The sequence below is a fragment of the Tamandua tetradactyla genome, chromosome 3, assembly GCF_023851605.1.
Source record: "Tamandua tetradactyla isolate mTamTet1 chromosome 3, mTamTet1.pri, whole genome shotgun sequence".
Classification (NCBI taxonomy): domain Eukaryota; kingdom Metazoa; phylum Chordata; class Mammalia; order Pilosa; family Myrmecophagidae; genus Tamandua; species Tamandua tetradactyla.
The window spans coordinates 70,971,910-71,043,729 of record NC_135329.1 but is presented as its reverse complement, the minus strand read 5'-3'; the positions used below and the strand labels follow the sequence as shown (position 1 = coordinate 71,043,729).

Sequence of the window (71,820 nt, the reverse complement as noted above, 5' to 3'; positions counted from 1 at the left end):
GGGCCAGATGTTTTCACAGGGGCATTTTATCAAGCATTTTGAAAGGAACTAACACCCATCCTGCTTAAACTTTTCCAAAAAATTTTAGAAAAAGGAAGACTAACTCATTTTATGATGCTAGCATCATTTTAATACCAAAACTGGGTAAAGATGCTATAAGAAAGGAAAACTACATGCTAACTTCCTTAATGAACATAGATGCAAAAATTCTCAACAAAATAGTAACAAATCAAATCCAATGACACATTAAAAAAATTGAATGTGTTGACCAAGTGAGGTTTATACCAGGAATGCAAGGATGGTTCAACACAAGAAACTCAATTAATGTAATACAATACATTAACAAATCGAAACGAAAAAATCACATGATCATCTTGATTGATGCGGAAAAAGCATTCAACAAAATTCAACATCCTTTTCTGATAAAAACACTTCAAGAGGTTAGAATGAAAGGTAACTTCATCAATATGATAAAGGGCATATATGACAAACCCATAGCCAGCATCGTACTCAATGGAGAGAGACTGAAATCTTTCCTCCTAAGATCAGGAATGAGACAAGGATGCCCTCTGTCCCCACTATTATTCAACATTGTACTAGAAGTCCTAGCTAGAGCTATCAGGCAGGACAAAGAAATAAAAGGCATCCAAACTGGAAAGGAAGAAGTAAAACTTTCATTATGTGCAGATGATATGATACTATACTTGGAAAATCCCAAGAAGTTGACAACAAATTTACTTGAGCTAATAAACAAATTCAACAAAGTGGTGGGATACACAATTACTGTGCAAAAATCAGTAATGTTTCTATACACAGGCAATGACCTAACTGAGGAGTCAATAAAAGAAAAATTCCCATTCAAACAGCAACTAAAATAATCAAGTATCTAAGAATGAACTTAACTAGGGACGTAAAGGACTTGCATACAGAAAACTACATAATGTTGCCAAAAGAAATAAAAAAGGATCTAAATAGGTGGGAAGACATATCCTGCTTATGGATAGGAAAGTTAAATGTAGTTATCAGTTCTCCCCAAATTGATCTACAGATTCAATTCAATACCAATAAAATTCCAACAACTTACTTTGAAGATGTGGAAAAGCTAGTTAACAAATTCATCTGGAAGGGAAAGGGACTCTGAATAGCTAAAAGCATTCTAAAAAAAGTGGGATGATTAACACTTACTGATTTTAAAATGTATTATAAAGCCACAGTGGTCAAAACAGCATGGTACTGGTACAAAAATAAAAGGATGACCAATGGAATTGAATTGAAAGTGCAGAAATAGACCACCAAATCTATGGTCAACTGATCTTTGACAAGCCCTCAAATCCACTGAACTGGAACAAAACAGTTTTTTCAATAAATAGGCATGGGAGAACTGGGTATCAATAGCCAAAAGAATGAAAGAGGACCCTTACCTTACACCCTGTTCTAGTTTGCAAGCTACTGGGATGTAATATACCAGAAACAGATTGACTTTAGAAAGGGGAATTTATTAAGTTGCAAGTTTACAGTTCTAGGCTGTGATGATGTCCAAATTAAAGCAAGTCTATAAAAAGTCAAATTAAGGCACCAACAAGAGGTTTCTTCATTCAAGAAAGGCAGATGAAGTTCAGGATTTCTGTCTTAACTGGAAAAGCACATGGCGAACATGGCAATGTCTGCTAGCTTTTTGTCTGGGTTTCCTGTTTCATGAAGCTCCCCCAGGGGCATTTTGCTTCTTCATCTCCAAAGGTCTCTGGCTGCTCAGGCTCTTATGGCTCTCGTGGTTCTATTGCTCTAAAAGTTTTTCCAAAATGGTTCCCTCTTAAAGGGTCCAGTAGACAACCCCACCTTCAGTGGGTGGGGACACACCTCCATGGAAATCATCTAATTAAAAGTTACCACCCACATAGGACATGAGATTTTGTTGGTTTGTTCAGAGTGATGCCCCGATGAATCCCGGAGTGATTCGATCAGTGAGTGGAAAAGTGTTTGCAGAGCCCCCTTCGGGGAATGGTGAGAACGGGGAGAAATTCAACTTCCCCAAGTTGAATTCTTGATATTCTCACAAGCAGTGTGGACAACCAAAGCTATAGGCTGAGCGCCCAGTCTTGGGGTTTGTTCATATGAAACTTAACCCCACAAAGGATAGGTCAAGTCTACTTAAAATTTAGGCCTAAGAGTCACCCTGAAAAGAGGTTCTTTTGTTACTCAGATGTGGCCTCTCTCTCCAGCCAACACAACAGGCAAACTCACCACCCTCCCCCTGTCTATGTGGGACATGAATCCCAGGGCAATGTGGGACAGAAATCCTAGAATGAGCTGAGACTCAGCATCAAGGGATTGAAAAAACCTTCTCGACCAAAAGGGGGAAGAGTGAAATGAGACAAAGTGTCAATGGTTGAGCGATTCCAAACAGAGTCGAGAGGTTATCCTGGAGGTTATTCTTACACATTAAGTAGATATCACCTTGTTATTCAAGATGTAATGGAGAGGCTGGAGGGAACTGCCTGAAAATGTAGAGCTGTGTTCCAGTAGACATGTTTCTTGATGATGATTGAATAATGATATAGCTTTCACAATGTGACTGTGTAATTGTGAAAACCTGGTGTCTGATGCACCTTTTATCCACCATGTCAACAGATGAGTAGAACATATGGAATAAAAATAAATAATAGGGGGAACAAATGTTAAAATAAATTTAGTTTGAAATGGTAGTGATAAACGAAAGCGAGGGGTAAGGGATATGGTATGTATAATCTTTTTTTTCTGATATCATTTTCTTTCTTTTTCTGTTGTCTTTTTATTTCTTTTTCTGAATTGATGCAAATGTTCTAAGAAATGATGAATATGCAACTATGTGATGATATTGAGAATTACTGATTACATATGTAGAACAGAATGATATGTTAATGTTTTTGTTTGTTTGTTGTTAATTTTTTTTAATTAATTACAAAAAAAGTTACCACCCACAACTGGGCAGATTACATCTCTTTGGAGATAATCTAATCAAGCTTCCAATCTACAGTGCTGAATAGGGATTAGAAGAAACAGCTGTCTCCACAAGATGGATCAGGATTAAAACATGGCTTTTCTAGGGTCCATAATCCTTTCAAACCAGCACATACCCTAAAAAAATCAACTCAAAGTGGATCAAACTCCTAAGCATAAGAACCAGTACCTAAGCATAAAAACCAGTACCATAAAGCTTTTAGAAGAAAATGTAGGGAAACATCTTTAAGTCCCAGTAATAGGAGTTAACTTCCTAAACTTTATACCCAAAGTACAAGCAACAAAAGAAAAAACAGATAAATGGGAACTCCTCAAAATCAAGTGCTTTTGTGCCCCAAAAGAATTTGTCAAAAAGGTCAAACAATTCAGTGGGAGAAAATATTTGAAAATCACACACCCGATAATGTTTGATATTCTCTATACATAATGAAATCATAAAACTTAACACAAAGGAACAAATAACCCAATTATAAAATGGGCTAAGGATGTGAATAGGCGTTTTTCTGGAGAGCAAATACAGATGGCTCAAAAGCACATGAAGATGGCGGTGAGATGGTGGCTCAGTGGCAGAATTCTTGCTTGTCATGCTGGAGACCCGGGTTCGATTTCCGATGCCTGCTCTTGCAAAACAATAATAATAATAATAATAATAAAAGCACATGAAGAGATGCTCATTTTCATTAGCTATAAGGGAAATGCAGATCAAGACTTCTTATTACCTCACACTTATAAGAACGGCTGCTATTAAACAAACAGGAAGCTACTAGTGTTGGAAAGGATGTGGAGAAACTGGGACACATCTGCACTGCTGGTGGGAATGTACGATAGTGCAGCCACGATGGAAGACAGTCTGGTGGCTCCTCAGAAAATTAAATACGAGTTGCCTTATGACCTGGCAATACCACTACTGGGTATATACCCAGAAGAGCTGAAAGCAATGACACAGACATTTTCACACCAATGTTCATAGCAACACTATTCACAATTGCCAAAAGATGGAAACAATCCAAGTGTCCATCAATAGGCGAGTGGATTATCAATATGTGGTATATACATAACAATGGAATATTATGCAGCAGTAAGATGAAGCGACGTCTGAAGCACATGACAAGATGGATGAGCCTTGAGGACATAATGCTGAGTGAAATAAGCCAGACACAAAAAGATCGATACTGTAGGGTTCCACTTTTATGACCATGGTAAAGGTAAAATCAGAGGCTATAATACAGAATATAGGGGACCTAGAGATACACGGAAGCTACAGATGGGTGAACCATTAGCTAATGAGATTGAACTTAAATGTAAGGGAGTAGGCAGAAGTGAAGGCTGTTCTGTAGTGAGTCTATAAGTAATATTACCACATTGAAGGTGAACGTGATTGAAAGGAGTTGTAGAGATCCATGTGCCCCACTGATTAATACTATAAATATAAATGAGTTCTTGCATGAACTACTGCAAAGGTATGAATCTTGTACAGTAGAAATGCTGAATCACTATATTGATGTTTCATTTAGTCTCTGGTGTCTTGGAGCAGCTAGAGGTAAAAACCTAGAATTGTGGAATTGTAACCCATACCAAACTCTGAAATCTGTTCTGTGATTAACTTGCAACATGCTTTGAAATTTATTGCTTTTTGTATATATATATCATTTTTCACAAGAAAGATAAGAAGTCGATTGTGATGATAAATGCACAGCTATGTGATGAAAAAAATTAATGTGCTCATGTACTTCATTAAAGAACAAAAAATTTTAAATCTTAAAAAAATTCAGTTAAAAACATCAAACACTGGGCTCCATTTCAGTACCTCCTTTGCCTTGGGCTCCTGCAAACAACGTTCGATGTTCTCTTTTTGCTTAATAAGCTTTCAAAAATCTTTGGTGTGATAACCACAACAATAACCAGCACCACTCACTGGTGGGTAGACACTCCTTTATGCAATCTCACCCCAGGAGGCCAGTGCTATTGCTGTCTCCATCTCACGGGTGAGGACACTGGGCACAGAAATACCTTCTGTAAGTCACAGAGCTGGGAAGTGGAGAACCAGGTACGGAGCCCCTCACGGAGACTCCAGGGTCCATGCTCTCGGCCAGCGTGCCTCTACACCTGCCTTGGCTTTGCATGCTTGTGGTTTTAAAAAGAGGCAAGTCATAAATTCGAAAAGTCTAAGCCAGCTCTCATTTGAGCCTGAGGAGGAACCTGCTGGACATAATTACATGCTAGCTTCAGTTTTCAGACTGCTTCTGAAAATATTTCATTTCCAAGTGTCATTTCCATGTTTTTGGTGTGAATCGTCATCCCATTCAGAGGTTGAAGGCTCTAGGATGCCCCGCCCCTTTCCCCTCTGGGAGCGGCCAGCAGAGCCGATTCCATGACCAGTTAACAGCTTCCCTGAGCTTAACCCACCCAAGGGGAGAGAGAAACGTTCCCTCCACTTTCAAGGTGGTAGGCACAGTGACAGAGACACGAAGATGTGAGCTCTGGACCAGGAAGAGGCCACTTAACCCAGCTGGTGAACGAGGAAGCACTTTCTGGAGGAGGTGAGGAATGTAAAAGAAGAGTGGTTCTCAGGTGTTAAAGTCAATAAGAATCACCTGGGGTATAAAAATGATGCGCTGAAAAACAAACAGAACAAAGCAATACATTGTTTCCTTGTTTAAATACTCGAAAAGCTTAGTCTGCAAGTTAAAAAGAAACAAACAAAAACACCAACAATCTCCATTGCAAGTTTAAAAGCACAACAAAACTAAACACTAAAAACATCAACAATCTCCTCATCCCGCCAGATGTGGTCTCCCCTTATGCCCTTGACCTTGTGCTTTGCCTTGCTCCTGGTGTCCCGTCTGCCTGGTCTTTGCGTCCTGAGCCTGCTGGTCTGCATCCAGACGCAAGGCCCTCCCACTTCCGTCCCTCCTGCTCGGGATGCTCTTCCCTCAGGGCCGCCCCTTCTCTTCCTTCTTTGCCATTGAACCCTCGGGCCATCTGCCTGGAGCACTGCAGCCAAGGTCGGCTAGCTCACTGGTTCTCTGTCACTGTGCCCTTGTCGCCATCAAAGCATGGAAACTGTCTCTCACCTGTTCCTCCATCCATCTATTTGCTCATCTGTGCTCTATCTAGGGGTTATTTATCATCCATCTCTACATATTTGTCGCTCATCTATTTCTATCATCTATCACCTCTGTCACCTCTGTCTCTCTCCTTCCCTCCCTCCCCCTTCCCCCTCTCCCTCCCTCCCTCTCCCCCCCATTCCTTCCTTCATTTCTCTGCTTGTCTTCCTCTCCTAGACTGGAAATACCCCAGGACTGTCTAGGGCAGATTCTCAGCACAGCTCGGCGAGGAAGTGGCTGGCTCTGGAGCCTCGGAGGAGAGATTCCCAAATGCTCACCGATTCCCAAGAGTCCTGTCGGCCTGAATCTCCAGCCCCTCCCGCCTGACCTCGGGCCTCCCCTCCGTCCTATGGACTTCCGTTTTCCCGCGAGAAGCGACTGGGTTGGGCTGGACTGCCCTCGAGCCCCCTCAAGCCCCCAGACCCTAGCAGGACGCATTTCCCACGTGGGGAACCCGCTTCCTCTCGCCGAGTTGGTGCACGCGCACCCCTGCGCACAGATCCCGGGGCCCCTGCCAGGGCGGCCCCTGCCCGGACACTGAGCGCCGAGGCCACCAGGTGGCGCCGCGTCCCGCGGCAAAGTGGCCGGACGCCCTTGGGAGGGGCGCCCGAGGAGCCCCCGGGAGCCGGGCGCTGGGAAGGGAAGGCGGGCGGGAGCCGAGCGGCGCCCAGCCCGAGGGTGCGGCCGCCAGCCGGGGCCGGGGCTGCGGTGCCCACCAGGCTCGCGCTGGGCGGGGACCCGCCTGGCCCCCGTGCCCCCCCCCCCGTGCCCCTGCCCCGCCGCTGTCCCGCGCAGCCTCCTCCCACCGCCTTGACCTCAAGGTCCCGAGCATGTTGCAATCTTGGTTTTTGGAGAGAACACGCGCGACGCAGCTGTTGGGCTGGCCTGCGGCCTGCAGCTGTCTGTCTGGGGGGAGGGTGGAGGCCGTGTCACCCACGGGCGCTCTCGGCCTCGCTGCACTCTCCTCTGTGCTAGGCACACCCCGCAGACCTGGGCCTGCCTTCCGGGCTCACTGGCCCGTGACCTGGCAGAGGGGTAGGGAAAGGCCAGCGATGGGACAAACATCCAGCAGGCAGTGCTGGTTCTCATCCTGATCCCGGGATGGCACGGTCGGGAAAGGCTAGAGGGGAGGGGACCCAGGTGAGATGAGGAGGCTAAGGGAACCTGAGTGCGAAGAGGCTGGAGCATCTGCTCCATAGAGCTGGGGCTTGGATTGTAAGAGAAGAGGCAGGGGGGCAGGGAGACTGGGCAGCCACAAAACCTGCAGAGCTGGGGTGCTGCTGAGGACCACGTGTCACCTGCAAACCATGCAGAGACCTCAGAGGGCTCGAAGCAGAAGAGCCACTGGCCAGAGGGGCACTTTTAGACCTGACTCCAGCTGCTGCAGAGGGGCACTGCGGGAGCGGGGGAGTGGAGGAGTTAGGAGATGACACGATGGACTGGAGTCAGGGTTGCAGCCAGAGGGACAGACAGCAGGCAATTCCGAGGAGACGCGGGAGGAACAGGCAGCTCTGCTGGCAGCAAAACCTGCCAAAGAGAATTAAGCTTTGTTTTGGTCAAAAATCATATTTTTGATAAATCCAGGGGAGAAATCCTCAAGATGTAATTTACGTGTCAATCAGTGTATATTTTCGCCATGAACAGTAGAGGCTATTTGAAGAGCCTGTCATCCTCTTTGTTCAGTGATCTTCTCTGATGAAATCGTTTGCAAATCCCAAGTTTGATATGTCTTGGAATTGTCCAAATCTCAGCTATATCCACAGTGTCATTTCCCATTTCTCAGGAGTAGCTGGACTCACTGAAGCATCAAAAACAAACAGATGAGATGAAGCCAGAATCAAAAGGCGGGGGGAGGGGGGGTGATAAATGTGATTATTAAGCAGTGTGGCCCATAGAACCAGTTTCCTTCACGGTTGTTTGTACTCTCTGGATCCCTTCTCCAGCAGCATAAGTCCCCCTCCTGCCTGCACTTGCCCAGCAGAAGCAGCTCTGACTCTGGGAGGGGCATACGGAGCTGCTGGACAGCTGAGAAAGACTCTTTCCAATTTCCATTGCCCATTGGGCTGTGTCTGCTGAACCCAGAAATTCATATATAAAGATAGTGAGCCATGGCTCCCAGCTTAGGTATCAACTCAGAGCATCAGTGACCTTCCAAAGCCCTGTACCAGTGGTCCTTCCCTTTCTCTTTCAAGGAGACTGGGGACAGGACAACCTTGAGTCTACACCTGCTAAGAGCTGTGTGACGGCCTTGTAACTGGCTTCTGAAGCAAGAATTTTCCCGAAGAAAATTCCAGAAGGAGTCAGAGCCCCTCAGTGTTGTGTGGCCAGTTCCCAAATCTCTCCTTGGCAGCCAGGGCCTGAGACACCCAGAGTAAGTGGCCCTCGGGATCCAGTGGGCAGAACCAGGAGAGCAGATGGGGAAATGCCACGCCAGTGTTGGTGAGCCACACCCTACGTGGAGACCCCACGCCGTGGGGCAGCCCACTGGGCTGAGTTATACACAGCTGGCTCTACCTGCTACGTGCAGGCTCTGCCAATGCTATCTTCCTTCCAGGATGGCAGTAGGGATTAAATGAGACCAAGGTGTGTGGCAGAGATGGCTGGCTGACCCCAGGGGACCCAGCGGGGGTTCTGTGTTTCAGCCTCTTCCCATCGTGGCAGGACCACGTGCCCGAGCCCTGGCCATCTCTGTGCACACGTGGCCTGGCTGTGCAATCCTCCTACCTGACCCTCCATCTCCCCTCTGTCTCCATCTACCAACAGGAGGCCAGGAGTCAGAGTGACACTGGAAGCCGGGAATCAGAGATGGCAGAACCTCCGTCAGCATGATTCCTGGAAAACGTCATGGAGCAGAGCATGCCACATGCCACCCCACCCACCAGCTGACTGCCACAGAAGGAAGAAACACACTTCTCCTGTAAGAGGCCACTGAGATCGCAGATTTGCCTATTGTAGCAGTTTGCATCTCCTTACTCAGTACGGCATTTGAGGACCTGGTGTTGTGGCGGGTACATACAAAGTATTCCATGAATGAAATCCTTTAACAAATAGTCAGCGAGACAAAGTGTATGCCAGGCAGTTAACTAATGGTTAGAAAAGGCCTGAGAACCTGAAGCTTTCCGTGTCTTCCAAGGACTGGAAAACCCAGACAAGTAAACAGGCAATAACCAGGCAGTAGACAAGGGCAATGGTGGATGGAGATCCAGAAGGCGGTGACCCAAGGAAGGGGTGCCTCACCCAGTCCTGAGAAATAGGGAGAGGCCTGTCTCTGTTGAGTTCTGCCTTCTTCTCTGGAAGCCCTCGCTGACCTCTCAAGTATAAGTCAGGAGGCAGGGAGGGTGGCGAGTGGGAAAAGTGCTCTGAGCAGAGAAGGGAGGATGGCTTAAGGCCCAGGGGTGAGAGGGCATGGTGCATTCTGAAAACTCGCACTGGGTGTAGCATGTTTGGAGTGCAAGTTATGTGGGGGAGAGGGGACGCTGGGGAGAGAAACGAAAATGCCATCGCGAAGGACCTCGCACACCATGATAAAGAGGCTAGAGCTTGTCCTGAAACAAGGCTGCGTGACTGAAGAAATGTAAGTGGGAGAGGGACAGGGAAATAGTTGCTTTTTTAAAGCATTACCCCAGCTGAACTGGGGCCCATGCGCGGCTGGGTCAGTCCAAGATGCCACAACACTGTGACCCAGCTAAGGCAGCTGGTGATCTTGGCAGCACGCACTTTCCGTACGGGCTCCCTTCTAAGGATTGTTCCTGTATCACCTACTTGAGCTTGCTGAGCAAAGTATGGTGTTACTACCATTTTACCCCACTTTAGAGATGAGAAATGGTCCACATGGCCTGAGGCGAGCTGGGGTCCTCACTTAGAGAAAGGCAGAGTCAGGAAAGGAGAGCATGGCATGGTGGCCCAAAGCCAGGGGAAGCCAAGGGAAAGAGTCATCAGAGGTGCCTGTAGGATTTAGCTTCACAGAAGAGTTTCAGACAAGAGTTCAGGGAGAAATCCAGATGGCATTTCATCGGGTTTGATTATGAAGGGAAGGAAAAATCCAGGGCTGTAGTAGGAGGTGACAAAAGATGGAAGAAACTTGGGCTAAAAAGAAAGCTCCAGTGAGAGAAAGGATGAAAAGGCGAGCCTGAGAGAGCACAACCATTCGGCAAGATCTTTGAGAAAGTGCAGAAGTAAGGGAGTCAGAGTTTAGAGAGAGATTTGGAGTTAGATCACAGAAAGAACAAGGCTCTCTTTTAGCTGTAGAGAAGGAATATTTAAAGGCTAAGGATGGGTAAGTAGTTGGCAGGTGTGAATGCAGGAAGTAGAGGAAGATGCTATCTGATGCCATCTATTTTTTTCTCTGAGTAGAAGATAAGGTTATCTGCTGGGAAGGAGTGGGAAGTGGTGGGTGGGAAGTCTGAGAATTGTCAAGAAGGTTTTAAATAACTACCGTGGGTAAGAGTTGACTGGAGAAACAGAAGGCTTGCTTGGCTTCATCAGGGCTGGAGACCACGAATGGTCTGCGGTGGCAGCCTTCATGGTTCTCTCTGGAGGTCCTGGAGAGCTGCGAGGCTCAGAGGCAGTCACTTCCAGGAGGAGCTGGGGATTTCTAAGGAAAATGCAGCAACAGACAGCAGAACAAGGATATAGGGAAAGGAAGAGAGCTGGGGAATGAAGGTGCTGGTAGCTTTGATGTACACAAAGGGTAAGGAGAAAATATAGGCAGCTGGGAGGACAGCAGGCTGTGGGTAGAGCACTCTGATGGAATTTAAGACTCTGAGGATAACAGCTCCAGATGATGACAATTTCCAGGCGTGACAAGCTGCAGCTCCAAGCAGCTCCTGACAATATCTCAGGTCGGGTTCCCCAAAAGCAGAGCCTGAAATAAGGATTATCAGGAAAGTGATTTATGGAAGGGGTCCCCTCAGGAGAAGGGGAGGGAGGGAAGAAGGATAGAGCAGGGGAAGAAAACTTAGGAAAAAAACTAAGAAAACTAAGTAAGGGGCTGGTCTCAGGTGAAGATTAGCTTCAGCCTGGCCCAAGGGAGCTTTGGTCAGAATTGGTCCAACCTTGAGGCCAGGGGCCAGCCTTTTGTACCCCATGCCACTCCTCTGTTGGCCACTGACATGTAGTGGCTCCCATTTGGGCAATTCCCTAGAGGAAAAGGCAGCTGTGAGGAGTGGGCAGCCTGGTGGCCCAGGCTGGTGAAGGGGACAGCCTCCAGCACAGAGCAACCCCACCTCCCACCCTAGAGATGCAGGCTCAGGCCCACTCAGCAGCAGCCACAAGTGCTAGTGGCTGGAGAAGTATCCTCAGGGGCCAGAAGACTTTTGCCTGCACAAGAGATGGAATAGTTGATGAAGACTCTGGGGGGACAGTGGAAATTGACCCATTGATCACTAGTCCCAGGGGACAGAGTCTAGTAGGAGAGGGAATGGTAAGATGTTAGGTCAGGTCAAGAGAAGCACAGAGTGGTTGGCACATCACAGGGAGGACAGATGACTCAAAGACTCCAAACTTAGAAAACGAAGTTAGAGCTAAGAGGCCTATAGGCTTAGCTGATTGGTACAAGGTGCCAGCTGCCCTCAGCCAAGCCAGGCCTGGTGGCAGCAGGACCCAGGCCTCGGAGACGTCAGCTCCACCTGTGTCCGCCGGGCTGTGAGTGAGCCTCGTCCTGTGAGTGGGGCAGCAAGTGGATGGGATGGCCCCAGGTGCCGGCTTGTGACTTCTCATCCCCAAGGCCCATTCCACGGCCCAACACTCCCAGGTACCCAGCCGCAATGTGGGGCTAAAGCCCATCTCTGCTCCAGGAGCCAGGTCCTCTGGAGGGAACTGTAGGTGGCTCAGGCCGCAGAAGGGAGACCATTGCTTCCATCTCCATCTGATGGAACTTCCAGCTGAGCTCAGGCAGGACCTGCCTCCCTGGGCTTGGACCAGACTCGGGTTCTGTTCAGGCGAGTCCGAGGCTACAAGAGGGTGGCCTGAGGTGCCCAGGCTGCACCAGGCGGCAGAGAGCCTTCCCTGTGCCAAGTGGTGAGCGCCAGGCCCTTGGAGTGCAGCCGAGCGAGCGGAGAGGCATGCAAGAGGGTGAGCTGCAGGTGTTCGACGAATCGTTGTCATTTTTCTCTTCTCAGCGTTTGAACATCTCTCTAAGGATTTGTGAGTGAGCAAACTTCTAAATATTTAAAGAGCCCCAGGATCCCCAAATGCTGGGCTATGGAAATGGCACTGTTGTTGGCGTCAGAACACCAGGGTATTCTAGTCTGTCTTGTGCTATATGAAACTCACTAGGTAGCTTTGGACAAACCCTTGGCCCCCTCAGGGTACCACTGTCCCCCTTTATAGGTTGGGTGACAGCTGCCAACCTCGCTGGGCTCCTGCATGCCCCTGGGCAATGAGGAAGCCTTCCTGGTGTAGGGCCTGGCAAGAGCAGGCATTCAGAGAGGGGGTCCCCTGCCCACGAGTGGGGACCAGGAATGACAGATTCTGCAGACCTGGACCAGACCCGGACACCTCTGCGTCACTAAGCAACGTGGCTGGAGGCAGCGTGCCCTGCGGCAGCTCCAGTCCAGGAAGAGAATTCTGCTCTCCCGTGGCACCCGGGGCTCTGGGTTTGGTCCTTGTTGGACTCCTCAGTTCTGGGTCCTTTTCCACCTGGACTCTGAGAGCAGGATCGGGAGATGCCACTGCTATCGCCCAGAGGACGCCTCCCCATCAGCCACCAGCAGGTGCAGAGTGTGATTTTTTTTCCCCGCTGAAGGTTTGTTTCTCTTTAGCAGCCACCTTTGGGCCCACAAAGGAGTACTTTGGGAACACTCAAGGGAAGATAGAAATCTAATTATTTGCATATCTCTCTCCATTGTGTTTTTTCCTTAGGGGCTGTTAGATGGACTAGGAGATGAACGGATGGGGCTGTGCAGGAGGCGATCTGGTGGCCAGAGCAGTCCCTGCAGCTCCTTCCAGCACATCGAGGAAGGGCATGGCGTGAACTCCAGGAAAAAACGATTTCAGGATCGGTGAGCAAGTGAAATAGGGGTTTCGGTTTTGATTTCAGTCAAGCCTGGCAGCCACAGGCTTGTCCCTCTGTTCTAAACTACAGCCGTACAGACAGCTTGTGGGTTCCCCTCTAGACTTGAACTGCCCTGGTGCTGTCTTCCAGTCCTGGGGTCCGAAAGAAATAACACTAGTCCCCAGGCATCAGAACCCACAATGCAGACTAGAGATAAATGCTGTAACCAACTTGGGAGCAAGAATGGGTGCGAGGAAGGAGCTGGGAAGAGTGCGGAGAAGCAGCACAACCTGAGGTGACTTTCAGACTTGAGAAGGAATATCTGTGCAGAAATTCTTCTGGGGCCTTGCCTCTCTCTAGGCCAATGATGAGGCACCTGGAGTCCCCAAATCTTCCTACCCAGTCACCAGTGTCCTGAATGAGCTGGCACAGGAGGGTGCAGGCAGAAAGCAACCTCGTCTTTCTCCTCCTTCTCATTAAATGCTCCGCAGGTGCGCTTCCCATCACCTCCCGCAGTGAAGTCTCCGGCTGGGCCAGGAGCTGCCCCTGCCTCCCTCAGTAGCAAATGTCCATTTCAGTCTAAAATCAAAACTGGACTTTTGGTTCAGTTAAAAGTTGATCTCCAGGATAGAGTTCTCGCCTGCCATGCTGGAGACCCAGGTTTGATTCCGGGTGTCTGCTCATGCAAAAAAAAAAAAAATGTTGCTCTTGCTCCCCTCCTCCCTTTCCTTCTCCCCATCTCACAATCCTTCTCAGGCTGCTTCATCCGCACACAACCCTCATTTTGAATCAGGTACAGTTTCCTGTTTCCCCAAATCCCAGAGAGTCACATGCCAATCTCTCTGGGGGCCTGAGGCCTTGGCCCCAAACTCTAGCTGGAAAGTGGGGAGAGTGGCTCGCTCCTCTCGCCCACGGGCAACTGAAACTTTCTCCAAAGAAATCTCTTCCACCTTCTCTTAGGTTAATGACTTAAAAATCTACTGTTCAGTTAGCACGTCCTGCATGGCTGACGGCCACCTATGCTATCCTGCCATGTCCTGGGGCCCCAGCAGAAGCTGAGACAGAAAGTCACAGTTTAACCTCCTGGTAAAATTTCTTTTACATAGTCTCAGAGCTAGCAGATATCTTACAAATTTCATACCTCCTGAGCCGGGATCTTTCCAGCCTGACACCAGTTTGGACCCCTGTTTTCTGAATTGAATAATGCATTCTTTAAAAGATACTATTGCAATTTGCTTCCAAGTTTAAAAATGCCTCCAACTCTGCCTGTTACAGAAACCTTTTGTTTCCATTTCCCCAGGGAATGCTGATACCTAGAAGGGTCTGAGAACAAGGGGAGAAAGGGGGGAATGAATCATTTATTGAGGTCAAGGAGAAGAGCTCAGCTCAGCAATGAAAACATGCCTTATCATTTGTCCTCAACACTGCAGTACATTCCTAGGTCAAGAATTTTGTAACTTCTGCTCTCAGCATTCTTTCTTCTCCTTTCCTCATTCCCCGCCGCCCCTCCCCCCAACACGACAATGTTTAAATTCGGGAAGTAGAGCTCCCATCTGCTCACATCTTCTCACGTCACCATGGCTACCAGGCCCAGAGTGGTCTCTGTGGAGACAGAGGCAGAACAGTAACCACGGAAAAGCTGCAAGAGGATGTAGGGATAGAGATTTTTTTTAACCCCCAATTAAACTGACAAGCCATACTCCTGTGATTCTTTTTTTTTTTTTTGAAGTGACATGTCAGATTTTAAAGGCCTTGTATTCAGAATGAAAGATTAAAGCTCATGAGTTTAGGTAATTCCTTGGGACTGTATGTAAAAATCAATATTTGGATGTGTTAAATATGAAAGGCTGGGGTAGGTGGCAGGCAGGACGGGGGAAGGTGGTGGCCAGATTTCAGCCCCTCTCAGGACATACCCCACTGGGATGGGTAGAGTTGTGCTGTCCCATCAGGGTCCAGGTGGGGAGAGAGTAGGGTGTGTGGGACAATGGAGACAGCTGGTGATGCTTACAATTCCTGACCCCAACAATTTGGTTGTGGCCCCCCTAACAGGCTCAATGACACCCCAGATTCTATGTCCAACTGTCGTTTTTTTCCCAACCAGGTGGGATTTTGTTAGCTCAGCTCATTCTGCTGGGCCCTGGACTCATATGCCATGGAAAGAGGGAGAAAGCCAATGCTTAAAATGCTTAGAGAGACTTCCCGTTCATGGAAAAGACGGAAAGCTTCAGAATCAGAAGGGCTCAGCTTCCAGGCCCAGCATTGCTTCTCACTTGCTGAGGGCTTGCCCAGGGCGTTTCTCCTTCCGTGAGGTGGGTTTTGCTGCTGGATCGGATGTCGGATTAGAGTAGAGAAACTCAATCTCACTGCACATTGGCGTGCATCAAAAATGCCAACATCCGGGCCCACCCACGGTACCATCACATCACAACCCCAGGTGGTGGCGCTGAGCCGGTTTTTGTAAGCCTTCCCTGGTGATTTTAATGGGTTTTCGTTCTGAAAGCCAACGGCCCGCAGGTGTTCCAAGCTGACTTCCAGCTCTGAGCTGTGACTCCACGAGGAACTGAGCAAGAGGAAATGCCCAAGTGGACCACACACAGGCGTGGCCAGCTGGCAGGAGGCACCGCTGCAGGAATGCTCGTGCAAGCACAGCACTGCCTTGGCTCAGGTCCCATCCCACACCTCCAGCGTGGGCACGGTCAGAGCCTGGAGGCACTGCTCTGCCACCAGCCAACAAGGCTGGCGCTGACTGACAGACCCACGCACCTGCTTGGCCATCAACCAGCTGCTGGACCTTCTCACTCATGGCCACCATTTCATCATCTATAAAACGCAGGCTCTGGAGCGCGTGTAAATGCAGACCCTGGCAAGGCATTGTCTAACTGTGTGGTCTAGAGCAAGTTACTCAACCTCTCTGAACTTCGAGAGGAAAGAAGAACAGTATTTGATTCAGGGTAAAGCGCTGTAATTTGTGTACAGCGCTCAGCGGTGCCTGCCCGATGTAGGAATACCACCTCAGCTACGGGCTGACCGGACTGGGCTCTGCCGCTGTTCTGGACCCCGAGGGGCAGACCTTGACTGGCAGATAGTGACGGAAGTGGACGTTGCAGACAGAGAGGACAAAGGAGCCTGAGAGACCTGAGGATGCCCAGCTATAGCAAACCAGGGGCTTGGGCCACTGGGGACAGGGATGAAAGCGAAGATAAAAAAGAGCTTTGGCCTTGGACAAAAGAGCAGGGACAGGTAATGGCCACCTTTGAGTATTAGGATGTAGCATGTTGGGCTTTCCATGCCAACTGGTGATTGTACACATTTTAAGGTAATAGATTGCAACTTCAGATAAGGTCTTTTACAAGGAATCTGATTGCGTGCAGGATATAAAGATGGAGGTCCTTGAGGTGCAGCCAGGATGGGTGGTGTGGTCCCCGGTCTCATGCTCCTTCTCTTACCCTGGCAGGCTCCAGAGTGTCCCCTGAAGTGCCCCAGGGTTCTCAGGACTATGCAAGGAGCAAAGAATTATTGGAACACAGGAGTCAACTTTTTAACATATTGCCCATGAACTGAGCCATTCACAATCTGTAGGCTAGATGGAAAGTTTGGGGAGGGTGAGAATAAAAACGTGATCATTGGGTTCCCTAAAAAGTCAGAGATGGAACCTTGAACCTGAACAGTCGATAGACTGTCATGCTGGTGTCCGCTAGGTGTTTCACTCCCCTGGAGAAATTAATAGGCCTACCTGAGATCACCTGTGTTTGAGAGCAAAGGTGCATTATTCAGCTTTTGGTGCTAGGTAACTCATAATCTCTGAAACCTCACTGGCTTATAAAACCAGGTATTTGTTTCGCTCTTGCAGGTCCACCAGATCAGCTTAACTCTGTCTGGACCTGCTGAGCTTAGGTGGAGTGAACTGGGATTGACAAGCTAAGCTCCAGGCAGGTGGTCAGTATTTGGTCTTTTCTACTAGTCCATTCATCCTCGGACCAGCAGTGGACTGTTTATTTTCTTTTCATGGTGTCGTGCAAAAGTGAAAGAGAGCTGGCAGAGCTTTGCCATAACTCTTAAAGCTTCAAATCAAAAGCTCCTGCCAATTGCACCCACATTCCATTAACCAATGCGAGTCATGAGACCGAAGTCTGCATTGGTTGACAGAGAATGTTCTGCCGACAGTGAAGTCTTGGTGAGGGAAGGCGCGAAAGGAAGAATAGTGAACAAACAACACTGCCTTCCACAGATAAGGACAATGGGAAAGCTGAGCAGGCACCAACTGGGAAGCTTACCCACTCTCCTTACCCTTCAAAGTCTGGGCCATTTTCCCATCTCCTTTAGGAAGACTTCGTGGTCACCCAGGTTGAAAGGAAGCACTGTCTCAGACCTTCTCCAGGCTGGACTTTGGTTCCTTTATGAGCTGTCTCTTGGGAGAGAGCATAGGGTGGTTTCCTTTGGTTACCAGCATGGAGGGGCCCATGGCAGGTCCTCAGTCCACATGCACTGCTCCATTTCTAGATGGAGGGAGGACTTAGGAAGCACCCCTGGGAGGGTGAGGCAGAATGATAAGTTCAGGGGCATCCTCCCACTCTCTTTTCTCATATCACCGAGAATGCCTTTAAAGATGACAGTGATGAAAAAAACAAAGGCTTTGGAGTCAGAAAAACTCAAGTTAAAATTACAGCGCTGTGATCTTGGACAGGCTTAGGTGCCTTAGATTTCTTACCTAAAAATGAGAAATATAATAACCACTTTGCAGGATGATTATTACGTTTCAAACATGGTACCCAGAGTCTTACCTCAGGGCCTTTGAACTGGCCATACTCTCTGCCCAAGACCTACTCTCCCATTTATGTGGGCCGGTAACTCCCTCAGTTTAGACAGGTTGCTGCTAAAGCACCGTGCAATCAGAAAGGTCTTCCCTTGTTATTTTATATAAAATGCCACACACCCTGTTTTCATGCTGTCACCTTCTCCTGTTTACTTGCCTTCACTGTACTTACTGGCACTCAAAATTTATTTGTTTGTTTATTTATAGGCTTCATTATTGCCTGTGGAATCTGTGAGGCTCTGGGCTGTTGTTGTTTTTCCTGCTTTAATAATTATCCCTAAATCCCCATTGCCTACGAGGATGCCTGGACGCTGTTGATTACTGACTGAGGATGAGCCGTGAGGGCTGGGCGAGGGACTGAGGGTCCTGGAGGTCAGGTAGCTACAGGAGAGCTCTGAGCCTTGGAGCACATCCTGCATGTGGACTCAGCTCTACAAGCCCGGGCGTTTCAAGGCTGCTGCCCAACCCCTCCTTGTCAGCAAACCAGAGAGCCTCAGACTTCGGAAGGTCCTGAGTAGACCCCATCATCTCACTTTCCTCTGAGGCCCTGGGCGCAAGCCCCCCACCCCGGACCCACCGTGCAAATCACATATATTCAGCACGTTGCTAAATGCTTCCTTCTTGAGGCTGGAAGAGCAACCTTGGAACCTGAACTCTAATCAAATACATTCACGACCCCATTTGCTCCACTAAAAAAGCCCCTATAGTAGAGTGTGTTGATGTGGATTGTGAGCCTGAAACTATTTTATGCACACACACACACACACACACGCAAATCACACCCCTGGTGCTGTGTCTGGTCCCCACTGTGTGAGTCATGTGACATCAAGTGAGACGCTGCTGTCAAAAGGGGGGACTGAATCCCGGGCAGTTGAGTAGAAGCACCCGCAGCATCGCCGAATTTGGGATAGTGCTTCGCTGGTGCTTTTCAGCTGGGGTGCTCTGCCTAAGCCCAGCCACAACTCACCTTAGCAAAGGGAAGTGAGGGTCAAAGTGTCAGGAGTAAGTGCCCCGGGATGGGGGCTCAGCCAGCTCCGGTGTGCGGCCAGCCATCCTTGGCTCAGCTCCTGGGGGGAAGCTTGCAGGGAGCCCCTGCCCGCGCCCCCTGCCCCCTTCACATGCGCTGCCAGCCAGCGAAGGCTCTAAGCAGGCCATGGCTGAGACCCGAAGGCAGCAGTGGGACGCGCCACCTGGAGGGAGGCTCGCAGCGTATCCTACCAGGCGGGCAGGTGGCCTCCGAGTGAGTGTGGGAGGGAGAGGGCTCTGGACACAGGGCTGGCCCGGACAAAGGCACGGGGGCAGAGGCCAGCCGAGCTGGCTCAGGGATGCGGGCATGTCAGTCGGGCTGGAAAGATGGGGCTTCCGTATAAGGCTGCCCTGTCTTTGTTTCTCACTGGAGAAGAGTACCCAGCATTGTCACACACGTGAGCAGGGGATAAAGCTTTCTTTAACTGGGTACTTTTCACAGGAGTTTTGAGAGACGGTCTGTGCAGCCTCTGCTCCTGGGACCATCCCCTTTTCCCTGGGGATGGAGCTGACTGTGTCTCTAGCTTCTCCTGAAATGAGCCCATGCGTGCACACACACACGCACACGCATGCACACACACACGCACCTCACTTCCTTGCATAGTTCACTCTTCTTTCTCGCAGGAAAATCTGATAATGTCACGCTCCTGTTTTGGGGTCCCCCACTATTCCTTGCTATTCAGACAGGACGAGGTTCGGGCTGCAAAGCCCCCGAGGTCCTTCCTCACCCTGAACTCCTCGACCGACCACAGCCGCTTCCCTTCCAGCCCCGTGGGCCTCTTGCTGCCCCTACATCCAGCAGCTCTAGGTCCCCCCACACACACTCCCTGCACACACACTCCCTGCACACACACTCCCCGCACACACACTTCCTGCACACACACTCCCCACACACACACTCCCCACACACACACACTCCCCCCACGCACACACTCCCCACGCACACACTCTCCGCACACACACTCCCCACACACACTCCCCGCACACACACTCCCCCCACGCACACACTCCCCACGCACACACTCTCTGCACACACACTCCCCCCACACACACACTCCCCGCACACACACTCCCCCCACGCACACACTCCCCACGCACACACTCTCCGCACATACACTCCCCACGCACACTTCCCACACACACTCCCCACACACACTCCCCCCACACACTCCCCACACACACTCCCCGCACACACACTCCGGTTTCTTAGCTTTCTGTTTCTTAAGTTGTATCCTCTGCCCAAACGACCTTCCCATCTCTTTAGTCAGTTCCTGCTCAGTTCTCAGTACCTGGCTGACACTTCACCTTTACCTGTCCTCCCCCAGCAGGTCGCCCCTGGTGAATGAGCAGAGCTTCCTCCGGGCTCCCCACGTCTGCATCCAAGGCCCAGCTGAGCTACCCACCAGGGGCCTGGCGCCCAGGCAAGGGCCTGCACGCCTTCCAGGGCCCTTTGAAAAGGTCTTAATTTCTTTCAAAATTAGAAGACTAAGCGAACATAATAATGACTCTGTAATAGCGACTCCAGCCAACATTGTATTCTTCTTTATAGTGCAATGGCGAAACACAATTTTATTCATTGTTATGGAGAAAGGAGAAACTACTTAGGCCCTTCTAGCATGCACCGCGGCCCTGCCCTCCCCTGCTTTCCTCAGATGATGAGGTTCGGTGCCCTCGATGCCATCCCCTGATGCTTACCTCTTCACCAGGTGTGTGACAGGTACAGGTGTGCAGATGCAAGTGGGTGTGGGAGCCACGGGGGACGCAGAAGGCTGCCTCGGTGTCTGGAGGGGAGTGGGGCAGAGGCCTAGGAATACAATCCTTACAACCAGCGCTCTTCTCTCTGGAGCTGGAGGCGGGGCCCGAGCCCACCTGAGGGTTCTGCATTCACAGGCATGCAGGCCAGGTGTGTCCCCGGGACGCCCATTGGGTAGGTGGTTACACACTGTGATTTTGTCTATAATCTACAGACTATCAGTATGGATTATGGAAGAAGTAGTTACTGAGTCTCCAGATGAGTCGTGAAAACACAGGATTCCTTAGGCAACCCCAGTCTGAGGGGACTAGGCCAGCTTGGTAAATCTGCAGGAAGGACAGGTACGTGGGCAATATGTTTTAATTTGGGGGTGAGTTCTCAGATGGAGGGCTCCTGCAGCAGTCACCACCCATGATGGCGGACTCCCTGCCGTCTGCAGGCAGACTGCTAACAAGCAGACTCAAACATGCACCGCCACTATCTGGGCTGGGGACCTGGAACCCCAAACACTTCTCTAGAAACCCCATTGTCAGTCTCCATGGGAGACAGATCAGAGCCTACAGTGACATTGAGAAGTAAGGCGTTCCAGGCACGCAATCTTAGACCTGTTAAGCTACAAAGTTTGGCGCACCCACCCCAGCCTCCGCCCCATACTGGTAGGGAAGTCGAGGCCCCAGTGGGCACGGGACTGGGCAGTGCTCCCTGGCGGATGGCAGAGCAGTGGCAGAGCTGGCAGTGCACCTGGCTTGGCTCCCTGAGTTCCCGCCCCGGAACCACCTCTTCATTCTAAGTGCACCATTGTACTGGGATAAAGGAGGGGAGCACACATTCACTCCTTTCTGAAGTTTTAAGCTGCTTGGCGTTCTTGCTAGGGCTAGTGGGGGCTATCGGAGGCAGAGGCCATTTCTGACTGTTTCCATTGAGAAACCAAATAAAGGGGGCTTCTGTCTGCATTCCGGTCTTTTAATGCCCAGCTTTTCTTGGATTAGTGGGAGTCCCAGCCAGAACTGACAGTCAATCATCAAACCAGTCCCGCCTGCTCCGTGTCCCCCGAGGGGACAGCTTAGAAGAGGAGGGGGCCCGAGCGGCAGAAGCAGGGTGTCCTCACCTTGAGACTCCTCCGGCAGGATGGCCAGGGTCCCGCAGAGCCTCCCCCTGTCCTTGGGCCTGACCCTCACGCCCTTCTCAGGGGCTCCGAGCCCCTGGCCGGAGCTCTCCAGTAGGCTAGAAGCACCCGTGAGCAGCTCCACCCTCACTTTTGAGCTTCTGCTTCCCCGGCTCGTCCCTTCCCACACCTTCTGCTACAGTCCCCCAGAGTGTGTGAAATTCAAATTAATGACTCTGCGCCACTCTCGGCGCATATTCGGATCCCACTGATCTGCTGGCGGTTCCAGGCGTCCAGAGAGAAGACGACCGACCGTCAGTTTTGTGTGCACAAAATAGAGTGAGTCTGCCTGGAGTTTCAGGGTAGCCAAGTCCGATAAACTGATTCGGCCTGGGGGAGGGGAAAGCTCTGGTTAGTGCATTGCCCGCTTATGCAAACAACGTTGATAGGATTCCTTCATTTGTGTCCGACGCTGGAATTAAAAGGTAAGGAACTCACAGCTTTGCCTTAGAGAAGCTCTCTGAGAGACTCAGGCAGGTGAACCAGCCATGACAATTGTGATAAGTGCTAAAATGGAAGAATTTCAGGGTAGGGATTCTATTTTGGACAATATTTTGGTAGACTGGATGCTTGTAGAAAAATCCCCAGTACAGTGCAGCTTAAGTGCAGCTAAAATATTAAAAACACCTTTTGGTACCTGGCCGAGGCAGAAGTTAAGGGTATTCTTCAGAAGCCACAGATGATGAGGAAGCCTAAAGCAGTAAACCAGTCTGGGGGCAAGAGTGCTTTGGTGTAGAGGCTGGTTTCCGGGAGTCCAGAACCTGGGTTTTAATGAGCAGAACTGCAAAAATGCAACAGGAGATAAAGTGTGGGCCTGTGGCGGGGGTGATAAAATCAAAGAGAGCTGCAAAATCCAGAACCCTTTGAGGACCAACATTTTGAATGAGAGAACAAGAAGAAAACCCCATCCTGCAGAGATGCACGATGGAGTCAAGCTTTGGTAAGGAGGGGGAGAAAAAGAGAGAGGAGAAAAACCTTTGCTTAAATTTCCAAAACTCAAAAGACAAATCCATTCTGGAGAAATAAAAGTTATTTTTAACTTTTTCATTGTATTGTATAATATATACACAAAACAAAGAAATAAAAAAGAGCAATAGTTTTCAAAGCCCTCTTCAACAAGTAGTTACAGGACAGATCCCAGAGTTTGTCATGGGCTACCATACAATCCTCTAGAGAAATACGTTTAAAACCGAGGTCTCAAAGAATTCCCACAGATAAAGATCCAAAAACATGAGCTCATAGTCAAAACCCAGTAAACAGACAAAGAGAAATGGGACCATCAGAGTCAGCATAAAATATAAAGAATAGTATCCGGCCAGGAAAGGCTGCAGGTATTTCAATTATAAGGAACAGAATAGGAAACAAATGCATCCTGTGTTTTAAATATAAAAGAGAGATTGAAAGTAGAATAAAGAAAGGAAATATTATCGAAACTGATCAGACAAATGCAAAAGAGGAAAAAAAAGAAAGAAATATAACTTCTAGAACTTGAATAAAATAGATATCCATGTGCGGTGAAACCCAAACGGCTGGATTTAGCTGCAGATTGAATTCAAAAGGGAATTGTGAGCTGGAAGACGTCTCTGAAGAAATTTCCAGACTGCATCCCAAAGAGACAAACACCAGGGAAGACTTTTTAAGTTCAAGGACATGGACAACAGAATAGGAAACCACAGCATATGTCTAATTAGATTCTGCAAGGTGGAAAGACTGAGGTAGAAGCAATACTGAAGGAAAAAAAAGGCTGAGAATTTTCCAGAACTGATACCAGATATACATTCTCAGATGCAGGAAATGTAATACATCGCAGGCAGAGAAGAAAAGAAAAATATATACCCAGGTACCGTTCAGTCAAATTACAAAACAACAAAGCAAAGAGAAAATCTTAAAAGGAGGCAAAAAGAAAAGCCAACTTACTTATAAATATCTCAGATAGATTGAATCTGACATTTCACATGTAACAGTGAAAATCAGAACAGTATCTTCAACGTTCTGGGAAAAAATAACTGTCAGTCTAGAATTATATATCCAGTTCTTCAGAAAGAAGGGCAATGAACCCAGAAGGAAAGCTGGAGAAAAAAGATGGACAAGTTAACGAAGACATTGTTAAGCACATAGATAAACATAAAAACATTTACTGCATTAAAGTGCTTTAATCATGTGCAATTTGCCCAATTAAATAAGAAGGAATAGAAGTCAGTGCAGCAATTGCATATTCATTAGAATTGGAATGATCAGAGTAAGGGTGCTAGAAATTATCGTCCTGGAGGAAGGTATATTTGTACCTTATTAGTTAAATATTAGTTAAGCTGAAAATCTAATTTAAATATGCATAGTATACTGTGTGTCAATGTGTTTCTAACTTCTGAACTAACAGAAGATTAAAAAAAAGGAATTAGAAGGCTTTTCAATCAATCCCAAAGAAAGCAAGAAAGAAATACAAAGACAAGAAAGCGGTATTTCACAAACGGTACGGAAGAAAGGATAAATAAGTAAACCACTTAGGAAAACAATTTCCATTAATGATGAATTGAAGTGTGAATACCTTTTGACACAACACATCCATTTTTTTTTTTCATGGGCAGCCTTCGGGAATCGAACCCTGGTCTCCGGCATGGCAGGCAAGAATTCACTGAGCCACTGTTGCACCGCCCAACATATTCATTTTTAAATATCTTAAACATCCTACAGATATTTGCAATATGTACCAGGAGAAGTGTTCTAGAATGTTCACAGATGCATTTCTTATGACAACAAAACAAAACAATCATCTATTTTCAACAGAATGGATAAATAAATTGTGATGAGTTATAATGGACTATTATACAGTAATGAAAGAACTCACGAACTATAGCTTCATGCATCAACCGGATCAGTCTAAAAAATGTAATGTTGGGTGAAAAAAAGCAGGTCCCAGAAGAATAAAATGATATGTTTCAATTCATGTAAAGTTCAAATACAGACAAAACTATGCATTGTATGTTTTTAATTTTTTATTTTTTTAAAAATACCAAAAAACACCAAACGCGAACACTCTTAACTTTTGATCATTCCGTTGTACACATATAATCAGTAATTCACAATATCATCACATAGTTGCATAGTCATCATCATGATCATTTCTTGGAACATTTATGCAATGTATTTTCAAGCATACATACAAAGGTGGTCAAACTCTGAAGGAATAAAGATAATTCCTCTGAGGAGAAGGGAAGGGAAGAGAATGGAATTAGGGAATGGTGCATGAAAAGCGTCAAAAATTTTGGCTCTATTATTAAGCCAGATGACAGATATCTGAGCATTTTTTTATTGCTATTCCTTAAATTACGCACATGAATTATGCACACTCATTTGTAAGTTTTAAGACATTCTTAAAAATAATGAAATAAAGGGAATGGGAGGAAAAAAAATGAATGGCAAACAGGCAAAAAGATAGATCTCTCAAAGTTGAAAGTGTTTCCCACCAGAAGAGAGGACTTTCTCTGAAGGATGAATGGAAGTTCTCCAAATGAGGTGGGGCCAGCACGGGCTAGCTCAGAGGCAGTTCAGAACATGGAACAGTGGAAAACTCCAAGCAATTGAGTTTATTCTCCAGCATGGGCTGAACTTGAGGAGTTGCTGGGAGGGAAGGCTACATAGGGAAGCAGGCACCAGGGTTTTCCAGGAGCCTGCCTTGTTGTGTTTCTTTGGTCATGAACAGGAAGGCGTTTAGCAGACTTGGAATTTCCTCTTAATGATGGCCCGAGATGTAATATTTCATGTGGGTGACAAGGATGATACTCATACTAAGTGAGGCACAAATAAGTCTTTATTCTAAATAGCCTTGCAGCACACGCTGTCTGAAGGATAGGGTGTGACTCTCAACCCAGAGTGGGTGCGGAAGGGTCTTTGGGGTAGGAAGGGACTTATGTTTCACTAGATGCAGACTATTAGCATTTCAGCAAAAAAATGTGCACACACAACCTTTTTCCCTGTGGTTAGCAAACCAACCTGATAATACTAAATCCTGTAACTTGAAATTTGTTTTCTGCTTTCAGGGGCAGCATCTTGTTTGATGCCTTAAATTCAGATGAAGAAATTGAAGGAAATTCTCCAAGGGAGAAGGAAAGTGCCCAGGGTCACACACGGTGAGAAGTCAGGATTCCTACAGGAGAGGTTATAGACTTTCACTCCACTCCCTCCTCCACAAGGGTCTCAGGCAGACACTGGCAGATGGCAAGTGCACATGACCTGAGAGGACGAAACACGGTTACTGGGTTGTTGATGTGCCCCACATCCCAATATAAGGGTGGAGATATACGTCTCGGGTCTGTCAGGCATTGTAATGGAAAGGACATTTGAGAACGGGTGAGCAGACAGCCATTTAATCCCAAGGAAACTGTTTAATTTCCAGCCCTATCATACATAAGGATTTCAAAGATGGCTAAGAATGTGAACCTTTTCATGCTTGATATTTTCTTATTTAAATGTCATTATTTATATTGTCTTAAAAAATCAATCTAAGGCTCCAGGGAGGATCTGGGACTACAGTCATGAGTTGCTTCAAGTTTATCACTATTGGCATCAACATGACAGATCCTATGTTCAGAGTAATTTATAGAGGAGTTCAAAAGCATCGAGATGACTTATAGGATATAATAGAGAGAGCTGTCCAGATTGGTGTTAGAAAGTTTATGATTGCAGATGGAATTGCTATACAAGACAGCAATGATGCACTGCATTTGGCACAAATAAATGCTGTTTTTCAGGTTGGTCAGATGTTATCCTACAAGGTGCGATGAATTTAAAAAGAATAACCCTGATCTTTATTTAATGGAGTTGCTAAATCATGCTGAGAAGACAATAAAGGGAAAGTTGTAACAATAGGGGACTGTGGACTTGATTTTGACCCACTAGAGTCCTGTCCCAAAGATACTCAATTCAAAATAATGAAAAGAACAAAGATCAGTGATACAGGTGGAGTGGTGCACTCATCTGAGGGAAGCAGCAGCTGCTTCGATTGACTTGGAGCTTTACAGAGGGTTTAATGGTTGGTTCATTCTTAGCTCTTCTTTAATTTCATACTAAGCGAATTCCTTAAATTGTTTTATAGTGAATTGATGATGAAGATTTCAGTTTATTTTTAGTGAAGTTTGTACATGTTTTGCTTGAAAAAAAATCAATCTGAGGTTGAATTTACGCCCTAAGAAAGCTACGATGTGTGAAGCAGCCTTATACCTATCAGCTACATTCCACTAGCCTCTTCCCATTGGTGAAAACACTTTTCTATCTTCCTGGTCCCCTTGCCAAATACTGAGTTGAGTGCTCTCTTAGGATTCATTTGTGGCATGTCTTGTGCTTTTAAATAATTGAGCAGGATTGCCTTCTCTCTAATACCTTGGTCTCAGTTATACTAATTGTGTGTAGTTACTCTATCCCCTTCCTTACTTTCTATGTATTTCATGTCTATTTCTCAGAGAACAAAATTCCTATTTTCTGGAATAATGATCCTATGTACTAGGTTGGTTTTCTGGCAGTATGTAGCCTCTCCCTTGGCAACATTATACTTACTGGCATGAAACAATTCCAAAACTAGCAGTTTAGTATGCTTCTGTCTTCCCAGAAAATGGCATGATATAGTCACCAACCCATGCACATTTTTCCATAACCCATCCCCAGCTGACAATTCTCTTTGTCCTCTGCCCTCCTGGAAATTTAGGAGGTCAACTGAAAGGACCCTTATAGATCATTTATAGATTCCTCCATTCGACAGACAGTGAGGCTGAAGTGCAGAAAGGGTGAAGAACTTTCTAAAGGTACCCGTTGCCACACGGTGGTGCTAAGATCATGGCGGTATTTGAGTAGGGAATTTTGACTCAGTTTTCTCTGATCTTGATACTAAATGATCCACTGTCTGGTCTGGGTCTTTGTCATTCATGGCTCCCTCCACTTCCCTGCTTGTAGCAGTTCTCTGCGCCGTGTGCGCGTGTGCACACACACACACACACACACACACACACACACCATGTCTTCTAGCCCCTTTGACCTTGTGGCTTTCCTTCTGAAGAGTTGGGAGAAGCATTAGACAAAACTGCCAGGCTCCTTGTGTTCCCTTTCTGTAGTTAATTGCTTCCCATCCTCCCCCTGACATTGGGCAGTCTATTTAATTCAACCAATATTTGCTAGAAACGGTACTATGTGTTGAGAATATAGACTTGAACAAGATATTGTCCTTGCCTTATGTTTGTTCACAGTCCAGTAGGGAAGGCAATCAAGTAAATAAATAATTGAGAATACAGCAAATCAACAAGAGACTGAAAGATATTGTGGCTTATCTGAAGACACAAAGCTAGTGACTGATGCAAGATCACTAGAATCAAGATTTCTTATAGCTTAGCCAGGAATTTCAGCAAGCTTTTGTAGGGAAATATATATAATATATTAATAAATATAAGTTTTCATATTGCTAAAGCACCAAAGGTCTTGGTTAACAGGCTTAATTGCCCAAATTTGTGAGGAACTGTACAATGTTTCAAAAAACAGACAAGGAGGAGGAGGAGGAGAAGGGAAAGGAGGAGGAGAAAGAGACTTTAAATAATAGACTGTCTTTTCTCATATTCTATTTTAAGAAGATGGTGACCAATCCATGCTTTCCAATCGATCTTGTCCAAGCTGCTGAAGGAATCTCCAAAGCCGGCCAGGTCAGCATGACCTGCAGAAGGGAGCGAGGAAGTGGGAGGCTCGAGTGTTCAGACATGGTGCATCTTAAAGAGCAGAGCCCCTCCTGGTTTCCCAGTCAGGAAGAGCGGGCTCCTTCCAAAGGAGCAGACAAGGCAAGGCTCAGGTACTCATTACAGTATCCCCAGCTTGGCCCTGAGAGAAGAAATATTAAGCAAATGACAGGCGAGAATTCTACCCTCACATGCCCATATCACTTTACTTTTAAGTACCTCGGTTTTCTTGAGTATGAAAAGAGAAACATGATAGCTCTCCTGCTGACCTCTCAAGGTGGTAGTGAGGTGATGTGGAGCCTGGGAATTTTCAAATGCTCCAAACATGTGAAGAGTTATTTAAAAAACTAGAATAACGTGCAACAACTTGCGTGCCATGGAATCATAAACCACAGAGCTGGAAAGGCTGTATCTCACCACTTCATTCATTCATGCATTCATTCATTTTATCTGTAAACATTTACTATGTATCTATCCCATGCCAAGCACTATGCTAGATGCTGGGGATTCAGAGGAGACTCAAACATGCTATCTACCATCAGGGAGCTCAAGGTCGAGTAGGGGAAAAAGGCAAAAAGCTCAGACTGAATGGAAGGGCCAGTTACTTCAGCTGCAAGAGGCAGGGGTGATTGATCAGATGAAGGGAAAACTGAAATCAGGTCTGGAAAGGAATTTTAGGGTTAGGCTAGGTTTAGAGTTAGAAGAATAAGAAACCAGGCAGAGCATGCCATTGAGACAGAAGGATGGCACTTGGAGGTTTGATACAGTGGGTCCCAGTGGGACTTCCACCTCCTGGGGCTAAAGCAGAACCAGCTGACACATTTCTGCTTTCCGTTCCCCCGAGTCCATCTCAAGCACTGAGGGATGTAGGCCCTTCCATCTCTCACTAAACGCCAGGCCATATACCCTACTGGTGACATGGGAATTAACTCTGTTTCATTGATCTGAATATATTCTACCACTCAGGGTATTGGGATAGTGAAAAAGATCTTGAGAACCACTGAACTCAAGTGATTCCTGACCAAAACATTGGTGAATGTGTTTCTGCATATGCTATGCATGGCTCCGTTTTTATCTGCAAATAAAACCAAGTGGCATCATGAGCTAAATGGAAAGTATATGAAAACTGTGTAGTCTCTTGTCAAAAGGTCAAGCAGTAAATTCCATGCCATGCCCCAAACAATGGGCTGTTTGCAATTGCAGTGATAAAGGAGGAACTTCTTGAATAGCTCGTGTCCCTTATTCCAGTGTCTTTATTCAGGACAGGCCTCCAGTTTCCATGTTGAATTACTGCTGTTCCAGGAAGTCAGGGCCTTTGTGTGCTCCAAAGAATGCCTCAAGTAGTAAGGTAGAAGCCAAAAAGTGTGCAGAGACTTAGGCTTTACGTCGTATTCTGATGGCCTTTGACTTCTTCCTTCTTCTTCTCACACCAAATCTCTGTTTGTGCCTTCCCTACCCTGCCTCCCTACTCATGTGGCTTTAACTGAGTCTAACTTTTTGGGTCAATTTCTCCCATCCCCGCCTTCTCCAGACCAAGATTCCAGCCTGGCCGTCCTCATTATTGTTTCCTTCTTCTTTCTTGTTCCAGATACAATGTCCCATCAAACAGGCAAGTCCTTCTCCTTCCCCACCTCACTCTAGTGTCATTCTCCTGAAGACATCCTCCTGCCCCTTGTCTCCTCTTGATCTGCCCACCCTCACCCAATCCAACCTCCGCACAGCTGCCACAGTCATCTTCCTCCGATGTCTTAATGTCCCTCTCACTCTTAAAAATTGGCTGATTTCACGTAGCCAGGTGTCAAATTTCATCAATGGGCATCCCAGGACTCCCCACTCTGGACCTTTCAGTCTGATCTGGACCCTTTCCAGTGCATCTCCGAGTCCAACCCAGTGCAAGTTCAGGGAGATTTGTCCTTGTCTTCCCCATCTCTCTCAACCTCAGACCTTGCTTATTCCCACTGGGACTCTGTGCACTCCACACTGCACTCATTCAATGCCTTCGTCCTGTCATTAGAAATACTAAATCCTCTTCTTCCTCCAAGGCTGAGCTGCAGTTTCATGGCCCTGAAGCATTGCCAGCTGATGGTGAACTTCCCTGTTCTATGACTTCCTGCTAGTTGGCCAAGTGACTGGAATCCTTTTTCAGTTACTTCCTGGGTTTGTATGTCAACTTCTTAGCAGGATAATGCATCTCTCAAAGATAGGGTTAATGAATTCTAAGTGTGTCCCACTGGGCCTGCTACATGGAAGACATTTATGAATGCTTTGGATCAAGGACTTTTTATGACAGTCAACCCAAATAGATTTTTTTTTAAAGAAAAAGGATAGAAAAAATTGCAGATTGGTGGCTCAGTGGCAGAATTCTCGCCTGCCTGCCATGCCAGAGACCCAGGTTTAATTCCCAGAGCCTGCCCATGCCAAAAAAAAATTTAGGAAAAACTTGCAGAATCTCCAAAAATCTGTGACTTTACTATTAAAAACCATATTTAGAAATCTTAGCAGATTAAAATTATTAGGCCTCAAAGCGCATTATCATGCTTTATTTTATATACAAAGTAAACGAGGTCCAGAAAGGGGTTAATGAATTCGACAGTCATTGCAAACTATTCAGAAGGCGCAAGAAGAGGCAAAGGGCTGGGACTGAATAAGCAGGCATGGACTGCTCAGAGAAGACCCTTCAGAGTGGAAATGGACAAATGGACAGGTCGCCTTGGCAAGCAGACCATCCTGTGCAAAATACAGGCATCCGAGGAAATAGTGCCTATTGGGGAACAGCTTTCAAATTTCATCCAACCAGAAACTCACATCAAATTCCCAGGCACCTCCGTTGTGCTCTGTTCCACCGATTCAGGAGAATCCAAAGAATACACCAAACAGCTCCTTGGAAGGACAGAATCCTTCACGGCTTGAGGAGGGTCAAAAGAATTTCCTGTCCAGGCCAGGGTCGCAGCTCTGCAGGGCCCTGACCCCGCCAGCCTCAGGGAGTTGTGCTGTTGATGTTACGAGGTTTTTCTTTTCCCCATTGCCCTTTAGTTCTTTCTCATGCCTGTTAATTGAAGGTACCAGACCTTATATTAAAAATAAAAGAGTCTGAAATTTACAGTGTGGGCAGTCTGCTACCAAAAGATTAATTGCCTGCTTCTTTGGATAAACGTGTTCTTATTAAGGTGCCGCCTCTGTGTGTCATCCGCCTTCCTTATGGGCTGCAACCTCTGTGTCATCCAGGGATCACGCACGGGAGCAGGCCGGGAGGTGTGGGAAGGAAACCCAGAAGGGAAGTGACACGTTTTATAGATATGAAAACACACACACATAATATATATATGTAACTTTTATTAGATACTATAGTATATGCTAGATATATTATGCATTCATTAGACGTAATTTTAAAAAATAAATATTATTAACATGGCTAGGAGGAAGAGGGAATGTAGAAGCAAAATAGAAGGAATCCCAATTGGAGATTTATGGCCAAAGTGGGGAAGGGGAGGGCCCAAGGTGGTCGTGCCCTAAAGCAGCAGATGTGGGTTTCCATGGCTCCGGCTCACTCTGAGCTGTTCAGACTCCTTGGGTCTGGGGAACTCGGGCAGTAACGAGATTTCCAGGATGCTCAAGATAGGGGCCATGCTTGTTCATCCCAGAACGACCCCCAGTGTCTGCTCCAGGTCTCAAGTGCATCACTTTTTGTTGAATGAGCAAGAAATGAGGGGCCCGGATGGGTGTGTGAAGAGCCCGGCCATAAGCAGATGCGCTGGCCTGTTGGTGGACCCGGAAAGGAGAGCTGAGGGGCCTCTGCGGACCAGGACCCCACCCAGCAAGGCATCCAGGGCAGGCGAGGGGCCCAGCAGCAGCTCTGAGAGGGATCTGAGCTCCTGTGAGAAGCTCAGCCCATGCGAGGCTGACCTATCCTCGTGGGCGACGTGGGAACAGGCCTCACCGCCGCTTCCAGGGATCTGTCACGTGGCTGGGGAAAGGCCCCTGAATGTGAGAAACCCAGAAATCCCTAGGACGGAGACATATCCAAGGAGGCTTCCCGCAGGGGTTATGTGTGGATGTGGCCGCAGTACGGATCACTTTGCCTCTGCTCTCCTGCAGTCCTGGTGTCCTGGCGTCTGAATCCTAACTTCTGGCTGGCCGTCATCACCCAGGCACCATTCTCATCCCTCCTTTTCAGCTGAGAGGTCTCAGGACAAGAGTCCTGCTGGCACTGAGTCCCTGGAGGCCATCCACAGGCTCCCACTCAGCCCAGCCAGGACTCAAAAGGTTCTGGTGCCCATATGTTTACAGTAAAATCACGTCCCCAGGTGACAGAAGATGCAAACACAGAGAAGGCTTCCAACTGTCCATGCAAGGCTGTGTAGCTTCAATGGAGTAGACTGGGCCTTGCCCCCACTTCTGACGCTGCCTGGGTCTTGCCTCATCTCCTGGTTCTACCTGAGCCTTGGCCCCATCTCCTGATTTTGTCACTCCTGGGAGTCCTCACTGGACTGACGGTGCCAGCAGTGAATTCATATCAAGACACATGCCAACCTACTGTGCATATGTCAGATGCTGCGTTAGGTAGCCAGTTGCCCCTTCCAAAGAGCCTGAGACTTGGGCTTTTTGCATTGATGGAGAGGATGAGCCCAGATCATACGAGGCTCTGCTCGAAAGATTGCAGGAGCTCAGAGCGACCGGCCTAGCTAGCGAGATCATGAATCAAGGATGCGGAGAGGCAGTACACGCATCCTAATAATCTGGCTTCGCTTTGCAAGGCAGTGGAATTTTACACCATAAAGATCTGTGCACCCTCTCCTCGGAGCTTGTGACATCCCCGCAGGATGTGTGCTAAGAATTCTTGGCGCAGTCTCTAGCTGGTGATGCCAAGATGCTGTGATAAATGACTTGTCTAGCAGGGAGTCGCTGACAGCTTTTCAGGGCTGCCCCACCCCCAGCTTCAGAACTCATTTTCTTTAACAGAAAATTATGTGACCCCCCCTAAAAATAATTAAATAGCAAACACACACACACACATGCGCACGCGTGTGCACACCCAGCATCCTCCCAGGAGCGCACTTGCTGTGTGACAGACGGATTCTATTTCTGTAACCCTCTCTTCCTGGGAGCAGGCAGCACAACCAGCCAGAAGCCGGCCTGAGGGGCAGCAGCCCCCGAAAGCTGAAATCACAGAGCAGGTTTGGGGGCCGGGCTTGGAAACCTCCGGCTTACATCTGACGAGCTGACACTTCACACACGCTATTGCATTCTGCTCCTGGGAAGTTTGTGCAGTTACAAATGTCATTATGACAAACTCACCGTGTGGGAGTACGTGTGATTCGTGTTAAAAATAGATTCGTGGAGCGTCAAGATTTAAAGGCACCTTTCCGTTGATGCCTTTGCACAGTGGGGCCCATGGAAGGTGGGGACCTTCCCCCAAAACGCACAGGGGCTCCTGGCGCAGTGGAGGCAGGCACAGGTGGGCGGCCGCCCCTCGGTCTGGTCCCCTTCGTGGGAGCCAGAGCAAGTGGGCTGTTCAGGAACAGCGGCCACTCCAGGCCGCTCCTTTCTGCGTCCCTTCCTGAGTGGTTTCTCACCCTAGCCAGAAAAAAAACATAAATGACTTCTTTGTGTTTGACTTTTTCTTTTTCTTTGAAGCAGCTTTGTTTCTCTGCCGGTCCTTGCCCCCAGGGCTCCTTCTCCCTATGGAGCTGCCCGGGTCGGGAATGCTGGCTGGAAACTCAGGCCCCAGGAACCCTGACAATTGTGGGTGCTGCCAGCCCCGCTGCACCTGCCTCGCCCCCTGCCCCCGCCTCGCCCCCTGCCCCCCCCGCACCCCTTTGCAGAGTCCCTACTTACTTCTGAAGCCCCATCTCTGATGGCACCTGCCCTGGAAAGCTTGATTGGCTCCAAGAGCGGTGGTCCATTTTAAGAACAAGCAGTGCACACTGTGTCTCTGAGCCAGCTCCCTCATAAGGAAAAGCTAGGGCATGCCACAGCCCTGCTGTGAAGACAATGTGACACAACATGGGTGCCCAGCTGCATGGGCACCAAGAAATCCTGCTAGTGTTCTCTCCGGTCAGCCTTCTCGAGGTCACCTGCCAGCCAGACCTAGGGAGTGTGGACAACTGGGAAAACTCAGCAGGGCTGGTCTTTATGCCACTCCCAGCTTTTGAGTTATCCCATTGCACAGCGTTCTCCCTGTCAGGGTCCCACACCCCTCTAACCCCTCTCCCTCCAACCCCGATACATGCAGCAGCTCCCAGGAAGGAGCCAATTTCTCACATGGGACCCTCAAAACTGAAGGCCAGACCCTGTGCCCCGCACCTACCCTCACTGATGCTTGTGTCCTCTGATAAAGGGGCTTTTGGTGTCACTCAGCAGGGGTCACGTGGCAAAAGCAGAGGCAGGAATTGGGGCTGGGGGAGCCAGAGGGTCTTTCTCAGCCCCAAAAGTGACCAAGCAAGCTGCAACCTGCACCCCCATCCAGCCCAGTGGCCTGGAGGCAGCCTCAGCAAGAGGCACAGTGACCAGACATCTTCTGGAAAGCATGACACACAGCGGGCAAGGACGCATCCCGGAAGGAGTGGTCCTTCTCTCCAGACTGCTTCATGGTGCATGGACCAGGGAAGTCTGTGCATGAAGGCATCTTGGGGAGCTCAGCAAGTGCACAGGCTGAGTCCAGGACTGTGGGTGCAGGCAACCACTTCTGACGTCTGTGCTCAGAAATCCCCAGTGCAAGCAACCGCACCCCAAATCCCAGCCTGCTCCCCATCTGGGCTGACCCTCCCTTCATTCAAGGTCCAGAGGGGTACCAGGAGACCTCCCCGCCTGCTCGATCTGGGCCTGCATCCCAGATGTGCACTCAGGGTGGTTCCCAGGGTCACAACTTCAGGGCACAGAAATGCATTGAGCACAGAAACAGGAAGAGCAGACCCCATGCCACTGTCACCAGACCCCAGGCCACTGTCACCAGACCCCAGGCCACTGTCACCAGAACCCAGGCTGTGTCATCAAGCCCCCAGGCTGCTGTCACCAGAACCCCAGGCTGCTGTCACCAGGCCCTAGGCCATTGTCACCAGACCCCAGGCCGCTGTCACCAGGCCTCAGGCTACTGCCACCAGAACCCCAGACTGCAGTCACCAGAACCCAGGCTGTGTCACCAAGCCCCCAGGCCACTGTCACCAAGCCTCCAGGTCCCCACTTTCCATGCTTAACCCGGCAGCCAGTGGCGACCAGGAAATACCGAATCCCTAGCTTGGGCCACAAACTCTGGTGAGAAAAACTCACACATGGGTGCGCACACATGCACACTTACACACACATGCACCGAAGCACCTTTCCAACTGGAAGAGGACCCCAGCAGGCAGTGGCGCACACAGTTCCAGGGTTACCCGTCCAGGGAAACCACTCCTGCTGGCAGAGCTCCGGGCAGACGACAGGGAAGCTTCAGGGAATCCACTTCCCTGTCTGCGCTGAGGGGTGCCCCAGACCCCCACCTGGGTGGGCCTCCTCCCCAGCTGCACACCCACCTGCATGGTCTCCCCTGACGGCATCACCTTAAGGGACCACCAAGGCTCCAGGGCTTCCCTGAGGCCACATCCAGTGACCTCCCTGACAGGGTGAAAAGACCTGGCTCTGCTCTCCTTCAGACAAGAATGAGGGGTCAGTCCTTTGTCCCCAGGAATCCCTGGGGGTCAGTTGAGACTTTTCCTGCAGTGCATGGCAGTTCACCTCTCCCCCGGCTCATCCCACTTCCTCCATTCTCGCAGGAATTGACATCCTCGGGCGCCCCACAGGAAACCTCCTGTGTACTCGCCTCTGATTCTGGTCCCAAGGACGCTATACCAGCACCCTGCGGGGAGGCCCAAAGGAAACAGGGCTTCTGCCATGGCAGAAGCCGAGGTCGTCGAGGAGGCAACACCTGGAAAACTAGCCAGACTCAGGTCCAGAAAGACCCAAAACTGAGCCTTCAGACGTGTTCGTTCTGCCTACGTGTCCTTTCATTGCCCCAGTGTCCTGTCCTTAGAGGAACTGTGATAAATGCCTCATGTGGAACAAGTGAATTAAGTCAGCGTTCTTTCATGGACTTTGAAAACCTCAAAGTGATGCACCACGGGCTCCAGGAGCCTGCAGAGGCCAATCAGGGGGTATCCAGGGAGCTTGAACACCTGGAAAAGGGAAGCCAGGGAGTCTTCCTGGAGGAGGGGGCTGTGAAAGATCCTAACTGGGGAGGTCTGGGTTCCCAACTCTGAGGGACCCCAGGCAGCCAGGTCTCCTTCGGGGGTGTGCCACCCTCCCGCATGAGATGAGCGGCTGGGGGATCCTGTCTTCCAATGCCCTGTAGACGGTCTCGAGCATAAGAACTTCACTCATGGCGCGAGGACATGCCGGCTGAACTGCGCCTGAAAGAGCACAACCGGCTGTGCCCTTCCCAGTCGGAGAGAAGTAGAGCCTACCAGAAAGGGCATGGACAGGCCAAGCGGGCACGGGCAGAGAAGACCTATAGGGGCAGGCATCACTAGGACTGCAGATGTGTGACCTGGGAGACCATGAGAGGCCACCGCGGAGCCCTGGAGCTGCCACCCGAGGCCCATGGCACAGGGTCTCGCCATAAACTGCTGCAAAGTACACAAGCAAGGCCAGCGCCGCCTGCCCCTGCCTGGCCTGGTGCCACCACCAGTGGAACTACGGCTTCGCAGACTCAGAGCCTGGCCTGCTCAGCCCCATTCTCTAGAATAAGGGAATAAACGATCTCCTCATTCTCAGATGCTCCCTTCCGCTTACACAACAATGAGCATACAGAAATGGCTCCACATAAATGCACACACATACAGACACACTCATCTGAACTCAGCTTCCATGCATGCCAGAACTCTAGTCCACAAGGTCACACGCACAGACTCCTGAACACACACACACACACAGATGCTCATGCATGCACCAATTCCTGCTCTTGAGCCATCTGACCTAATCCATAGTTTATGTGCCATTCTAACCGAGCATGATCCTGTGATCAGGGAATTCACACGCAATGGCAAAATATACTCATGTATTCACTTATTCCAGCACACAATAGGCAAACAGGGTTGTAGACGAGCTAGCCACGGGCGGGGCGGGGAGGGGAGTAGGTGGCAAAAGGCAGAGAAACAAGCGCACTGGACACCTCAACTGTTCAAGCCGGGCTGGCAAAGCCCTCTGATGCTCAAGTTTGTTGTTGTGTTGCTCAGTTTTTGGAGAAAGGACAGCGTTTTCATGGAGACCAATCTTTGCCAGTTCTGTCCTCACCTGAGGAACCTGGCTTCAGTACACGCCTATTTCACGGACAGGCATAATGCACGCACAGCAGGCATAGCAAATTATAAATGCATTCTTGCAAACTGGTTGACTCTCTTAACTCTTTAAAAATCAATTTCAAGTTTTATGTTTAGACAACTTTGCAAGGAAGGAAATTGTCGACGTAAAGATTGACTCTCTTTAATAGAGGACGCTGTGTCTCAGGGTTGGCAGGTAACTGCCCTGAGGTCCTAGTTCGAAACAATTATAGGCACATTTTCCATTCTGTCGAAATATGAAACTTAAGCTCTTAACACAGCACTATAATGCTTCCCACATACTTCAGGCCATTTATAAGAGGAGTGGCAGTTAAATGTTAGTTGAGAGTAATTAAACATGAAAAATCAATGCTCTAAAATAATTTGCTTGTTCCATACTGATTCGTGCTGATGACAGGAGATGAGAATCCTGTTGGGCTGGCAAGGGACCTGGCGGCGTCAGATGCACGCGTAGGTCACGTTGGGTTTCATCACGGGAGTCCCGGTGCATCAGTGGTGCTCCATTTGCCTTAAGTGAACAGGAATCCAAAGATATGCGCTGTTGCCACGGTTACATCCTGCTGGATGCAAATGAAGATATGCTTGTTCAGACCAGTTAAAAATATCTTGGCATCAGCTAATTTTCCCATTGGCTTAAGGGAATTATCAGTAGCCTATTAAACCGAGGGGTTGGGCTTAACTTACACAGCACTCAGGGTCTGGAAAGAGCATTATTTCTGAGTAACATTTTTAGAACTTGCAGAAACTACTGTCTTTTATTAATGCAAGTAATAAATCTGATTTTCAATAGGGTTGTTTTATCTAAATGTCATCTAATAACAGGCCCTAATACTGCAAATGTGTGTGTGTGTGTGTGTGTGTGTGTATAAGTTTTTTCCCCCAGGTTCTGAAAGAGCCATCTGCACAGATATTTTTGGACTCTGGGAGGAATTTGGAACAAGCAGATACAGGGGTTGCAGTCCAGTGAGATGTGGAGAGAAGAAAGCATACTTTTCACTTGGCTGAGTCCTTTCATGTACATTATTTTGCTTAATTCTCACAGTAACCCCATGAGGCAGGGGTTATTATTTCTTTTTTTAAATCAGGGCAACTGACTCAAAAACACTGGCAAGCTGGTAGTCAGGACAGAGGCCAAGGGCTGATCTTAGGATTAATTCTGAACCCATTCTCTTTCCTCTATGTCACGCTGCCTCTATCACCAAAGATAAATTACTCAAGAAAATATAGAGATCTAAATAGGAAATAGGAGCCCAGAATAGCAGCTCAAGATATCTGAAAAAAGACATCATTCAAAATTGCAGTGGTTTTGATTTTTAAGCCAAGTTCAGGCTCTACCTGAACACATCTCAGCCTCTTTGACTCAAGAACAAGTACTTCAGCTCTTCCACCCCCTCTGATGAAAGCCCACCCCCAAAGTCTTTACATCTTGCCAAAGATCAAATCCTAAAATGTCAGGGCCAGAAGGGATCTCAGAAGTGGATCTTTCTACCTTCCTCTTGAGGCAAGTGTCCCCAGAACCCCAGGCTGGAAGCAGGGCTGGCCAATCTCTGCCTGAATCCCTGAATTTAGATAGTAGTTCCCATTTACTGAATGCTACCTCTATAGTGGGCACATAACACTCTTTTAAGTCCTTTTCCCACTTTAGCTCATGTTGTTCTTATAACATCCCAAAGACATAGGGGCCATCATCCCCATTTTACAAATGAGGGAAAGAAAGCAGAGAAAGTTTAACTTGCCCAGGTTCACATGATACTAAGTAGTGAAAATGGAATTAAATCCTGCATTATATGACTTAAGAAGCTGAGCTCCGACCTGGCACCGTGGCATCAACAATTCCGTCCTGACCAAATGGGGGAAAAGAAGTGTAATTAATAAAGTATCAGTGGCAGAGAGAGTTCAAATAGAGTCGAGAGGCTACTCTGGAGGTTGCTCTTATGCAAGCTTCAGGTAGACCTTTCTACCTATCATAACCTGCCAACCCCTAACCAGGACCATTCCAGCCAATCCTAAAGAACATCTAGGGCAATATATAAGATTCCACAAGGGTTCCAGGCACTAGAATAACTTGCCAGAAACCTACAACCTCCAGCTGGGTCCCTGGTCCAGATAAGTCCTGAAACCTAGAGGGCCCAGCCTCTCCAGAACGTCAGATAGTTCCCTCTCCTTACCCCATATTAGTGACAGATCCTTCCAATATCAAAATTTAGAATTGCCATAGCCCGAACAGCCCCAATGAGAGGTATGGAAAGATCAAAGGTAATGGTGGAATTATACATATATGATAGGACTTGACAAATGAATATGAATGCAGAATCATTAAATTGATATCTCGTTTAGTCTCCAGTATTTTAGAACAGCCAAAAGTAAAAACCTAAAATGTGAAATTGTAACCCACGTCAAAGTCTGAAATACTTTCTACAACTAATTGTGGTGCTGTGCTTGGAAATTTATAGCATTTTTGTATATATGTTACTGTTCACAAGAAAAGAAGGAAAAAAAAGAACAAAGACATTCTCAAACCATAAAAGAAAAAAAAAGAAGCTGAGCTCCTGAGGGTATTCTGCTCCTTTAAAGCAGCTCCTTGTTCCAGAGAGCAGCCCTGCCAGGGCGTTTACAGTAAGGTATCACCTACATGGGTGATAGCTCTTGTTTGCCTCAGAGTTCTTAGAGATCTGGAAAACTAGTCAGATGGTAGAAGAGGAAGCCAGGAGAAGGAGAGAGGGAGGGATGAGAAATGATAGCCTCCAAGAGAAATGACTTCAAAGGGAATGCAGGCACAATTTTCAACTCTTTCTAGAGCAATTGAAGGGGAAAAGGGCTGCACCTAATAACTTAATTATTTTAATTTATTGAACATAATATTATAGGTTAGGTGTGTGCTGTGCATTTTTACTAAACCACAAAGTTAGTGTCATTCTCATCATTTCAAAAACAAAGAAACTGAAGTTCAGAGAACTTAAGTCACTTGCCTGCAGTCACACAGCTAAACATTGGTGGACTGGGGTTTAAACCAGGAGCCTGGTAGCTACAGAATGCATTCTCTTTTCACTATGAAACCTTTACTTGTATATCTTTGGCCTTTTCTATACGATTTCCAGAAGTAAGAGCTCAGACCACTGTGTAGAAGTAATTTGGAGTTAGATTTAATTTTAGTTGTGAGAAACAATTTCTACAGTTATAACTCCTTCTGGAAACCTTTTCATCTTGTATCCCCACATATTTCCGGTTTTCCTCTTCCTCAGTCCCTCCTCCTCAGTCTCTTTCATGGCCCTTCTTCCTCCCCAATGTGCCTTCCAAGCCCCAGTGTCCAGCCTGGAGGCATGTTTTCTCCTCTAACCACGTTTCTCCCTGGTTAATCTTTTCTCTTTTCCTGGCTTCATTTATCTAAATGGTGTTGACTTGCAAATTTATAATTCTAGTCCAAACCTCTGGATTTACTTAGTCAACTGTCTATTCCACGTCTTCACTTAAATGTCCAGCAGACATTTAAAACATAACAAAGAAATAAATAAATAAGCCCTGTGATCTCCTTCTCCCCCTCTAAGCACCCCCCATTCTCCACTCTTTCCATTCCAGTCAATGGCGCTATAGCTACTCAGCCTCTCAACGCCCAAACCTGGGTGTCCCCCCAGATTCCACTCTTTCACCCGGCCCCACAGCTGACCTATAAACGAGTCGTAATGATTCCACCTAAGAATACATCTCGAATCTCTCCATTTTTCTCCATGCACACTACTACAACACTGGCCAAGCACCCATGTGCTGCCCCCTTCATTATTTAGGGTTAGGGGCGTGTTTGTGATGAGTGGACACTGCTTTCACGGGAGCAGAGCCTTCACTCCTTCCTTTGAATCAAGGGTGATTTTAGATTCACTGAAAGTCAAGAAAGTTTCGTGAAAGTGGCACTATGTAACTTCTGAGGCTAGGTCATAAAAGGCGATGGAACTTCCTTCTTGTTGGGTAAGACCTTCCGTCAAAACCCTAAACCACCCTTGACGGTCCAGCAACCCAGAACCTCGCTTCTTGGGGGAAACAAATCCCATGACGAGGCCCACGGCGGCCTCAGGGCAGCATGCCTAGACTCTGAGTCTCCAAATCAGACACCAGACACATGAGAAAATGAGTGGTGCAAGCTACTGCGGCTTGTTACAAGTTACTCTGAAATGTAACGCCATAAAACAACTCTTCATGCTGCTCACAGATTGGATGGGTCCGTAATGTGGGCGTGGCCCAGCAGCGCTTGTGTCTGCCCCACGAGGCTGGGGCGTCGCTGAAAGACTTGCGGGCTGGGCGGAGGCACCCTGAAGGCTTGTCCACGCTCGCACCGTGAGGCTGGTACTGGTATGGGTTGGGGTCTCATTTCCTTTCCACCTGGGCTATTTGGGGCCTCCCTACAGCGCGGTGCTGGGGCCAGACGAGTGTCCTGAGAGCGCGGTGACGTCCTGCGGGTTTGGGTGAGGGAGCCTCCAAGGTCACACAGTGTCACCGCCGCCTTTTGCTATTTTGTCGAGGCAGACCCAAAGCTCCGACTGGGTTCAAGAGGACGGAATGGACTCTTTCTCCTTTTTTCTCTCTTTTTTAACTTTTTTATTGTGTAGTATAACATATATACAAAGTAAAGAAATAAAAAAGCAATGGTTTTCAAAGCACTCTTCAACAGGTCGTTACAGGACAGATCCCAGAGTGTGTAAAGGGCTACCATACCATCATCTCATATTTTTCCTTCTAGCTTCTCCAGAATATAGGAGGCTATCAGGCTTAAATACTTTTTTTTATCTCAGCAATCAATTTTTTTTCTTTCTTTTTTATGAAAAATAGCATACATACATAAAAGCAATAAATTTCAAAACATAGCACCGCAATTAGTTGTAGATCATATTTCAGAGTTTGACATGGGTTACAATTCCACAGTTTTTGATTTTACTTCTAGCTGGTCTAAAATACTGGAGGGCCACGGTGGCTCAGCAGGTAAGAGTGCTTGCATGCCATGCCTGAGGACCCGGGTTCGATTCCCGGTGCCTGCCCATGTAAAAAATAAATAAATAAATGATAAAATACTGGAGACTAAAAGAAATATCAATTTAATAATTCAGCAATCATATTCATTTGTTAAATCTTATCTTCTCTGTATAACTCCACCATCACCTTTCATCTTTCCCTCTCTTTAGGGGTGTTTGGACTATGGCCGTTTTCATGTTGGAAGGGGCTGTCACTAATATGGCATAGGGAGATGGCAGTAGCTGATTTTCTGGAGAGGCTGAGCTAAGCTTCAGGACTTATCTGGTCCAGGGACCCATCTGGAGTTTGTAGGTTTCTGGCAAGTTACACTAGTGCATGGAACCCTTGTGGAATCTTATAAATTGCCCTAGGTGTTCTTTAGGATTGGCTGGAATGGTCCTGGTTGGAGTTGGCAGGTTATGATAGGTAACAAGGTCTACCTGAAGCTTGTGTAAGAGCAACCTCCAGAGTAGCCTCTAGACTCTGAACTCTCTCTGCCCCCGATACTTAATTAGTTACACTTCTTCTCCAGTTGGTCAGGATGGAATTGTTGATCCCACAGTGTCAGGGCTGGATTCATCCCTAGGAGTCATCTCCCACGTCACCAGGGAGATTTTCACCCCTGGATGTCATGTCCCACGTAGGGAAGGGCAAATGATTTCACTTGCAGAATTAGAGAGGGTGTGGACTCTTCCTCTTGACAAAGATTCTCAGAGTTCTGGACGACCTCGTGGGAAATGTCCACCATGGAAGTTTGCACACGATTCCAACCTCCAGCTCCAGACGTGGCGGAGCAGACAAGCTGTCCTGATTTAGCTCTTACTAAATTCCTGACCCTCAGAATTAGCGAGCTTGTGAAAAATCTTTCAAGCTGCTGAGCTCTGTGGTCATTTATGAAGCAGCAACAGTAACGAGAACAGTATCCTAGAGAAAAATATAACTGAACAAAGAAATATGTAGGTTTCCTGCAGAATTTATTTGTAGTAGGGCACATTTGAAAACAGACCTTAACTCGTCTTAGAAAAAACTGGTGAAATAAACTGTGTCATAAATTTGTATCATGGAATAAAATGTATCATTTAAAAACATTTAAGGATATCTATACGTACTAACATGAAAAAAATCTCTCAGTATATGAAATGCAAAGGAAGTTACAGAGCATTACATATAATATAACCACACTGAAATGTTTAATATCAACACAGCAGTATGTGCATGTGTATTCATGTGTAAATGAGAGTGGGTTTGAGAAGGATACCTCTGAACATTTAATTGTGGTTAGGTTGGGGGATAGAGTGGTTTGAGAACATTTTTGAGTACATGTTGGCCTTTTGCTTTTAACCCTTTCTACTGCTATTTTGTTGAAATTTTGCATGGTGGCTGTATTTCTGCATTAATGATGTAATAAGAATGTTGACTATTTAGTTAACTCACCATAATGGAAATCCCCTATCTTGGCCTAGGCTCGGAGAGTTCTAGAACACAAGTACTGCACAAGCCTCACAGCTCACTCCAATCCCTCAGCCATGTGGGAAACACGGCTTGAGTCTTGTAAGCCTCAGTATGAGGAAAAAATGCTGGGACAGCAGAAACAGAAAGTGGAAATGCCATTAGTGTACTGAATGACCAGGTCTGAGACTGTTAGGTTTGGAAATGTCTGTGCTTCTGCCTGGGAACGGGGGTATAAGGCAGTTGCGGTGGCTGAAACAGTTGTTTCCATCGTGGATGCCTCCCAAGCCAAAGGAAAGAGAGGCGTAGTCTTCATAATTTAATTCTGTGAATCTGAAAAAAAAAAAAAGTTTATCAAGTACCTACTAAGTACCAGGACTCCCGCTGGCAAATGGACCTTCACAACTCCACTAAGACTTATAAAACTCAGGGCAAAAGCAGTATCGTGACTCCAATTTTACAAGATAGGGAGCAGGGCTAAGAAAATTTGCTTAATTGTAATAGTGTTAAGATTCTTGAACAAAACCCTGTGTTCTCTCAGGAGAAAGAAGAAAATAAAAGGTGAGATGCTTCCCTCACTCCATAACCTTCCCTGATGGTAACTGCCTTCTCCCTCACGCCTCGTGTTTCCTGTCTCCTCAGGGCAACAGATGGAGCAAGAGAGGAATGGCTTCTGGGGTCCAGCTGCTCCTTTCTCTCACAAAAGCTTTCCTTGGTCATTCCTGCCTCTTACCATGTTCAGGGGCCTCACTCTCTGGTCGCTGGTTGGGGTGGGGGGTGAGCTGGGAGGTGTCGGCAGAGGGAAATCCAGGGGCACTGGCCCCCCCAGACCTGCTCTGCTGGAGTGTATCTCAGAGACAGAAGAGTGTTTCCAACCGTGAAGGGAAAGATGCTGGAGCTGAGCCTGAGAGCTGGAGGAGGGGAGTGAAGGGGCAGCGGGGCAGACATGAGTGCTGGAGCAGAGGAGCAGAGAAGAAATTAAACCCCGCGATGGTTAAGCTGCTGGCTGGTGCCAGCTCTGAGGGGCTGTGGGGAGTCACCTGTCATTGCTCTCGGCGCTCAGAGCACTCTCTCGCCCTTCCCTGCTTCAAACTGACCACCTGAACCACGTCTCTTTCAGTTGCTTAGAAGTCAGCATGCACTCTCTGGCCTGGCTGAACTGTCCTAGGAGCACTGAACTCGCTGTCCTTTGGAAGAAGAGAGAGTCCCTTAGTATATAGCACATGCAGGCGACATGGAAACTTCTGAACCCATATCCCGAGGTCATGAGTCATGGGCCGCCTCTGGGCTCGTTTTTAAAGAGGTCTCAGTGTGAAGTGGGAAGGTCGTGACCCGGGTTGGTCTTTCCAGGGTGTACTGAAGAGAGGACGTGAGCCATAAGGAAAGCAGTCTCCCACAGATCTTTCCAGCAACGCTTTTCCTTAGGATACATCCAAAGTAGAATCAAAAGTCTTAGGAAGGTTCTTTGCTTCCTTTCCTTTCTTACAGTCAGACTTAGATTTTGATGCCATGACCTGAGGTAGTTCTTTCCCTTCTCCGTTCCTCAGTTTCTACACTTTGTGCTGAGATAAACTAGAGGATTTCTAAGGCTATCTGCAGCGTGGAGAGTCTACCATGTCCAATAAAAACCTTTGGAGATGCACTTAACCTTGAGTAAACCACGACGGGAGCCGCAGGTAGACCAGGAAGCTCTAACTTCATTGCAGATGCTGACACATGCCCTGCACGCGTGCGCGCGTGCGCACACACACACACACACACACACACACACACACACACACACACACTCTGGGTGACTTATTGATTCTGGTTTCTCCACATTAAAAGCCAATCCTTCAGACTGCAGACAACTCTTCCCGGGATGCCGGGCATTCTGATGGCTCCCCAGACATGGGTCAGGTCTGCTCATTACCAGGAAACCCCTGCCCGGCACACGAGTCCCTCACAGGAAACTGAGGCCTTGGACCCAGCACACTCTGATGAGGGCAGATGCAAAACGCTTTTCAGAAGTAGGGGCCAGAAAAGCTCCTTTTATTCCTTCAACTGAAGAAAGATTTCTTGGAGCATCTGATTTTGAACATCCAGAAACAAAGTCACTACTAATTTTTATTTCGAGTCCTTTTCTCTGAGCTCTACTGGACCAAGTGGGTTAGGAAGGCACTGAGGTTGTGAATTTGGTTTTATTCCTTTTAATGCTGTGGATCTGATGTGCTAATTGTATTAAGTACCAAATAAACTATAAATTGTGTTTTGAGAACAATTTCATTACCTTGTCCAGGGACTGAGCTACCCATTAGTTAACTCACCCATTTGCAAAATAAACAGCATACATATTTTGTAAATGGGAGAAGAGACATATAATTATAAATTAATGCATATTAAATTATACTCCCAACATTCAGGCAAAATGGTAGGCTGGCAAACAGTGTTCTCCCACCTCCATGCAGCATGCAAAAGGAGAAAGAGAAACTTAAATGTTCATATCTGTGAGTGAAAGTGTAAATCCAAGGAAATTCATATCTGGATTAGACTCAGGAGTCAAGCTTTTAATTCCCTTTGGGAAAAAAAATGAAGATATATGGCCAGTTGTTTGAAGAAGTTCTGTAAAGTTCATCTTACATAAATCCCAGAGCGTCCCAGATTCCCAGCCTGTGAACTGAGATTGGAACAGTTTTACCTGTTGGACAAGAATCAGAATGCTCCCAAGGAGAGAGAGACTGAATTTTCAGAAAGAGATTAAAACCAAAGCTCCAAAGGGTATCTTGTGAAGCCTTCCTGGACACTTTTTACAAGGTGTAAAATCTCCTCAATTGGGGAACTATTGAAAAAAGCAGCCTGGTTATGGCTAATTCATAGGTGTCCATATTGACGCCTCCACAAATCAACCCATCAGAAAGACTCACATGAAGAAGGAACCTACTGAATGTTGGAGACCACGTGAAGAAACTGCCTATGGTATAATCAGCAAAACAGCAAAGGGAATTCATGCCCCAAAAAGGACTTTAATCAAGGACCTTTAAAACGTTGGAAGAGACTGTTGGTTTGTTAAGCTGCCAGAATGAATAACCAGAAACGGAATGGTTTTTCAAGGGGAATTTATTAAGTTGTCAATTTACAATTCTAAGTCATTGAAAATGTACAAATTAAGGCACCAACAAGAAGAGGTTACCTTCATTCAACAAAAGCTGATGCTGTCTGGAGAACCTCTGTCAGCTGGGAAGGCATGTGGCTGGCATCTGCTGGACTCTTGCTCCTGGGCTCTGCTGCTTTCAGCCTCTGTTCCTGCGGGGGTTCCTCGCTTGGCATCTGTGGGCATTCATTTAGCTCCTCTGGGACACAACTCTGGGTTCTGACTTGTTTAGCATCTCATGGGAAGGCACATTGGCAACATTTGCTGGGTCCTGGGTGTCCAAACATCTGGGTCTCGAGTTGGCTTTGTCAGCTTTGAAGCAATTGTTCTCCAACTGTCTGCATCTGTGTCAGTTCTGAAGTGTCTCCAAAATGTTTCCACTTTTAAAGGACTCTAATAAATTAATCAAGACCCACCTTTTGAATGGGTAGAATCACCTGTCCATTTAATCAAAAGGTCACACTTGCAATTGGGCATGCCACATCTGTAGAGATAATTTAATCAAAAGTTTCTGCCCTACAATATTGACTCAGGAGAAAAAAAAAAAACCAAAAGATTGGATCTGGGTTAAAACATGGCTTTTCTGGGGTACGTAGTGTTTTCAAACTGGCACAGAGACCAGTTAAGGAAGTGAAAACACAAAGTAAGAATTAGGTGGAATGGAAATATAGTGGGAAATTTTCAAGTAAAGAAATCTAGAAAATAAACCTATTTTTAAAATATTTAAATTTGAGATGAAAATGGGAACAAGGACCTCAGTAAACTGGGTTAATGATTGATCAGCCACACGAAAAAATTTTTCCAAAGTGCATGGAGACAGAAAGATGGAAAATAAGTTATAGACCCTAAGAGAAATGGAGGCTAAAATGTGAATTCCAACATGTATCGAATAGATACTCAAACTGAAGAAAACAGAACAGAAGAGATATAATGTTCAAATATCAGTCTTAAAAAAGGAGGAATTGTAAGGGGTAAAGAATAAACTGTAGCTACTAGTATGGTAAAAGTTTTTTTTTAATCATAAAAAACAAGCTAAAAAAAAACAAGTTAAACAATTTTATGTCAATGACAGTTTTAAATAAAAATATAAATTATGAAAATAAACTCAAAAAGAAATGGAAACCTGAAATATGACCAAGTAAATTTAATTTATCATTGAAATGCTCAACCAAAGCCAACTCCATTCTACACACTCCCCATGTCTAAATAGATGTTTTATTTAACTGTTAAGAATAAACAACTTCCAATTTATTGAAAATGAATAGAAAAAGGAAAACTGACTTGTATTTGTAGGAGGCTATTGCAACCTTAAAACTAAAATTGGTCACAGCTACTTCAAGAAAGAAAAATGTATGGCTAAACCCTTCATGAATACAGATGCAAGCATTCTCAACATTTTTAGCAGATATAATTAATTGGTAGACCAAAGCTAAATCAAACCATAATAATATGATCAAGTAGAGTTTATCCCAAAGAGGCAAGAATAGTTCAAGACAAGAGGATCAGGAATGTTTGATTCAGTACATCAAACTTTAAGGTTGAAAACATGGTTTTCCAGGGTGCCCAGGTGGTTCAATGGTGGGACATTGCCTGCCATACAGGACACCTGGCCTCCATTCCCAGCCCGTGTTCCCTCCAAAAAAGTAACAGATACTCATCTTGCTAGAAGCACAGATAGTATACAAGATAAATAAACATGCAATCTGCAAAACACTTTGGTACGTTAAGAACAAAAGAAAAATTCGTAAATATGATAAAGGTTATCTACTAAAAATAATTTTTTAAATATAGTCTCAATGATAGAACAAATTGTGAATGTAATTAACAGCACCAGAATATATATCCGAAAGTGGTTACAAGGGGGAAGTGCTAGATTGTGTACAGGGTGACAGAAAAAAAATTCATGGAACTACACGAGCAACGAAAGGTAAGTTAAACTATAGTTAGTAGTACAACTATAAAAATATGTTTTCATCAATAGTAATGTGTTCAAGATTTTAATAATAGGTGGGGTATGGGAATCCTGTATTTCATGTATGATTGTTCTATAAATCCATAGCTTCTCTAAAGAAGAAAAAAATGAATAATTGCCTAAGGAAGCCAAATATTTTATTTTATATTCACTGTTTTCAGACACCCCTTTGGATAATGCTTTTAAGAAGAGCATATTCTTTTCCAAAAACTAAATCCTGTAATCATTAAAAAACACATATGCAGGACCACTCAAGAAGTAAGTAGAAATTGGTCAACAAATATGAGTTAATCTCTGTTCCCTTTAGTGAAGTAACACCATGTATTGGAAAGCACTGCACCAGGCAATCCCTGGGGAGAATCCTTTTGACACTTGGTGTTTCTGAACTTTGGAAAACTACTTAGTCCCTTTGGTGCTCTGATTCCTCATCTGCAAATCAGGCAAAACGATAACCCCTTAGAACTGCTGCTGGATGGGTTAGAGCCAATAAAAGTGCTTGTGGTTGGTTTCCTTGTGTGAAAAGGTTGGCTTTCTTTTTTTCGCACATAGTAGGTGCTCAATTAAGTTCCATTTATTTCCTCCTAACCCTTCCCAGCCTTCTCTCCCTTCCATCAAAATCTCTCTTTTTAAAACAATAAACGTCTGAAAGTGTAAAATATATATACATAGTCTTAATTAAAATTAATCCAATGACTTCTGTGAAGTTTCATATTTATTAAATAAGTCTCACTGGCAATCAAAAATTTTCCTTTAATTACAATTAAAAACTATAGGCCCACATGACTTCAAATATAATTCTTTCAGAATATTTAGGGAAAATACCACCAAACTTGCCATAGGAAATAGAACAGAGGGGACTATTTTTAACCATTTTGTGAAGTCAGCATAATTTTGATGCCAAACATGACAAAAACATTAAGAGGAAGGAAAATTAGAGTTTCTGTACAAAATACTAACAAGTCCAACCTACCACTAGGTTAAAAAGTATGGTATATTACGATGAGAACAGCTATATTCCAACAATGCAATGTTGATGTAACAGTCAAAATCCAAACGTGCAATTACCATGCTAACAAAATAAAGGAGAAAATTCATATGCTCGTCACAGTAGATGATGAGAAACTGATAAAAATCCAGTATCAACTGACGATATTTAAAAAAAAATCTGAGAAACTAGGAGTAGAAATGAATACCCTTAATCTGATACATGCTACAAAAAAAACCCCTCAACATGCACCACATTTAATATGGAAATACAGAACAGTTTCCTAGGAAGTGAGACTGAGACAAGGATACCTAGTAACACCAATTTATTCACCATCGTAGTAGAGGTACTGGCGTAAAGGCAAGACAAGGAAATAGCACATAACAGGTTTGGGGAAAATCAATGAAACCTTTCAGCCACGTTTTCCCGCTTATATGATTGTGTAGCTAAACATGTCAAAAGAATCTATAGATAAACTAATAAATTAGTAAATGATTTTAGCTGGGATTCTAGAGAGAAGATCAATATAATAAAATTGTATTTTCATAATGCAACAAGAAAGAATTTTGAAAATGAAGTTAAAAATGAATGTCATTATAATAGCATGGGGAAGCACTTGTCTAAAGAAAGATGCCCAAGGACTCTCTGCAGAAGGCTGTAAAACATTACTGAAATGAATTTTAAAAGGCAGATAAACGGAGCTCATGGATTGGAAGGCCCAATATTATAAAAATGTCAATTCTCTCCAGATTGATGCAATGTTTCATTTTAAATCATATCAAAATGCCAGTGTATTTTTTTGGCTTCTTTGTTTTGTGCTGCTTTCTTTTCTGAGAAAATTGAAAAGCTGATACTAAAATTAAAATGGAAATGTAAAGGACCAAAATCCTAGAGAATAAACTAAAATTGGAGAAATTGCTCCACCAGATATCAGGAGTTATTATAAAGCTACAGTAATTGAGTCATCGGTGTTAGGGGAAAAAGAGCTTGTAGAACATAAATAGAGGATTTATAGTCTATTCTATATACTGCATAGGAGTACGTGGAGAATTTATGATGAAGTTGTTCTACAAACCAGTGGGGAAATGATCATCTTTTCGATAAATCATTCTAGGTCAAATGGATTTCTATGTTGGAAAACATGAATCTTGACTCTACATCAAACGCACCAGATACAAGCTTTAATTTCAGATTGTTTACCCAATTGTAAAATGTAATTGTAAAATGTAAAACAGCACAGTTTCTAAATGATAACACATACTTTTGTATGACAATGGATTGAATTCAGTGAAAAGACAAAGAAAACCAGAAAGAAGCAGAATGAAAACATTGATAAAATATTTTAATAAATCTAAATTTTTTTGCTTGTGATTATTAAAACTAAAACTAAGTGATAAACTTAGGTGAAATTTTATACTATTGACCCATTTTTAGATAATGGATTAAAGAGAAATAAAACTGGAATTGACTTAATATTTATAAATAACCAGAATATACTAAACCTTAAAATTGTGAGCCATAAAGGAGTTTTTAGAAATATGAAGCCAAATGCACTTATTAGAAAATAAGAAAACTGAAACAAATGAATCACTAATGAAGAATAGCAAAATAACAGATGTCAGTCATAGTTAAAAGAAGTTTAAGCAGACAAATAAAACAGAAATGCAAAACAAACAAACAAAATATCAGGAACTGTTATGCTTCCCGAAGGTTTCCTTTCCCAAAGCCTAAAAACACTATCAAAACTCATTTAAAAAAAAAATTTGATGGCCAAAAATATTACAAAGAAATTAGGTGCATGCTGTAGATATTGCAGAAATTTGTCATTATCTGCTGATAATTTGAACTTAGATAAAATGGACCTTTTATAAAAAATATAAATTATGAAAAAATGACTAAGAAAATTATCAAAGTTGTGTTTTTTAATGTACTATTGGTGCTGCCTGGCTGGTATTGTATTTAGGAATTTTCCATCCATAACTGAAACGTGAGAGAGGCCTATGGCTTCCTGTTTTGGTATGATCTCGGTCAGTTTTTCTTTTTGAGAAATCAGGATTATTATAGCTTCATAAATTAAATCAGAGATTTTCCATATTCAACTATGTTTCAGAGCAGCTTAGAATCATGGGAATTATTGTTTTAAGGTTGAACTAATCATGTATAAAGCCCACTTTTCCTAGTGCTTTTATCAAATATATATTTAATAACATATTTTGTGTTAATTTTTATATCCAGGTTTTCTATTTCTTGATTCAATAATGTACATTTGTATTTTCAAGAAAAAATCTTTCTGCATTGATGTTTTAATTAACATAAAATATTATTCTATTATAATCTTCAAGTATCTTCTACCTGTATTATTTTAACCATTTCTTTCCAATTTTATAATGGTTTGCTTCCTCACTTTTTTTTTTTTTGCATGGGCAGGCACCCGGAATCGAACCTGGGTCTCTGGCATGGCAGGCGAGAACGCTGCCTGCTGAGCCACTGTGGCCCACCCTACTTTCTCACTTTTTAATCATCCATTTATCGATTTTATTAGCATTTTAAAAAATACTTCTTGGATTTATTCATCAAACACCCTCTTCTCTGTTCACCAGTTCTCAGTATTTCCCTCTTCTTTCCTTTTTTTTTTTTAAATTTGTTTGCTTGTATTCGTCTTTTTCCAAATCTTTCTTTGGGTTTCTTATTTCGTTTGTTCTCTTTTAATAGTTAATTTCATGAATTTGCCACATAGTACATTTTGGAAAATGTACTATGCATCATCATTTGGAAAAGATGATTTGAAATTGTACTTGTCATATAATAATGATTTTTCCATAGGGAAAATTTATAGAAACTTTGGTAAAAAGCCCATAGTCTGAATCAAACCAGAAACCTGGAAATAATCCTTCTTCTGCCACTCCACACTCTCCTCACTTTGCACCGGCCCCCTTTGGCCTTGTTTTGCACTGTCTCTTAGGTCGTGCTTCTCGTGATCCCAGCCCCTGGCCACGCCCACGGCAGAGCCCCCGTCCCCTACCCAGGCCGCTGCAGCAGACTCCTCAGCCTGTGTCCCTGCAGTGCTGGCCTCCTTCACCGCTGTCCCCCATGCTGCTGAACATGTCCAAGTGCACAGCTGACCATGAGTCATCATTTGAAATGTCAGTGCCCTCCCAAAGCTTCAAGTCCAAGATTCTAACCATGGCTCTTTAAGACTTCTATGATTTTTGCTTGCATTTCCCCTTGGGCTAATGGTCACTATCATTATTTTTATCACCCTAGATGACCTGATTGATGCGCAGTCAGCTTGGAAAAGCACCACCATCTACTGAGGGTCCTACTTCCATCCCCCTTACACGAACCCGCCCTCATTCCTGTCCTGCCGAATCCTCACAGTGACATGGGATGAGGGGTGGTGGGCAGGAAGAGGGGTGGTGTCTGCCAGGCACAAGGTCTCTGGGTGATGGGGACTGTGCAGCCAAGGATGGTGGTGATGGCAGCACACGGTAGGTGGAATAAAGACCACTGAACCGAATGCGTGGAAGTGGTGAAAATGTGACATTTTAATTCTATATACATTCTTACCACAATACAAAGTTTTCTTTAAAAAAGATAAAATTGGCACATCCTTTTCAATGATGTTCCTTCCTTTTCCTATCACTGTGGTTGCCACGTATTAGGGATTCCAGGACCGTCTGTGGAATTGAATGAAACGGAATAATTATTATCAGATATTTGAATACTTATGTCACATCATATTTTTTACCTCATAAACATTTTGCAGGTTTTCTCTTGCTTGATCACGTTAAGTACCTGCTTCCAAATCCATACTCTGATCCAAGGAGAATAGCCATGGTCCTAAGGAAGATGCCAATGAAATAAAGTTCCAGGTCTGCGGCTGCTCTGTGGACAGATCTGACGCCCTGGCCCCCAGTTGGGTAGCGACTCATTCCACCAATTCCAGGCATTTTCAAAGAGATTTTGTGAAGTGACAGCCCATGTCCAGCTTGGCCCAAAAGGAAAGCTGAGTCGCGTCTATGCAGTGTGCCTTCCCCTAGCAGAGCCTTGGCTCTTTCTGAGTCGTTCCACGAGGACGTCAGGAGGGCAGGCCCACCAGGCGACCTGGGGGCAGGAGGCACCTCAGGGCTGGACCTGACCAGTGTCCACAACCATGGAAGTGGGCTCCTGTCCACAGGGCAGACCTGGTCTAAGTCCACCTGCCATGGAACTGGGCTGTCCCTTGGCTGGAGTGACTGCTTCTGCCTCTGCTTACAGGACAGGAAAAGCTCGGGGATGCCAACTGGACACACTGATAGATCAGATGACTCTTGATGAAGCTATAAGTCAAGAAAGTAAAATAAAGGTTGGATTTCCGTGGTATACACATTGCCCCCCCCCCCCCCCCCCAGAGCCTTTCCTCACTGGCTGTCTTTTGGAATGGCTTCACCTGGGACCTTCTTCCTTGGGGTTCTGGAGCCTCTTTGCCCGATGTCACAAAGAACCAACAGGGTCTGGGGGCTATTATTCTCTCTTATGACCGCCCCCCCCCACCATCCTCCTAGCGCCCTGCCCAGTGACCCCAGTGTGGTGGTAAGGGGCTTTGTGAAACTGGAGGGGGACGGCCTCTGAGGGGTAAATTTCACAACAGGGTGCACCCGTGGGATCTGGGTAAGACGGAAGCTTTGCTTCTGCTTCATCCTTGCTTGGTATCTTCCTCCCTCCCCTTCCCTCATCTCTCTGTCACTCTCTTCCTGGTTTATCCTGGCAGCACATCCTTCATAAATCACTTGTACACAAACATTCTTCTCACAGTCTGCTTCTGGGAAACGCAACCTGAGAAGTCTCTGACCCCAAAGAAGCTCACAGTTGTGCATAAACGGATATGAATGCAACAGTATTCAATGAACATTCCAGCCACCAGCAATCCTGAGCATCTCTCAGATGAGAGCCCGTGCTGTTCCCTGCAAGCACGCGAGGCTGAGTCATTCTCTCAGGAACTTTTAAGCTAGTGAGAAGCACCAGGCAGGAGCACAAATAATCCTGCCATAAAGCACTCAGCAGGACCTCGGGGTCCCAAGTGTTTGCCTTCTTCCAAGACCCCGCGCTCATTTCTAATTCCCCACTCAAGTGACCCAGCCAAAAGCATAAGGGGAGAAAAGCTACTTACCAGTATTGGCAAAGGGTCCTACTCACATGTGGGAAACTACAGATGAGAGTAGGAAAAGAGTGGGGGAAGGGGGAGAGAGAAATAGAGAGAGGTAAAGTGTAAGGACAGACAGGGAGGGAGAGAGAAATTGGGAAGGACAGCGGCCATTCAGCACAGGTAAGGAGAAGCCCTCAGAGGCAGGGACCTTAATAAATGGAGTGAATCCCACTCCCATTTGTCCAGCTTCTATCCAGTTCACAAAATCCCATGGATAATGATCCTGGACAGGAGACAAGGACAAATCACAAGAGTTGGGAGGAGACTGAAGTTCTGTTATGGGAACTTACCAGGGGCAGAGGTCCCACCATAATATTTTAAGTATGCATATGCAAGCAGCCAGGGATTTAAATTTAAAAAGTAGAATTAATGGAGGAAACCATAAAAGATCATGTAAGTAGACCTTTAAAGGAGATTTTAAAATTTTAAGAGAATTCTAGGTATGACTGAATGCTTAACACATTTGAAAATCTCCTTGATTTTAATGAGAATTCAAACTTTCAATATTGACACGAACATAAAGAAAACCTGAATGGATTGATGAGTTTGAAAACACTTAAAATTTAGTTAAAGAACTAGCCATAAAATGGCGCTAGCAGCAAACGTTTTAAAAAGTAGATTTTAATTAGAATAGATTTTTTTTTAAGTAGACCCTTAAGGATCGATAATTCCTATGCTATTTAATTTTTTTAGAGCAGAGAAAGAGATGGAAATTACCCCAATTATTTACTATAGCATAATGCTGATTTCAGAATATTATAATGGGAGTCCTCAAAAATAAGACTATGTTACAAATAAAATGCATGTACATAAATACATGCATATTAGCAAACCAAACCCTATATTGCAATATTAAAAAATAGTGCTACCCTATAAGGTTACTCAGGATAAATTGCATGCTATTTAGTGAACAATTTTAGCAACCAGAACAAGTAGGATTTATTTTAGTTCCTTTGCTAGGAAATCTATCAAAGTAATTGTATGTATTAACAAGATAGCAAGGGAAAAATCTACATGATAATTTCTATAGAGAGCAATAAGCAATTTAATAAAATTAGATACATTCCTAATTAAACAAACAAAGCAACCTTTCAAATTAGAGCTAGAAAGATATTTCTAAATGACATGTGCTTATAGTCATAAGGACAACAAACATTTTCTGTAATAGTGAAAGATTAGGAACCATTCTATTGAAAACAGAGATAGGACAAGAATTCCAACTATTAGAATTTTCAAGAATTTTCTAAAGTTCTAGCCACTGAAGCAATAATAAGCAATAAGCAAAAAATGGTGAAAGTAATTTTAAAAAACTGATAAATATTTGTAGAAAATATTAACAATTATTCTGAAAATATTTAAATATTCTGAAAAATTCTTAAAATTTATGAGAATTAAGTAGGATTGGATCAAAGTAAAAGGCTCAACACAAAATGTTTTATGTATACCAGAAATGCTAGTTTAGAATACATAATAGAATTTATAAGTGTCTAATCACAAAAGCATATAAAAATTTAAATTTTGATTATCTAAGAGTGATAAATATAAAGAAACCATATAAAGGATATAAACAAAGGATTGAATTTTAAACCGAGATGAATTTTATCAACAATGGTTTAGTTCCCTGGGTTGCTGAAGCAAATACACAATGGCTCGCTCAGTTTAAATGATGGGGATTTATTAGTCTGGGTTTTGAAGTTGAGATAGAAGTCCAAATCAAGGCACCCTCAAGGTGATGATTTCTCCCCCAAGACGGCGCAGGTGATCCTGGGTCCTTACCTTGTCACAAGATCAGGCTCAGAGTGCACCTCCTCACTCTCCCCTCACTTCTGGGGTGCATTGAATTCAGAAGGTCTTGAGTCTAGCACATAACCAGATTATTTTATTCCTGTGTGTTATAGTTTATTTATAAGATTTTTAAATTTTTCTAACATTTGTGCCTCTTGTTCTTTGATTTAATTAATTTCATTAATTGAGTTATGTAATTCACATAGATACACTTTATGGGAATGAGGAAGTTTCGTACTGTTGACTTATTGAGGAGTGTGTGTGTGTTGTTTGTTTAATAAGTGACTCTTGTTCTTGTGCATGCTGAATAGTATATCTTATTCATTGTTTTCCTGATGATGAGCCATTATTTTGTGGCAGGGGTGGGAGGGGACACCTCAGCTATTCACATGCATTAGTGTTTCAATTCACTGCAAAATTTGATTTAATTGTGTTACTTCAGAGTTTTGTGTGTATGTGTGTGAGATGGGCCAATAGTGGTGAGTGTGTGTGTGTGTGAGATGCACCAATACTTGTGAAGAGCCAGCAGCCCTGACCACACACATATCAGTATATTAAGTAGACTGTGGAGTATCATTTTTTTCCATACTCCAGAGCAGTTCATAAAGCATAGGAGCTGCCAAATTTATGAAAGTTACCTGGACAAGAATCATTCCTAAGGTTAGAGCCTTACTACTTCATCTCCTTTCTTCCCTGTTAATAGGCAGTCATGCTACCTTTGATGGATTTAATTTTTGTTAAATTACAATGTGCTTACAAATCACCCATTTTGTCTAGTTTTTTAAAAAAAGTAAATTCATTATTTCATCATTTTTGATAATTTTATGATTATAGTCTTCTAATCTTGACATTTATTCTCTTTTTTTTTTAGTATTTTTTTGTTCTTAGATTAATTTGTCAGAGATTTCCTATTTTACTGGTGTTTCCAAAGAACCATCACTTCCTTTTATTGTTTAGGATTTTCAAAATTTATTATTTTGTTGTTTCCATACTTTTTGCTTTTATCATTATTAAAATATCTTTCTATTTCTTTGGATTTATTTTGGTGTTTTTTCTTACCCTCTTTCATTGTATGCCTACTCTTTCTCAATCAGAAAAACACTTTTTCTGTTTTTTACAAATGCAGGACTATACATTTCCCATAAATATTATTAAGTGTACTTTCTAGAGCTTTTGAAATATATCACACTTGTAATTTACTTCTAAATTGACATTTTAATTTTTTCTTTAACTATTTAGAAGAATTTATGTGGTCTTTTTATTGAAGCATAGCATGCAGAAAAGTGCACCAAAAGAACAGGATTGTGTGTGAAAAAATTTTAATGTTTTAAATGAATGGGCTATGGGTAGGAGCCATCCTTTTGAAGCATTTTCAAATTTTATTACCTTAGAGAATGGGATCTATATGATTTTTACATTTCATTGAAATTTTCTTTGAGATGTCGTACATTGTCAATTTTAAAACATTTGAATATTTGAAAAAATATATTCTCGCACTTTACAGGCACAAAGTCACACAGAAAATATATTTAAACCTATATAATAATGGCAATGTATGTACAAATAATAAATGCCCATGTCCTGCTGAATCATGTATCATAGCATATGTAATTATCGCAGTCATGCCCCGCTTGATGCAAAGCAGAACACGGCTCAGTAGAAATGGTGCTGGGGCCCCACAAAGCTGCCGAAGCCTGAGGTCTGTGGCCCTGGGCCTCAGGGAACCCCAGGCACCCCAGGCCTCTGTGGAGAGTTAGGACACCCAGCTCCCAAGTCCCTTTTATCTTTTACTTGCCTCTGCTACTTTCAGAGAAAGGGTATGAAAAATGCTCTCCATAAATGTGCTTTGTCAGTTTCCCATTTAATTTCTGCCCGTTTTGCTCTACATATTTTGACCCAAGATTGTTCGATCCAAGAACCCATACCGGGCCTCCAAAGGCCCTAAAACCACCCACCTTTTTATATGCTAGACTCACCCCTCTCTTGGTCTGACCATTTACCTCCCCAGCCACGCTCTCTAGCTGCTCAACAGCTTTCAGGTTGTAAACTGGAGATAGCAGGCTCCTGGGTCTCGGGGGCTGCGGGGTGGAGGCCACGCGAGTGCGTGGAGGGCACGGGGACAGGCACAGGGATGGGTGAGGCCAGTTTGGAAGACAGTGTGCTATCTCTTCAGCCTTTCCAAGTATTGCAAAATCTATGTGTGTGTGTATGTGTGTGTGTGTGTGTCTGTGTGTGAGAGAGAGACACACACACAGAGGGAGAAAGAGAGCAGGCTGGAGGCTGGGGTGTGCAGCAGAAGGCATGCACAATGCAGAGAGGACAGAATCAAGAGGCAAACCAGACGAGAGCCTCGACGACCAGGCTCATTTGAAAGAAAGAGAAATGTTCCAAATGCATCTTCCCTTCACTTTAGCAGCGTGGGACCCCGATGTGGATAACTGAGCTTACGGTTTCGCACACAGCTCAGAGGAAAACAGGCCTTCCACTCTGAGATTCGGCTGCGGTCAGGCGGAAGGAGGCAGGGACACCAGGGAGAGAGGAAGGGCTCCCTTCGCAGTCCCTGGGGACTGGCAGAGACGTACAGAGAGAGGCGAGAGGGACTGGGACGAGCAGAACTGCGTGTTCCGATTTCTCCCTCCTGCACGCAAAGCCAGATGGTGCAAGGGGTGAGGGTGAGTCGGGCAGAGCCCGGGAGGCAGGCCCCTGGCGGGGGCACTTTGGACATTTTTGGAGAGGCTGCAAGCTCATGGGCTGCCTGTCCCACTTGGGGGTGCAGCCGATGGGAGCAAGCGGGCAGCGTGGCACGGCTCAGGCCAGAGACGCCTTCACCCTGAGTGTTCTGGGGCTCAGCCTGGACACCGACAGCTCCAGATTCAGAGCCCAACTATGGCAGAAAATATTGAACCCCAGATGGAACTGGGGGAGGGCGCAGGGAGGTGGGACAAAAGCCTTGTGAGGGGACAGGCAGAGGTGAACAGGCCGGCCCCCTGGCAGTGTTGCCCATCACCCCCCGGGAGAACTGGAGGGCAGCGGGCATGGTTCTGACATCAAAAAGTGTGACCTGGCTGAGGAAAGGGAGTGGTGCCAGGGACCCATATAGACGTGTCAGGGAGAGGAGCGTGGTGTGGGGGTGGAGGCTCCCCAAATGGCTGAGCATCCAATGAGACAGTGAGTGATGCTTCCAGGCAAGTTAGGTTATCTGCTAAGATGATGCTTTATATTTAGATTGAAATTTAAGTTTTGGACTTTTTTTTTGTTTTATTTTATAAGGTCTGTGTGTATGTGTGTGTGTGTGTCCTTGTGTGTTGTATTGTTCTTAACCCATGTAGAGATTTGGGAGCAAAGACATTTAGTTACATACAAATTTTAAAACACATTCCCGTACTCCTTGCAAATGCAGGTTGTTGTAGGAGTTGAACTTGTGCCCTTCAGCACAGGGCAGTGAGGAAGGGAGTGCGAGGGGCGGCCCCAGCGTGCAACCCTGACCTGCAGGGCCCCTGCTCTGCCCCAGCTGCCCGTGCTCTGTTCACGGCAGGAGATTTCTCGTCTCCTTCCTTTGTTCATCCACCTCCTTCCCAAGGCGAGGGAATTGAGTCTGGCACCGAGCCTGTCTGAAAACGCCACAGCGAGCTGATCAGGAAGCTGCCCTTCCACTCGAGGCTGCACCTGGGACACCCCTCCCTGTCTTTGCTCCTCTCCAGGCCACCACTTTCTTCCCTGCACTGTCCCATGTCCAGGCTCCGAGGCAGGGGGCACAGAGAGGGTCACAGAGAGAGCAGCGGGCAGAAAACGGGACTCCAGGTTGTAGAGATGCAGAGATCTGATGAGAACCAGGAACAGAAAGAAAAAGAAAAAGAAAGAAATCTCTACAAGTGGCAAAAAGGGACAAGGCCTCCTTAGGGACGTTCGCCCCGGGAGTGGAGGAAGGAGCCCCTGCCAGGCCCTGCTTCAGGCTTTCCAGAGCAGGGCCTTGTCTGCCGTGTGCCTTTCTCTAGCCTTGGGTGGCAGCTTCAGGAGGAGACATCAAGGCACATGTGATGCGGAAGCACCATTATTAAGACCACTCGAGAATCTTCCACTGCCCGCTGGCTGCCACAGGCCGGCTCTGGGCTGGGAGAATCATCAGGAAAGAGGTACTTTCAGAAGGTAGATACGTAAGTGTGCGAGTGAGGGGAGGGGCCTTGCACACGCAGCTCAGTGTGAACTGGTGCTGGCACGGCTGGGGCGAGCACCTGTGAACAGTTTGGTATTACTGTCAAAATAATAATACCTGCTCAGGTGATGTTGGTGGCGTTGTGACGTCCTGCCCACACCCCCTTGGCTCCCCAATCTGCCTCCCTCCTCTGCGCCCCCAGGGAACCGCCTTCACTCCTCTCGAAATCTGCCTTATGTCATCCTGACGATGAGGGAGCAGTTCTTGAGATTTTCGAGAATGTTCTTGTGGTGGCTGTCACAGGTTTATTTTGAAGGCCAACGAATTTTAAGTTGCTTTCTTTAGCAAGGGAGGGCAGGACCTTGCCACCCTGTCCTTCCATTTCATCTGTCCCCAAAGACCACTCATTCCTGAGCCGCCAGGAAAAGTTTGAGGGATGGCATCAGGGTTAAGATGCACAGTTTGATGCCCCTGGTTCTAAGGGGAGCCACGAATTGGCATTATCGAAATAGCCTGCTCTCTCGAGTTGGGCCCTTGCCATCTGCTGCTTTGAGTCACTGGACCACGTCCTGCTGCAGGGCTCCAGATGGCCGTGGCTGGGTGGGCTGGGATTGTGGTGCCCCAAAGCGATGTCCCAAACTGCCTTCACAGCCTCTGCAAAAATGCCTGCAGTTGGTTCATAGGCTGCATTTGCATCCCACCTCCTGGTGAACTTGGCAGGGACAGAAGCGCCTCTTCCCTGGTTGCGTTCGCCCACGCAGAGTCTCTTCCCAATCAAGGAGGAGCTCGTCCTCTCCCTGCTTCCCTCCACTTGTGAGTTGTTGGCCAGTTGGCTCTGCTCTCCTGCCACGTGCTCACCAGAGCGCATCCCCACTGTCACCTCGTTCTGGCTGGCTCAGCCACCGCAATCTTCTCCCTCCCCTTTGGACCCCCATGCTGCTGCAGGCAGTGGCTCTCCAGACCTGGGTTCCAGAGGCCCCAGCTTCTGTACGCCCAGCTCTCCTTGTCCTGTCCTCTTGCACTGCCACCAGCAGAAGGAGTGAACCCGGCTGCAGATTGCCCCCTGAGCAGCCTTGCTGCGCGCACGTCCAGTGACTCACGTCTACACTGTCTCTCCCCATCGTTTCAGCTCCAGCAGAAAGTTCTCCCTCAGAACTGAAGACTACTAGATGGCAAAAAGGCCTCGTGAAATTCCTGGGCCAGAGATGTGTGAATGAGCTGCCCGGGGTCACACCGCAGGTCAGTACAAGGTCAGCGTAGGACACCAGCGAGTTCTGACTCTCTGGGCTCACCATCTCCAGCCACCATGCTGTCCTCTGCGGCTGCGCAGGGGAGCCCCATTGCATTTCAGCACGGCACTCCCATCCGTGGGCCTAGCCCCTGAGGGGGATTCACACCTTACCACGCCCCACCCAGGCTCTGGAGAGTTTCTCTCTTTGTGCCTTTCTTTCACGTCATCATCCAACCCCCATTCCTTTTTCCATTGGTTCATGCACAGCCCTTCTTTACAGCTACGTTTCCCAGTCCCTCCTTCCAGGAGCCTTGCCTGAGGAATCCAGCCTTCTCCAACATCCACTCTATTTTGCAGCTTTTCAGTAACATCAGCCAGACGCTCTGCCATTGCATGGTTTTAGACCTTTCACCTGTGTCTCTTTGTTTCTTCTTTTTTGAATAGACTGTTTTTGGAGGCAGGGCTTCATATGAGAAGTATGAATCGATTTAACTTTTCGGTCAACACATTTTCTCACTTCCTGATTTCCTGATTTTGTCTAATTTCATGTGTGGAAATTGAAGCTGGGTGAGGTTGGGAGAGTTCCAAGTTCCCTCAGCTGAGTGCTTTCAAGGTCAGGCCTGAGACACCGGCCTCCCGACTCCCCTTCCAGGTCTTTCCACCACACCCCCAATGCCAATATAGAATTGCAATGCACCTGTTCTTTTTGTAAATTATTTACCTGTTCAGGTGTCCATATGCCTTCCAAACCACGTGATCACCCCTGTTTATCTTTAATAGCATCAGCCAATTCAGACACCCTCTTGTTGAACTTTAGTTTTAGCCTTTGTAGAAGACTGCACAGATGGTCACTTGATAAATGCTTTTTTGATGACGACAGAGCTTTTTACCAGAAGCCCTCATTTTGGATAAGTGTGCAGCTCTAGGGACCAGGCCCCAGCTCTTACTGGCATTCCCACAGTCACTACAAGCACCTTCAGAAAAATTCTGCAGATGGAGCCACGCTACCATGTTGCAATTTAAGCTTTCTCCCATCATTTCTCGGCAACCACACTCCAATTTTCAATTCCCCAAATAGAAAATGTACTGAATAGACATTAACAAAGTAATCTCTCAACTTCTTTGAAAATTGCAAACTAGCGTAATTTTTCTCTGACGGTTGATAATAGACATGAGAAAACTAATCACAATTCCCTCTCCGCAGCTTCTGAAAAACATCGTTTGATAAAGCTTCCTTGATTGGGAAATAAAATGAAGAGAAAAATTATATTAGAAACTAATGAACTCATATGGTGTTATTTTCATTACTTGGTAACCTAGGGGCATGTATAATTTTCTTTAAACAAATTTGTAAAATGTGGACTTACGTAAGGCAGCTCCTTAAAAGTCTGAAGCTGTCAAGCTGCAGTGACAACTTTTTTTCACATTTGCAAATTATGAGATAGAAGAAAATACTAAATTAAAAATTAAAATTTGGTATAACACAGTGAACTCTGTTGTGGACAAAGGACTATAGTTAATGATACAAATACAGGAAAATTCTCTCATGAATTATAACAAATATAAGACATTATTACAAAGTGTTTATAATAGGGTTGTATATGGGAAAGCATACACCGAAGGTAAAGTATGCACAATAGTTAATAGTACTATTTTAATAATCTTCCATCAATTGTAACAAAGGTAAGTTCTATTTGAAAAAACAAACAGCAGATTTATTAGAAAGCTCACTCATCAATCCTAGCAAAATGTTGCATAGCAGCCAAAGGGTTTGATGGTGGGGCAGGGTATGGAATCCTGCATTTTCTGCATGATTGGTCTGTAAACCCACAACTTCTGTAATGAATTTTTTTTAAGTCTTTTACTTCTTCACATATCTTTAACTTGAACCAGGTATTCTAGTTAAAATTACTAAGTCCAGCCACTGACCAAATCGTGAAAAAGAAGACATCGATTCTCTTTCACGTGAATATCTGGGACAGCTGGGGCTCCTGTGGGCAGCAGCTCAGAGAGGAGGCTTCCTGATTCCCATACCGATGGGCAGAGCTTTTCCCTCAGGGGATGAAGCCAGCAGCATGAGCTGGGAAGCAGAATGGGTGCCCAGGAACTGGCTGAGCTGGTCTGGAGGAGTCGGCTGGCCCTCAGCGCCTTCAGAAGTCAAAAGTAAGCAAGTGTAGTGGGAGTGTCAGCTGGGCTGCCAAATGGGGCTGACTTTTCAACGTTAAAGCGTCATGTAGGATGATTTGAGGACAGAAAAAAAGCTGGTTTCGGCCCAGTGTCTCCCCAAGAACATCATTCTTTTCTGCTAAGGTTTTACATGCTCCTTTCAGAAATATGCATGCGTCCTGGGCTCTGAAAAGTAAGGTAGACTGAGCTGATGTGGAAGACACCACCCTTAGAAATGGTGGATTATAAAAATGGGAAAACCAACGACCAGCAAATGTAAAAAACACAGCCTCACTCGAGACCAAGAAAGAAAAGTTTCCAAATTGGAAAAACAAGAACAAAAACAAAAGCCAAGAGGGGAACTCAAAAGAGTGAGAGTTAAAACCAAAAGGTGTTATAGGGGAATTGCAACCTGTTAGAAGCTTTAAGAGTGGGAACTAGAATTTCACGCAGGGCGGATTCAGCCGCAGCCCCACGTGGGAGGGAAGCTCCAGTCCTGAGTAGGCTCTGCAGCCACTCCGTTGCCGTTTGTGAGAATATCTCTGCCATTTCATGTAAGAAATCTGCAGTGAAGCGCCTCACCCTGGGCCTGTGGCTAGAAACAGACACACCTATAAGAAATCAGAACAAAGGGGTCCAAATTTAAGCTACTTGAGCAGTTCAAAACTCCAAAGGAACATATTAGCATAAACATCAGTCCAGGGCAGTTAAACCCATAAAGCTTTCCAGATGCAAACCAGAAGCCCTCACCCTAAGCAAGTCACAGAGTGTTCCCATGGAAAATGTCCTCACTGATAATGAGCTCAGAGCCAAAGTTATAAAGTATAAGAGAATGAATGAGCAGAAGGAACAGTCAGGAGGCATGACAGATAGCCCTGGAGATAACAGTCTAAGTTTTAAAACATTCTAGGGATAAATATTTTTAAGTGTTTGCAAAAATAAAAAAAAGTAACTACAAATCACAATGTGAAAAAAGGTCAATAGAAGAAAATAAAACTAAATTTTAGAAATATCTGTTAAATTAAAAAGATTTATGACATCCCAAACATGGAGAATATACATCCTTTTCAAACATACAAGAACCATTAACTATGAAGTAGGTCGCAAATGAGAATGCGTTATTTGACCACAATGCAAGAAAAACTAAACTATACAAAATACATTTTAAAAAATTTCCAAGTTATAAAATACACTGAAATTTATTGTTAAAAAAAAAGGCAACTGGAAATTATAAATATTTAGTATCTAATTAGCAATGAAAATCCACATAGCATGACTTTTAGACTACTCATATACCACAAATTCTGGGATATAGCTAAAGCAGAAATTAGAGAATAATTTTAGTACAAAATCCATGTATTCAGAAAGCTTAAAAGACAAAATAAAAGTAAGCTAATATTTCTATTCAAGAAACTAGACAAACAAAAACATAACACATCCCTGAAAAATAGAAAATAAGAAATAACGATGAGAGTTAAACTAATAAAATTGAAAATGAAACATAGGAACCACAGAGTATGATACGCTCAATTCTTAATATCTGAGCTATAAATAAAAGAAACAAACACACAGAAATCCATTCATGATAATCAGTAAAATCAAAAGTTTACTTTCTAAAATAATGAACAAAATACATAAAACCTAGCATGACTAATGAAGACCAAAGAGAAAAAAAGAAAATATCAGGTATATTTTTAGAAATAAAAAATATCATGTATAAAGTAATTATGGAGAGAGTAGAAACTTTTGAAATACATGATAATGCATTGCAAAATTTTATGCCAATGTTTAGATAAAATTATTTTCTTGAGGAATATGAATGACCAAAACTGACTCAAGGAAAATTCAAACTCTGATTAAATCAGTACTTTTCAGGAAATTGAAGAGATAAGTAAAAAGATTGTCCCTTATTAAGGAGCCATCGCACAATGGTTTCACAAGTGAAGTTTACTTTCAAGAAATGGGTCATCAATATCTTATTCTTATTAAGGGGAAAAAACTGCTTCTAAAAACAGAAAAAGGGAAAGATGCCTAAATAATTTTCTGTGGCCATTATAATTTTGATACCCAGACAAACAAAGATAGTAGAAGAAAAGACAATGTATACCAATATTATTGGTAAACATAAATGCAAAAATTTAAATAAAAATGCAAGCAATTCAAGTTAATAGTTTCAGTTAAGTGTTCTCCCAGGATTTAAAAACAGCTCAATAACAGGAAGTTTATCAGTATATTTTATCACAGTAAAGAGATTAAAAGAGAAATCTCATATGAGAGGTAGAAAAAGCATTAGACAGAATTGACTGTCATGAATAATAAGGACCCTTAGTAAACCAGGAATAGAAGATGCTCTTAGGATAAAGTGTGATATCAAGAACTGATTGAACCACAAAAATTAATGCTGAAAATATAAAATTATTCCTATTCTACTCAAGAATGAGACAGGGTGCCCAATCTAAGCACCACTATTCAACATTGTACTGAAGGTGTTAGCCCATGCAATAAGGTAAGAAAAAGAAATAAGAGGTGAAAGAGATAGTCACAACTACTCTTGGCTGTAATTGATGAAACTACTTATATCAGGGGTTGACAGAGCTTTTTCTGCAGTGGGTCAGAGATGAAATATTTTGGTCTCTGTTGCAACTTCTCAACTCTGCCACTGAAGTATAAAAGCAGCCATAGATGATATATATAAAAAATAAATGTGGCTGTGTTCCAATAAACCTTTTTACAAATAAAGTTGGTGGGCCAGATTTAATCCTCAGGCCACAGGCCATAGTTTCCCAACCCCTGAATTAGATAGCAAAACCAAGTGAATATAAAGATAAAAACTTAGATTAATAATTATTAATTAATAAAGGATTTCAGCAGCAGTCTTGAAAATAAGATCAAAATACAAAAATCAATAGCTTCATTTGTATATTGGTCAAAACTAAGAAGGAATCCACAATAACACAATAACAAAAAAAACCCATGCACAATAGCAATAAGAACTATATGATACCTAAAATATACCTAAAATAAATCTAAAGAATATGAGCAACACAATTACAAACAAAATTGCCAAAAATTGTTTGTGACGTAAAGCAAAACAATAAATAAAGAGATGCACTATTCCACAGATGGGAAGACATAATAACATAAATATGCCAGTTCTTCCTACATTAACTTTTAAAAAATCAAACACATAAGGGAGCTTGAGCTATGCTAACAGAAAACAAAGAGGAAAACGGAAAGGACAACAAATGGCTTTCTCTGCAAGAAAATAATTAGATCCCTTTCTCTGATGGCCTTAGCACTTACTATATGCAGTGTGTCTGATATATAGTAAGGGTTAACTAATTTATTAAATATATTAAAATTTAAAATTGTTCTAAACTGCAGTGGTATTGGGTAGAAGAAAAATAAGGAGCAGAGAAATCTGACCACCTGTAGGAAACTAGTATCAAATTAGCATGGATGCCATTTTGGCAATAAAAGAAGCAAAATAATTTGCTGTGTCTGGGCCGCTGCATAAAATAACCATTTCATGTTTAGCTGTTCAAGTCTTTTTGCATCTGTCACTTCACTTGATTCTCTCAAAATTCCTTGAAGGTGGTCACAGCAGGCATTTATTATTCCTGATGAGCAAATTGTAAATATCGAGACAGGAGACCTCTGCTGATCTGCCCGAAATCATACAAAAAAATGTAAAGCAGAGTTGGTTGTGGGACTACAAGATTTTCCCTCCTGATAACTCTACCTGCTTAGAATGACAGTCACAGGTTCTTGTCCTCCAGTTGGCCTGGCCCCTCCTCTACATACGCTTATCCTTTCAGAGACAGGACCCACTGCAGGCCAACGGAAGAGTTTGGGGATCTGTGAGAAATGATGGAGGGAACTTCACTGGTGCAATTTTTTTTTTCTCTTTTACTGGTGTGATTTTGTAGTGAGGACCACATGCTAGATAGGCAACAGGCCTATAGAGCTTGGAGAAGGCGTGGAGGTGAAGATCTGTTCAGCATCAGGGAGAGCAAAAAGAACTAACTTGGAATGAGCACATTACCTTTTGAGTCCCAGCCCCGCCATTTACTTGCCATTTGAACCTGGGAAGTAAGTCACTTTCCCTCTCCGGACCTCTTTGGTTTTCCCATTGGTCAAATGTATAAATTGAATTAAGTTATTAAGATCCCTTCTGCTTAAAAATGCTTAAATATGTTTAGAAAGTTAATTGTGCATCTACCTCAAAAATAAAGCATATTAAATAGATTTGCTGAATCCCAGGCATAGAAAAAATGTGGAAATCAGAAAAATAAGGGCATTTATGTATAAAAACATGGAAATCACCATAGTTTCCAAGATCTTCCATTTCTCTCCCATTTGCAGACAGGAAGCAGTTTGACGGAGTCTGACAGATGGCAGCTGCCGCCTTAGCAGCCATGCCCCATGAGCGACCTAAAGGAGACAGGTGAAAGACGCAAGAACCTGAGACACGCCTCAAAAAACCACGGCAGCTTTGCCCGGCTAGTAATGGATGTGCTTGTGATTTTGTCTTCAGCTCTAAAAATAGTCTGTGTAAATAATATTTCTTGCAATTGTGATGACTGTTATTTACAACTTGCCCTAGCCTCCCAGGCAAATGTCCTGGGAAGAACAAAAAGAGGCTTAGATAATTAAAAGAATAAAAGGGAGAGGTGTTGGCATGTGAGCAAAGGAACTGTTTAGACAGTGGAAGCCAAGAACTGTTTGTTGGATTTGATTAATAATCACTAATGTGTGTTTTATTCTAAGGTCATGCAACTAGAAAAACACATGGTAGGAAAATTGTTTTGTTTACACACACACACACACACACACACATAATGTGCCCCCCAAATCTCTCTTCTATCAAAAGGTTTCTAAGTTGCTCTTCCAGGCTTGAACATGCTTTACTTTTTCAGAAAAAATTTGAAAGGGCAATTTTTCTGATCTCTGGATCTTGAGGGATTTGTTCAATTCACTGAGGTCAGCTTAGTGGGTATTAAGTGCACATTAGATGTCAGACACTTGGAACACAGGAGTGAGAAAAGAATATATATGTGATTCCTAAATTCCAGGAGCGCAAGCCATTTATTATATATATATACAACTTATATCTATATTTTAATTTATATCTATACATTAAAGACAAGCAAATTATATATATAAATTAAAAACAGACACACAAGTGTTGAGATTGAGGGCCTGAACCCCTAGCCTGGGATGCTGGCTTACTGGGTTTTGGAGCTCAGGAAAGACTTCATTACAAGGTACTTTAGCTGCCTGGAAGGATAATTCAGGATTTGATCATTTGACAATGAAGATGAAGGCATTCCAGGAAGAAGGAAGAGCAGGGACAAAGGCAGAGACATGGGCTATAGTATGTTGAGTTAAGAAATGCAGGTGAAAGAATAAGCAAGGGGTAGATAGGTGGTTACACTCGTCCTCGAGGGAAGTAAGACTTTTTCCTGGAGTGATGGGCATCTGTTGACAGGCTTGACTAAGGAGACTGCCTTTGTCATACATGTATTTTAGAAAGATCACTTGGGCTGCCAGATGGCAATTAGTTGGATAGGCTCAATGTGAAACCAAAGAGACCAATTAGAAAACTGTTGAAATAATTTGGAAGACAACAGATAAGGGGCTGATATAGGCAGTGGCTGAGGAAAGGATAAAAAGGTGACAAAAGTGAGTTCTAAATATATCTAGGTTCCTGCTGCCATCACAATTCTAAGGCATTTCTCAAGTGGTTCAAGTTTGGAAACCACTGAGTTTGTCACTTGTGTGGTTTTCACACATGATAGTTACAGAGTGTTTAAACATGAAACATTCACATATTATTAGCAGGGCTTGAAAAGAAGCTGTAGAGAGTCAACCATTCTTTCTTGTGGGATTTTTAACTTTTTCTTGGTATCAAATTGTGTTTTCCAGCTCCCTAAATTGGACCAAATCTATGCTAGCATGTCTTTGAAAAGGAGAGGATTCTGCTTTATGTCTGAATCAAATCTTCCTCCTTGCTCACTATTATATTTCCTGAAAAGCAAAGCGACTTTTCGTAAAGAAAAAGAAGAAAACCTGGCTGTCCAAGGAATTCAAGGCTTGGTCTTAAACTGTGAGTCACGACATCCTGTGCTTTATTTTCTCGACTGTTGCTTTGACTAGGTGATGACTGAACAAGTTGCATCAGGCCTTCCTTTCCTGGACTATAAAATGGGTATAGTCAAAAGTGACGTCTACCTCTTGTGCTATGATACTGCATAAAAGAGTAGAATTAGCCTGTAAAATGTTCTAAGCCTTTGCTAAAAAGCCCCTGTGTACGTGGCATCACTTTGTGGTGGTGATTTTGGAGACTGTCTGAGCTTTGTGGTAGAGGAGGGTAAGTCCCCTACAGGGCTGACTCATTTTTTCAAAGGTGCCCAAAATTGATGCCATCAGCAATTTCTGAACTTACCTTTCCAGGCTAAGATTGGGATCCACTGGCCTATGAAAAATATAACAGAGGACCTGGACTTAGAGAATAGAAGCCATGCATCAAAATTTTGCAAATTGAAGAGAGAAAGAGAGATCAGGGAAGAGAGAGAGAGGGGAGAGAGAGAGAGAGAGAGAGAGAGGGAGAAAGAAGAGCAGAAATAAATGTATGCTTGCAAATAATTACAAACACTAAAAATCTGGTAGCTGGGTTAGGCCAGGCATTGTGCTAGGTTCTCATCCATGATCTCATTCACATTTCTGCCTGGTGCACTCGATAACCACCACTTCATAGACAACCCTTGGTGGTGAGTCCCAGTGTCACCATTTTATCTACGTGAGCACCCAGCTGAGGGAAGCGGAATAACCCACCCAAAGACATACTGCTGTCTGTGTAGGGGGTTGAAGCACGAGTCTTGGTTTAA

The 71,820-nt window shown here is 45.0% G+C and overlaps 4 long non-coding RNA genes and 1 pseudogene across 5 annotated transcripts; 3 read left to right on the top strand and 2 right to left on the bottom strand.

Annotated features, from left to right (window-relative positions):
- Positions 1-9,591: 9,591 nt before the first annotated feature.
- Positions 9,592-17,129, top strand: LOC143676140 (uncharacterized). The gene is made up of 3 exons (XR_013171864.1): positions 9,592-9,678; positions 12,966-13,105; positions 15,200-17,129. It is a non-coding gene; the product is annotated as an uncharacterized LOC143676140 (long non-coding RNA).
- Positions 17,130-26,387: 9,258 nt separating this feature from the next.
- On the top strand, positions 26,388-32,743 carry LOC143675605 (deoxyribonuclease TATDN1 pseudogene; annotated as a pseudogene).
- A 5,398-nt stretch (positions 32,744-38,141) lies between these two features.
- On the bottom strand, positions 38,142-41,972 carry LOC143676139 (uncharacterized). Its single transcript, XR_013171863.1, has 2 exons — positions 41,541-41,972; positions 38,142-38,433 (listed from the first exon to the last, which is right to left on the bottom strand). It is a non-coding gene; the product is annotated as an uncharacterized LOC143676139 (long non-coding RNA).
- An 11,973-nt stretch (positions 41,973-53,945) lies between these two features.
- On the bottom strand, positions 53,946-54,877 carry LOC143676138 (uncharacterized). Its single transcript, XR_013171862.1, has 3 exons — positions 54,815-54,877; positions 54,206-54,729; positions 53,946-54,087 (listed from the first exon to the last, which is right to left on the bottom strand). It is a non-coding gene; the product is annotated as an uncharacterized LOC143676138 (long non-coding RNA).
- A 65-nt stretch (positions 54,878-54,942) lies between these two features.
- LOC143676137 (uncharacterized) lies at positions 54,943-71,232 on the top strand. Of its 2 annotated transcripts, XR_013171861.1 has the most exons (4): positions 54,943-55,060; positions 62,663-62,772; positions 69,296-69,377; positions 70,859-71,232. It is a non-coding gene; the product is annotated as an uncharacterized LOC143676137 (long non-coding RNA). The 2 variants fall into 2 exon arrangements; XR_013171860.1 differs by lacking the exon at positions 70,859-71,232 and having other exon boundaries at positions 69,296-69,471.
- Positions 71,233-71,820: the final 588 nt, after the last annotated feature.